Source organism: Hevea brasiliensis, chromosome 12 (genome assembly GCF_030052815.1).
Source record: "Hevea brasiliensis isolate MT/VB/25A 57/8 chromosome 12, ASM3005281v1, whole genome shotgun sequence".
NCBI lineage: Eukaryota > Viridiplantae > Streptophyta > Magnoliopsida > Malpighiales > Euphorbiaceae > Hevea > Hevea brasiliensis.
In genome coordinates, this window is record NC_079504.1 from 70,329,534 (window position 1) to 70,401,622 (window position 72,089).

A 72,089-nucleotide genomic window follows, 5' to 3' on the forward strand; every position below is an offset into this window, starting at 1 on the left:
TTGCTCAGACTCTCCCACTTGGAAGCATTTTGATTAGATGCATCAAAGTTTCACATGTGAAACAAGAAATGTCAGATTGGGTTTATGCACTGATTGGTTTCAACCATTTAGGCAATCAGGCCAACAATACTCTTCATGGCCTGTGATAGTTACGCCATACAACTTGCCACCGTGGATGTGCATGAAGGATGAGTACATGTTCTTATCTGTGATTGTGCCTGGTCCAAAAAACCCTAAACAGAAGTTGGATGTGTTCTTGTAGCCCCTCATTGATGAGTTGAAAGATTGTGGGAGGTGGGAGTCCAAACATATGATGTTTCCAGTAAGAAGAATTTTCAGATGCGAGTTGCATTAATGTGGACAATAAGTGATTTTCCTGCATACTTAATGTTGTTAGGTTGGAGCACAGAAGGGAGGTTAGCTTGTCCTTATTGTAAGGAGAACTCAGATGCTTTTACTTTAACTAGTGGTGGAAATACCTCATGGTTTGACAATCATCGGAAGTTTTTGCCACTAGATCATCCATCTAAAAGGAATAAAAGGTGGTTTAGGAAGGGTCAAACAGTACAAAAGATAGCAACAACAGAACAATTGGATGAACAAATATTTAAGGAGATTGAGGATTTGGGACTCCAAAAAGTTACAAAAGTTGATTCAGAAGGAATCAATGCTAGAATTTCTAAGAATTATGGATGTGGGTGGAAGAAAAGAAGTATATTTTGGGACTTTCCTTTTTGGAAAACAAATCTCATTAGGCATAATCTAGATGTAATGCACATAGAAAAAAAAATGTGTTTGATAATATTTTCAATACCGTTATAAATGTCTAGGGGAAAACAAAGGACAATGCGAAGTCTCAAGTAGATTTGAAAGTATTTTGCCATCGTCCAGAGTTACATTAGGATGAAAATACCAAGAAGTTTCCTAAAGCTTCTTACACACTGGACAAGAATGCAAAAGAAGTGTTATGTAAGTGGGTGAAAGAATTGAGATTTCCATATGGATATGTGTCTAACATGGGAAGATGTGTTGATATGAACAAGCTTAAATTGTTCCGCATGAAGAGTCATGATTGTCATGTTTTTATGTAGCGACTAATACCCATAGCATTTTGAGAGTTACTTCCAAGAAATGTGTGGCAATTATTGACAGAATTGAGTCTTTTCTTTAAAGATCTCACTTCTAATATCATAACAGAGGAAGATATGAGACGTCTCAAAAAAAATATTCCTTTTATTTTGTGTAAGCTTGAGCGTATTTTTCCTCCAAGCTTCTTTGACTCTATGGAACATCTTCCAATCCATTTGGCTTATGAAGCATGTATAGCTATTTCAAGTCGCACATTTCAACAAGGCATAACAAAGTGCCCCAAAATGTTTATGGATGTGGGATTGAAGCGTATGAACATCCAGGGATGTTGTCTATATTCAAACAATCTGGAAGATCTTTTGGTCGAGAGAAATCCAGACAATTAGAAGATACAAAATTTCATTCAGCTCGCACCTATATTTTGTTGAATTGCGATGAAGTTAAACCATATATTAAGTAAGTTATTAATGATGTAGATATTAAAATCATTTACATTTGATGCTAGATTAACTTCAATTTTTTTTCTTAAAAGAATCTATGAAGATACCTTAAGGCAAAGTCAACCATTTATTCAAGATAGCAATGTTGATGCAAAACTTGAAATGGAGTTTGCATCTTGGTTTGAGAAATACGTGAGTAATAATTTATATACATTATTTATATCCATTATTACAACCAACTTTTCTTACATATTAGCTAATGCTTATAATTTGTCAATAGGCACATGATCCTTCATCAAACATTACTAAACAAATCATTAAAGACCTTGCAAAAGGTTCGTTGCATATTTTTAAGTCCTTTCATGGATATTATGTTAATGAATACAAGTTTCACACTGAAGGACATGGTTCAAGTAGATCTATAATGAACAGTGGAGTATGCATTAAGGGCTCTAGTTACAATGTAAATGATCTTGAGTATTATGGTCAGCTAACAGAAATAGTGCAGTTAGAGTACTCTGCATTACCAATCAAGCGAACTGTACTATTTAAGTGCTCTTGGTTTGATCCAACACCAAAACATGGTACAAGAGTACATCCACAATATAAGCTTGTTGAAGTTAACAGCAGAAGGCCATTTATTTAGGCTACACAAGCCGCTCAAGTGTATTATGCAACCTATCCTACATTACAGAGGACTGTGAATGAATGGCTTGCTGTTTGTAAAATAAAGGCACGACTTATTGTGGAGGTTTCAGAAATATCACAATAATCCATTGATTCAACATTTCAAGAAGATGCATTCAAGTGCATGAAATTGAAGTCATGTAGATAAAACAACAGATAGTATGTTGTATGTGGATGGTTCATTTATTGACATAGATGATGCATCGGAAAATGAAAATGTTGATGTAGTTGAGGAAGAAGAAGAGCAAGAAGAAGAAGAAGAAGAAGAAGATGAGGAAGCAGATGAAGATGATGATGATGAAGATACTTAATAAAATTTCTTGCTTAATTATTTTTCATTTATAATTTCAATGTAATGACTATTAATTTAGTAAGAAGAAGAAGAAGAAGAAGAGGAAGAGGAAGCAGATGAAGATGATGAGGATGATGATGATGAAGATACTTAATAAAATTTCTTGCTTAATTGTTTTTCATTTACAATTTCAATGTAATGACTATTAATTTAGTAAGTTAAAATACAATGGTTATTGTCTATTGTTATGAAAAACCACACCCACACAAAATAAAGAATACAAATTTTAACGTGGTTTGGTACAAGCCTACTCCACGAAATAAATTCACTATCAAGAAAAAATAATTATAACTACTAATTATTTTTCTCACCCTTAAAATTACTTAAAAAAAAAAACTCACGAAATTTAGCATACCTCTACACTTTGTGGGCTCTCTGTAATATATTCCATATAATGGCCAACCAACGATTTATATATATAGGCCGCTAAAACCTAGTCCTTTTAGGACTCTAATTATTAAACTTCATAATTTAAATTCTACTAAACTTTCTAGACTAATTATACTTCCTAAACTAATTATACTTTCTAATTCCAATTGGACTTGGACTCTAACAATCTCCATCTCGAAGTCAAATGGAATTAGTCTTCACAATTTCTACAAAGTCAATTTTCTCTTGGGTACTTCCTTGCACTCTTGATTATTGATGTTGCCTCTTGCTTTCACTTGCATTCTTCCAATCAATGTGCTTCCTTCCAATTTGTAGAGATTCTTTGCACCAATCTTCTCGCCCTTCATGATCACAAGAGCACTTCGGCTAACTCTCATTACTCTACCATGAATTGAACACCCATAACCCAAAGAATCCAATTTACCCAAGGAAATTAAGTTCCTTTCAAAACTAGGAACATATCTCACTTCATCGAACACTTTTACTTAATTACCATGCAGCTTGATCTTCACTCTTCTAATACCTTCAACTTCTATCATCTTCCCATTGGCTAGCTTCACTTTTTCTCCTTTCTTTTATTCAATCACATCAAACCACTCCTTCTTTGAGCAAATATGGAATGGGCAAGCAGAATCCATTAATCACTCATCTTGTAATGGATCTCTTGCCTTTTCCTTATCATTATCAACATTCAAATATTCACCATCAATACCATCATCCATTGCAATTGTAATAGTTCCTTTTTTTTCTTTTCTGTGACTCCTTTTGTATTGTTTAAACTCTACAAGATCTTCCTTCATCTTCATACAACGGTATTGAATGTGACCCTTCTCATGATAGTAGTAGCATTCTCTATCTTCATGGTCTACTCGTGGTCTCGAACTCGATCTACAATTTCTTCTCCAATTATTTCCACGTGAATTGCTTCTACTACGATTAGAACCAGCAATAAAAGCTCCACCTTCATTGCTACTACCTGTCTTCTTGAAATTCTCATCATCCAAGATAACTGCGGTAACCTCCTCTACTTTCAAAGTCTCCTTCCCAACTATTAGAGCTGTCACTAAGCTTTTATAAGAGTGTGGGAGAGAGGTTAAAAGTAAGAGGGCTTTATCTTCTTCATCAACCTTCACACCAACACTAGCCAATTGAGTAATTAATTTATTAAAAATATTAAGATGATCCCTCACATTAGTACCTTCATCCATTCTGAGTTGGTATAAATCCTCTTCAAGTACAAGTGATTTGTGAGTGATTTTGACATGTACAGGCTCTCTAATTTCTTCCAAAAAATAACAGGCGAGGTCTCCTCCAAGACATTGTACTTCACATCTGGTGCTAATATCAATCTAATTGTACTCATAGCCCTTTGTTGAAGCTCCTCCAAATCATCATCTTTTATGGTCGCTGGTTTCTTCTCGTTCAATGCTTTAATTAATCCTTGTTGCACAAGGACATCCTTCACGGTGTTTTTCCATAAACTGAAATTATTTTTCTCATCGAACGGCTCCACCTCAAATTTTGTGCTCGCCATCTTTGACATCTCAAGCCACAGCTCTGATATCACTTGTTATGAAAAACCACACCCACACAAAATAAAGAACACAAAATTCAATGTGGTTCGGCGTAAGCCTACTCTATCAAACAAATTCACTATTAAGGAAAAATAATTATAATCACTAATTATTTTTTCCACCCTCAAAATCACTCAAACAAAACTCATGAAATTTAACTCACCTCTCCACTTTGTGGGCTCTTTGTAATACATTTCATATAATGGCCAACCAACTATTTATATATATATAGGCTGCTAAAACCTAGTCCTTTTAGGACTCTAATTATTAAACTTCATAATTTAAATTCTCCTAAACTTCCTAAACTAATTATACTTCTTAAACTAATTATACTTTCTAATTCCAATTGGACTTGGACTCTAAAATATATGATGTTAATTATTAATGATTTGTATTTGATGTGAGTTGAGGAAGAAACATGTTGTTTATAGAAATGACAGATGAAGGTGGTCTTCCTAGCTTCCCACTTGGACATATGAGTAGTTCGCTAGCATCATTTTCTAGTACTCCAAATGCTTCTATTGGTTCTGCTCCTGGCTCATACCCATCTAATTGGATTATGATCAGAGTTGTAGGGGGAAAGTAAGTAACATTATTTTCCATTAGATATCTTATTTCTTAACCTAAACAATCCAAGAGATTCAATTTTAAACATGATAGAAAATGTTAATTTTTAGTATTTTTCTTTTTAGGTTCATTCCTAATGGGTATACTATCTCAACCCATATCACGGGCACCTTTAGGGAGAGACAGGATGCTACTGGTTACACATGGAAGGATTTCTCTCCATCTACTCGTGACTTCTATTAGCAGGAATTTATGGTAATTGTTATTTATTTCTAACAAAAATATATATGCTTACTGTTATTGATATAATTATTTTAATAATCAAAATACTTATTTTTTAGAAAAAAATATCAATGGAATGCAACTAATGATGGCATAATTAAAGATACTTGGGATAAAGTGGCATCTCTTTTATACAATAAGAAATTATACACTTGAAGGAAGAAAGGAACAAAACCTACAAGTGTTGCACAAGATGTATGGGATAGCTAGATGGCACACTGGTCCACTCCAGAGTGGATTGCTAAATCTCGTATCACTGCCCAAAATCGGCGTAGCGAGACTGGTGGTCCAGGCACTGGTTTAAGTAAGCATACTGGTGGTTCCAGGTCTACTGTAGAGCACAGTCAGAAAATGGTATTGCATTCCACTTTTTAATTCTTTAATGAACTATTATTACATATTTCATGACATTAATAATAAATTTATTATTTTAAATTTACATAAATTTTAGGCACAAGAACTACATCGTGATCCTAATTCTTGGGAGGTGTTTAGAAAGTTGCATAAAAAAAAGGATGGAACCTTTGTTGATGCCACTCAGAGCATTAATGTAAGTAATTTTTATATTTCTTTCATTTTCATTTTGATTATTATGCATATGTTATATTGTTATTATTATTAAATTTTATTTCATTTTTACTGTTATTTGCATCTTATGAATAAAGTTCTTGTAGTTTTGGTGATATAAGGAGAATATTGCAAGTGATATGATTCAATGTAATATTCTTGATTAAATGATATAAATTGAGCAATATTGTTAATGTTTTAGAAGTGCTTGTGTTTGTGTATAAATATTGTAGCAGTGGATGGTATAAGGAGGATATTGGAAGTGTTATTTTATATGCAGGAACATTATTTTGCTTTCATTAGTTTTTGCTTTCATTAGTAGGTATGATATGTCCTATTACAGATAGTACTCTGCCAAAATTTTCTTAATTATTAAGTTTGTATACTAAAATTTTTAAATTTCATTTTCCTAGTTTCATTGTTACTTGTAATTAATTATTAGCTCAAATAATTATACACAAAATCAAATGGAGGCTATGGTGGCTGCTACTACTACTGATGTTACTTCAAACTCATAGGATGATGATTCATAAGAGATCTCAATCAATGTCAATCACCTATACTTGGTTATTGTGATTGGAGAGAAAAAGCGGCGCATGTACGGTTTGGGCTCTCATGCTTCAACTTTATACCCAAACTCATTCAGCTGCTTTGCCACTTCCTACAGGACAGCTATGGTGATAGATCATGTTGCTGATGAGCGCATTAGACTGCTTGAGGAGGAGATCATGAGCATGAGGGAAAATGAAGAGTGAATTCTCTAGCAACAATTTGAGGAGGAGGTATCACGCCTCAGGAAACAGAGTGAAGAGCAGTTTCACTCAATCCAAGAGGAGATGAGGCGTATGATGAGGCAAATGGCGTCATCATCCCACCTTTCAAGTGATTCTGCTAATCCTCATGATCAGAGCACGCCAAATCTGTAGCTAGATATTGTTTATATACATTTGCTAACTAAACTTATTCCTTGTATGGTTGACTTTATACTTTTATATAATATATGGTATTTTTATTTACTAATTATTATAAATTTTATTATTATATTTATTTTCGCTTATTACTAATTATATAAATATAATAATTCTTAATTTACCATTATTTGTTTATTATAAAAAAAAATAGAATATCAGAAAAAATTGAAAGAAAAATAATTTTGGGACAAATTATAATCCGTCACAAATTTGTGACAGACTGATCCTCACAATTTTGTGACGGATTGATGCCTCATAATTTTGTGACGGAAAGCTTTCCGTCATAAAAAAAATTAGTCAAAACAATTTGTGATAAACAATATTTTATGATGGAATTCCGTCATTAATCCATTCTAATTTTGTTACGAATTCATGTTTTGACGGGCGAATATTTTGTGACGGACGAATGAATTCCGTCACAAATTTTGATAGATTTTCCATTACAAGTTCGTTAAAATTTTGTGACGAATTTCTTTAATCCGTCACTAAAAATTTGTGACCGGCAAAATTTTGACTTCAATTTTTCTGTCACAAAATTCCATTTGTGATGGATTTGTAATGGTTTTTTCCGTCACAAATTTGATTTTTTCTTGTAGTATTATAATAGCTAACTTACTTCCTAGCCTAAGATTTGACAACAAACTTACCTACTAAACTTTACATATTACTGATTATATAATTCATATGCAATTACTGACTAACTTTTAGTTGGTAAAGAGTAGTCAACTTCCTTCTTAGACTAAAGTTTGGCAACAATATTACTGACTAAAGTTTGCATATTACTAACTATAAAGTTAGTCGGTACTTATCGACTAACATTCAGTTGGTAAATAGTAGCTAATTTCTATTCTAGCAAAAGTTTAACAACAAAATTATTGACTAAACTTTGCATGTTACTAATTATATAATTAGTAGGTAATTACTAATGAAAGTCCAGTTAGTAAATAGTAGCTAACTTCTATTCTACCATAAAGTTTGGTGACTAAATTACCTACTAAAAGCTGCATATTACCGACTATATAGTTAGTAGGTACTTTCCAACTAATGTTTAAATGGTAAATAATAGCTAACTTCCATTCTAGCATAGAGTTTGGTGATAAAATTATCGACTAAATTTTAGATATTATCGACTATATTTGTAATAGGTAATTACCAACTAAATGCGTCAGCAAAAAGTAGCTAACTCCCTTCCTAGCCTAAGGTTTGATGACAAAATTATTGATTAATCTTTGCATATTACCCATTATATTTATAGTAGCTAATTACCGATTAAAATAAATTTAGTAGGTAATAATAGCAATAACATAATTATTGTTCAACTCATTGTTAGTTGATAATTGGCCAGTAACAAAAATTACTTACTAAATATCATTATATTTAGTCAGTAAATTTAGTAGTTTTTTTTAAAATTTTTTATAGTTTAAGTCTACTGGGCTAATCAAAGACCTTCTTATGTATTTCAATACTAAGGGTACACTTAATGATGAAAGAAAAGTAAAGTTGAGTGTGATTAATAGGATGTAGTTAAAGTTAAAATGATATGATTATGTAAAAGATCTTCCTTAAAGGAACACTTCCAAAGTTAATGTATCAAATGTTTTTAATAACTATAAAAGAAATAAGAAAGCAAAGGCAAGTGAGTATGCTCTTCCTAAGGGAAAAATTCTAAGTAATCCTTTATTTGACAAAAGAAAGTTATGTGGCTCTTAGTAGTCTTAGAAAGGGTGCAGAAAAAGTTTAACTTTGCACAAATAAAGCAGAGTACAGAAGTAGTGGTAAAGTAAAACAGAAACAGAAAAAGAAATTTCAACATAATGCACTTAAGTTATTAAGCTCTTTCTGATGAGTTGAGTCATAGTGGAGGAAAGAACCTCTCTTTGACTTTATGGAAAGTTCCAAATCAGTTCAATGAGCCTTTAAAAGGTCAACGTCTATAGTCTTAGGCTTACTACGGGTTTCAGCAACCTTAAGCTGACCTATTCCCTAGCACCGCTTATGACCCCTTGGTCGGGTCGTGACATGTCTTTTTTAAAAGGATAATACCATAATTTATGATATAACTGACTGAAAGAGAGGTATTGCATCTGCCACATTGCCATAACTATGTAAGGCTATCTGTTTTTTTAATCATATTGCAAACTTTCCTAAAATGTCATTTCATAAGATATGAATACTATTCATAACCTCTGGTTTCCTTTAGGAAGCAAAGTCGTACTCTTCACCTCGCTGCTGTCACACCCTACTCCCCTATAAGATGTAACATAATCCCGTAGTATACCTAATGAATTACCGTACTTCTCCTACCGATAATCCATTAAATATACTACAAGAGATTTTAAAACAATTTTCGGGAAATTTAAGTCATAGATTAAAATCTGGTGTTATAAATTTTTTTTTTCAAAATTTCGGCAAAGTGTCGGCTTTATTTTGAGAAAACAGTTCTTTAATCTTGCAAAAGAAAATGCTCCCAATATGTTTTCTCAAATACAACTCCAATAAACTTTATTTCAATTCACAATTCAATTCTCAATACACAATCAATTTATTTTCAAAGTAATCTCATCATGAAGAAATGTTTCATTGATTATAAGACTCAAAATTTATATTACAAAACTATTCAAGTAAATGAAATCTCAAATTTACATTTACAATAATTTACATTTAATTACATACCAAAATATTTTACAAGAGTTTTTATACAACTGCTCAAATAATTTACATACATATTATTACATGCATACATCAAAACCTATGTACATGGGTATACCTATAATATACCTGGAGCTGAACTGAAAGTGTTTTCAAAGAAACTTACTTACTACTCTTTGCTCTTCTTACCTGCGACAGCATACAAAGCTATCGCTGAGTGGTGAACTCAGTGGTGCACAACTATAATTTAAAATATAGTACAATATACTCAACTCAACTAAGCCTTTATCCCAAAAATTTGGAGTCGGCTATATGGATTCGCTTTTTCCACTCTGAACGATTTTGGGTTAGATCCTCAGAAATATGTAATGCTTCTAAGTCATGTTGTACTACTCTTCTCCAAGTCAATTTAGGTCTACCTCTTTTTTTCTTTCTATCCTCTAACCTAATGTGCTCTACTTGTCTAACTGGAGCCTCCGTATGTCTACGCTTCACATGACCAAACCACCTCAATCTCCCTTCTCTCAACTTATCTTCAATTGGCACCACTCCTACCTTTTCTCTAATACTCTCATTCCTGACTTTATCTAATCTAGTATGGCCACTCACCACCTTAACATTCTCATCTCTGCAACTCTTATCTTAGATGCATACGACTCTTTCAGTGCCCAACACTCACTACCATATAACATAGCCAGTCGTATGGCTGTACGGTAAAATTTTCCTTTTAATTTATTGGGAATCTTACGATCACATAAAACTCCTGTGGCACGTCTCCACTTCAACCATCCGGCTTTAATCCTATGACTAACATCCTCCTCACAACCCCCATCTACTTGAAGGACTGAGCCTAGATATTTAAAGTGATTACTTTGGAACAATACCACTCCATTCAAACTAACTCATTCCCTATCACCAGTTTGGCCTTCACTGAACTTGCAATGCATGTATTCTGTCTTCATTCTACTTAACTTAAAACCCTTTGACTCTAGAGTACTTCTCCAAAGTTCTAGCTTCGTATTGACTCCTTCTCGTGTCTCATCTATCAGAATAATATCATCCGCAAACATCATACACCAAGGAATACTCTCTTGTATATGTTTCGTCAGTTCATCTAAAACTAATGTAAAAAGGTAAGGGCTTATGGCTGATCCTTGGTGTAATCCAATTGATATCGGAAAATCTCTTGTGTCCCCTCCCACTGTGCGCACAATAGTAGTTGCTCCTTCATACATATCTTTCAATACTTGTATGTACCTAATAGATACCCTCTTTTGTTCTAACACATTCCATAAGACCTCTCTTGGAACACTATCATAAGCCTTCTCCAAATCAATAAAAACCATATGTATATCTTTCTTCACATCTCTATATTTCTCCATCAAGCTTCTAATGAGAAAGATCGCTTCCATAGTTGAACGACCGGGCATGAAACCAAATTGATTGAGAGAGATAGAAGTATCATGACGTAGTTGATGCTCCACAACTCTCTCCCACAACTTCATAGTATGGCTCATGAGTTTAATTCCCCTATAGTTTGAGCAACTCTGTATGTCTCCCTTATTTTTAAAAATAGGTACTAAAATACTCTTCCTCCACTCATCAGGCATTTTCTTTGAGTTTAGAATCTTATTAAATAATTTAGTTAACCATGCCACTCCCATATCTCCCAAATACTTCCACACTTCAATTGTTATTTCATCGGGTCCACAGGCTTTACCCACTTTCATTCTCTTAAGTGTTTCCTTTACTTTTAAATATTGAATCCTTCTAGTATAATTTACATTCTTTTCTATTGTTCTATAATCTATATTCACGCTATTACCATTTTGACTATTATTAAAGAGATCATTAAAATAATTTCTCCATCTTTCTTTAATGTCCTCATCTTTCACCAACACTTTTCCTTCTTTATCCTTAATGCACCTAACTTGATTGACATCTTGACATTTCCTTTCTCTACTCCTTGCTAATCTATAAATATCTTTCTCCCCTTCTTTAGTTCTAAGTTTCTCATATAACTTTTCAAAGGCCTGTGCTCTTGCTTGACTAACTGCCTTTTTTGCCTCTTTCTTTGCTATCTTGTACTGTTTATATGCCTCATTATTATCACATTTAGGTAATTTCTTATACCATTCCCTTTTTCTCTTCACTGCCTTTTGTACTTCCTCATTCCACTACCATCTCTCTTTTGAGGGTGGTCCATGTCCTTTAGACTCTCCAAGTACTTTTCTAGCTACTTCTCTAATCTTTGATGCCATCTGTATCCACATATCATTGGCCTCCATATCTAGCTTCCATACTTTGGACTCGAGAAGCTCATTTTTGAACTTCACTTGCTTTACTCCTTTGAACTCCCACCACTTTGTTCGAGCTACACTATTTCTTCTGACCTTACTTGAATTGTTCCTAAACTAGACCACCAACCTATGTTGACTTGTTAAAGCCTCTCCTGGAATGACCTTGCAATCCTTGCATAGAGCTCTATTTGTCTTCCTGGTTAAGAGGAAATCGATTAAGCTTCTATGTTGACCACTTTTGAAAGTCACTAAATGTGACTCTCTTTTTATAAAGTAGGTATTTGCTAGTATTAGGTCGTATGCCATAGCAAAATCCAGGATATTTTTTCCCTCCTCATTTCGACTGCCAAAACCAAAACCTCCATGAACATTCTCATAACGTTGCCTATCACTTCCTACATGTCCATTCAAATCTCCACCAATGAAAACATTCTCTTCATTCGGTATGCTTTGCATTAAATCATCCATATCTTCCCAAAACTTTTGTTTACTCTCACTGTCTAGTCCTATTTGTGGGGCATAAGCACTAACTATATTTATTGTTTCTCCTTCTAGTACTAGCTTTACTAGTATAATTCTATCTCCTACTCTTTTCACAGCTACTACTGCGTCTTTCAATGTTCTGTCTATGATTATACCCACTCCGTTCTTGTTTCTCTCCTTTCCAGAAACCACGCTTTGTACTGAATTACCCACTTCCTTACTTTTCTCTCCTACCCATTTAGTCTCATGAATGCAAGCAATATTCACCCTTCTCCTTTCCAAGGTATCCACAAGCTCCATTAATTTTCCTGTAAGTGATCCAACATTCTAAGTACCAACCCTGATCCTCCTCCTATCCTGCTCCTTCCTAATTGGTCTCCTTCTATGATATCTTCTATTGTTTTCTATGTCTATCTTGTGTTCTGTTTTACTATTTGTTCTATTATCTGTCCTATGGACTAACTTCTTTACCCACACCCGTCCATGATGTGGGAACCCTTGCTCACTTTATCACTACACCCGGGCTCCGATGTAGCGCATCGTTAGTAGAGGACGCCCCAACGTTTATATCATTTGAATCCATATGAGTACGCATCCTATTCGTCCTTAACTGACATACACCTCAACACTTCAGCCAGAGAGTGAATTCAAAGCCAATTCATCCCACTAGACAAGCTAGCGAGGAATTCAATCAAATATACATGATACTTGTGGTTTCAAACCATTTGCAATATTTTTCAAGCAATAAGTATCCATCAAATTCTATTCAAACAAATTTTCCACAATTTAAGCAATAACATACAAATTGTCATAATTTATTTCAAGTGAAAATTCAAAAGAAAAAATTTTTGTGCACAAACCTCTGAAGAGTAGCCTCTTGGCCTTAACTCAGTATTTTCTTCCCCTTTCTTGAGTCATTGCTAACTGAAACACACAATTTAAAGTGTTTCAGTATTTAGTTAAATTGTCTCTAACAATAAGGTTCAATAATTAATTTATTTAATACTATTACTTTCATTAGTCAACCTATAATGTTGACCTTTGATGCACTCTAAGAGAATAAATTTTAATGTTATCAATATGTCACATTTTATAGTCTTTTAGTATTGGTACATGTTACCAATTTCATTTTCAAGTGTATTGCATTTTATTATAATTTATCGAATTTTGGTATGTTGTATTGACCTAGCCGAATGACCTAGTTTCCTTAGTTTTCGAGTTCTAGTCAGAATTACAAACTTGTAGGTCTATGTCTTAGTGAACTTTTGCCCCAAATTTTAGGTCATTTGGAGTTTACTAGACCAAGTTATGGTCATTTTACTATTGCTGGACAGATTGCACTAAAATGACAAACTTAGGTCATTTCCGATTCTGGCAGTTTTTATACCTTAATTTGTGCAAGCATTTTGACTTGCTTATGGTCATTTCTGGGTTTTGTGATCTCTACAAAAGATGTATCCCTATGTCTAAGCTTTCCAACCATATAAATTTTAGGTCATTTAGACCTGTTTTGAGTGAGTTATGGCCAAAATACTGACTGCTATTCAAATGGTCAATTTTCAGGTTTGCAAAGTCACTAATCCAGATTTGGTTAATTTTCATGTCACTTTCTGGATAGAATTTAGGTAGGCTTCCAACATGAAAGTTGGCACATTTTGTGCCTAGTTTCACTTCCAAATGGCCTCATACCAATTGGAGTCACATACTTAAGGTTATAGGCTCATTTGCATACTACCCTTTACATGTCTCTCAAACACCAATCCAAATACACATTAACCTTGTTATAAGTCCACTTCTCTACCAAATTTTGAATTGGTACTAACCATAACCACTCAACACATCACATTTAGGTCAACTTGAGCAGAATATAACAACTCACATACATCAATTACAATTCAAAATTTCAAAGTCCAATTTCAACATCTTACACATGAAATTACTTAGCTAATACATATACTTCAATTAGCAACATACTATACATTGTTACTAATCCAATCAATACCATAATTTACCAATTAATTTCATAAAATTATCCACCTTCTAAGCTCATCAAGGCTGCCAGAATTTATCACTTGTCCAAGGTTTTCCACAATTGCTCAAACCCTACCTCAAAACATCAACATTAAACATACATATGAAGTAATCTTTCTAACTCTTGTAATACCTTAATTAACATCACAAAACATCTCTTTTACACCTGAATAAATAAATCTCTAAATTCTTCCATGGCTGCCGAATTTGAGTTCACCAAATACTCAATTAATTCTTCAAATTCCTCAACAAATTAACTCACCATAACATCAATTCAAAGTTTAATGAAGCAAGGGAGAAAAAATTAGCACTAACCTTATTTTGAGCTTTATAAAATCTCACCCAAATTTCTTCTTTTTGCTGCCTATGTATTGCCCATGATGTGTAGACTAAGTTTAATGAAGAGAATTCATGAATTTAGCTTGAAAATGGAAGAGATCTCAAGCTTGCATGGGCGGCTTCCATGGAGAGAAAATTGGGACACCATTTCGGCCATAAGAGAAGCTTGGTGAGGATGATGAAGTGAGTGGGAAATCTGTCCTCTTATTAAGTATTTATATGTCCACTTAGTGCTTCACTAAACATAGGTTAATTATATTATAATCCAAGGTTTTAATAATTGCAATTATGGCCTTAAATTCCCTTAAATTACATTGTATCTTTAATTTTATTTTTCATTAAATTTTCAAAATGTAATACCACTTATTTTTCATTGACATTTAGGTCAAAAGCCAACTCTAAGTGTCAAATGACCAAAAAGCCCCTCTTCGGGTTGTATTTTCAATTTTTCGATAACACCGATTTTTGCCGGTTTTTTGATTCATTTTTCTTTATACTAATTATTTAATTTTCTTTGACATTTCTAATGTCAATTATACTTCAATAAGTCTTTAATTATGTCTCAAAACTTAATTCTGAGGGTTCTCTACAGTCCTGGGGTCGACTATTGTCTGCGCCGTAACTTCCCCGTACAGTCACCCATCACTGCGATGCTAGCTCGTTTAACTTATTTTTATTTTCTCTCTTTTATTTTTTCTTAATTTTTCTTGTATTTTCTTTTTATTTATTTCATCATTTCATGTCTCCTCACTAACATTTAAATGTAATTCCAGGCATTCTAGCTGTCAGGACAGACACTGGTTATCGGAACAATGGAACGCACTACCGAATATAGGGGTGTTACAAGGTCCATAATCAACCCCTCATAGGATGATTCTCAATCGATTCATAAATTGAAACTTTTGACTTGATCTGGTTTGTCTCAGCTTTATTCTTCTTCAATGATAGCTCACTCAGATTTTAATAGCTCAAATATAGCTTTTACTACTATCTCTTTTCGTCATAAATAGCAAAAAACTATATGATGAGTGTGTACCAGTAGAAATAGAATTTACAAACATTTTTTTTTTGTTGATCTTCTTTCTCATATAAAATAATATAGTAGAAAATAAAATTTTTCTTTTCTTATTTTTTTTTCATTTTCATTACATAATTAAGAAACTAAATAAATGCTTAGCCTCCTTTTGTTTTGTTGAGAATATTTTCCTGAATAATATTTTTCATATTTTTTAACTTTTAGGGTAGACCAAGCCATGGTCTACTTTGGACCATAAACTAGATTTGAGTCAACAGTTATGGTCCTTGAACCAAACTAGAATTGATTTAAGGAGGCTGGTTATAGTTCCCTCTCCCTCAATTAGAACCAAAACCTGTCGATTGAACTGGTGGCTCTACACTACAATTAGCCTGATTTAAAATTTTTCAAATTTTGTTTTTTTAACATCCTTTATAGATTATATAGATGATGTTAAGCATCTTTAATTCTTGGACCACTTTCAAATAGGGTACACAATAGTTTCTATGAAGTTTTGAAGTTAATTAGCATATTTAGATTTTTAGGTTCGTTTTTGAAATTTTTATAAATATATATTTTAAAATATTTTTCATAAATTATGCATATAATTTTGAGCATCTTTAATTCTTGGATTATTCTTAAATAAGGAACACAGTAATTTCTATGAATTTTTGAAGTTAATTAGCAAATTTTGAATTTTTAGGTTCGACTAAAAATTTTTAAAATTATATTTTTAAATATTTTTTCTAGATTATGTAGATGAGTTTGAGCATTTTTAATCTTGGGTTAAAATGAAATTATTGTGCGTTAAAATGCTATATTGATGCATGCATATTATGTAAGATATGTTGGTTTGAAAATTAAAATATTTATAGATTTTTTTAAATTTTTATATTTTAAATTAGATGAAATTAGGGATTGAGATGGAAGAATATTAGAACTAATTAGGATAATCTCTTTTAGTTGATTTAAAATGGATAGTGTTAGAATTTTATTGGAATATAATAGATGTGAATTGAGATATGAATAAGGGTTTGTTACATTTTTTTGTAAATGAAATTATTAAATGGATTGTAATTTGGACTGATTAATGGATGGTCATCTTAAATATGATTAGAGGTTTGAAATTTAATTAAAAATGATTTTTCATCTTTTATTTGTCATTTTGTTGAATTTAAATTTTTTTAAAAATATTGATTCAAAATTCATACCAGAACTAGTTGAATCGGAACTAATTCGAAACCATCTAAATCTAAACTGATTCCCATTCAAGCTTTCAAGAGTCAAGGAATAGGATTGGAACTGACTATTTACTAGTTCTAGTTTGGGGCACTCAAAAAATTAGTTAATAGAAAATATTTTTCTTATTAAATGGAAAACTAAATCATTTTTAAAAAAAGTAAAAAAAAAAGTTAAATCTTATGTATAAGTTTTGAAAAGAGAAAGTCATGCCCTAAAGTTTGACCATTTTATTAAAATATGAATATAATATAAATACATCTTATTAGTTTTATATTTTAATTAAATAATAGAAAAATATTTTTAATTTCTTAAAAATTATTTTTTATAAAAAAATATTTTTTATATATAAATTATTTTGTACGAAATAAACAAAGCCATAATAAATTAAAAAAAATTGAATATTTTGAGAAACTTACGAAAATCAAGCCTTATAATTCTTTCTATACTCCAAAACAGAGCCACATGATTAACAAACCTTATAAAATTTTCTTTGTTAAACCATCAAAATTCTCAATTCAATCATATAGCACAAAAGTGTATATTTTTTTCCAAAATTCAAAGCCTACTCAACTCAATGTTTGAACATTGGGGATGCAGTAATTTGCGAAAATTTTCAGGCCTAAGAGGGTTCCAGCTTTTCCATAAAAATCCAACCCATCATAGGCCAAGCCTGCTAAATGATGATGTATAAACTATGAAGTGGGTTTGGGCTCCTGAAATCTGGCCTGATCATGTACGTTTAATCCTTTTCAAAAAACGATACATTTTGCTGAAGCCAGTAGTGCATCCTCTCCTATCATCGGCTCTGTTTTCAGTCTCCGGGCAATATGGCAATCTCCTCTCTGCGATTGCCGCTCTCTCCATGGCTCGTCAAAAACCCAAGACAAACCTCTTTCAAATCTCTCCTAATGCCAATATTTCCATCGAAACTGAGCCTGTTATGCTGTTTTTGTGGTTCTTCGCTTCGATCTCCACTATCCACTTCTCATGCGTTGAACCAGTCCGAGAAATGGCAACCCTTTCGCAAGAAAAAGGTGGTTCTGCGGGTTGGCTACGTGGGTACTGACTACAGAGGTACATTCTAGTACCCTTTTCACCCTATATAACACCACGGTGCAAACTCTTTTTTTTTTTTTAATTTTTTTTATATGTATAGTGTTTTTCTTTGAAGCTATCTTTTTCATGTCAGGTCTCCAAAAGCAACAAGATGAACATTCGTTGTCGAGTAAGCAATTACATTTGACTGTTTATATAAGTACAGTGGACATGGAACTAGATAGTTCATGTTTAAGAATTATTTACATTGAATGGTAGTGTGGAGAGAATTGCTAATTCAGTTGATGAATAGCTCAAATAGTTGAATTTAATGGGTTACGCTAAGATTATTCTGGTTCTTCCTAAAATTTTATTGCTTTCAATTTTCCGAATGTAGCTATTGAAGCAGAATTAGAACACGCCATATTTAAGGCTGGCGGAATTCTTGATAGTAATTATGGAAATTTGCAAAAAATTGCCTGGGCTAGAAGCAGCCGCACTGATAAAGGAGTGAGTTGTATTCCTTTTTATATATGAATGACGTTTATTGAATCTGATTCCTTTTCCACACGTTCATAAATGTGCATGTTTGCTAGGATGTAAATGAACATAATGAAATGTTAACTATTTGATTACATTATGTTACATTCGATTACATAGTACCAAACTTGCACTTAAGGGCATATGAGTGGGGAATGATTTACTTGGTTTGATATTATGGGTAAATTGTATTAGGTTCACTCATTGGCAACAATGATAACAATGAAGATGGAGATACCTGAAAATGCTTGGAAGGAAGACCCTTATGGCATTGCCCTTGCGGAACATGTTAATAATTATCTTCCTGATACTATCAGAATTTTCAGCATTTTGCCCTCACAGAAGTGAGACTCTTGACTTACTTTTTTTTTTCCTTTGTACCATAAGCACCATCAATTTTGGGTCATTGTGTCCAGAAAGACTTTTAAAATTTGATGTTGAAGTTTCTACACATTTATTTTCCATTTGCTTATCCGAGTACCAAGTTGTGCAAATGAAAATTTGGGATTAAATCCTTTTCTTTAGGCTTCTTGTATAAGTACTGCCTAAATCAAATTAGTGCATTTAAGACCAGAATATGGAAAGTAAACAAAATAACCACGTAACAGTAGCTTTCTGTTTGGATCATACATCCTAAGGTTTTAAAAATTTTCACCATGCCCACAACCATGCAAAATATGCTATATAAGTGAATTGTGCCAACAATATCACTTTGAGGACTTGTCCCACTCTGTATAGCTTTCAAAAATAAGGTTAGAGCAATTTTTCTGTTTGTCTTTTAAAAGAACATAAATCGAGGCAAATAATTTCAGTTCTGAACAACATTTTGTTATTTAGAATAGTTAATTATGATGTACAAGCTTGTTCGGAGGTCTGTGCAGATCTTTCAGGTTGCTTTACATTTTATTTTCTTATGATCTTTGGCACATGTTTTAGGAGCTTTGATCCTAGAAGAGAGTGTGACCTACGGAAATATTCCTACCTCCTTCCTGCTGAAATTATTGGGATCAAAAGTCACTTTACCACCGCTGAAATTGATAATCACTTATCAGACTTCAATGATATATTAAATGCCTTTGAGGTTTGGAGTCATTTTCTTTGGTTTTCATTTCTTTCCCTTGTAGCGATTTTGATTTTTTTTCTTGTTCTCTTGTTATTTTAGAATTTTTCGTTGATACTTGCGGGTTCAAAAATAAGGTTAGAGCAATTTTTCTGTTTGTCTTTTAAAAGAACATAAATCGAGGCAAATAATTCCAGTTCTGAACAACATTTTGTTATTTAGAATAGTTAATTATGATGTACAAGCTTGTTCGGAGGTCTGTGCAGATCTTTCAGGTTGTTTTACATTTTATTTTCTTATGATCTTTGGCACATGTTTTAGGAGCTTTGATCCTAGAAGAGAGTGTGACCTACGGAAATATTCCTACCTCCTTCCTGCTGAAATTATTGGGATCAAAAGTCACTTTACCACCGCTGAAATTGATAATCACTTATCAGACTTCAATGATATATTAAATGCCTTTGAGGTTTGGAGTCATTTTCTTTGGTTTTCATTTCTTTCCCTTGTAGCAATTTTGATTTTTTTTCTTGTTCTCTTGTTATTTTAGAATTTTTCGTTGATACTTGCGGGCTTCTAATTGAGTTGCTTTCTGATGAGGAAATCTTTTGAATTAATTTTGATATAGGATTTATGTCTTTTCTAATTCTCCTATCTGACAGTAATACAATTTCTGATGTGTGGGAGAGAAAATGTCAATCATTGTGGAATGACTCTTTGTTACGAGATTAATATCCCTTTTCTGGGCCATATCAAAGGGCTTCTATCTGCCTTATTTATGCTTTACTAATATGGAGATTAGACCAATGCTATAATGGATGATAGATATTTATCCATGTGAATTATGCCTCGGATAAGTTGTTTATTTTATAGTTGTGAATGTTCTTTGTAGGGGGAACATCCCTTTCATAATTATACAATACGGTCCAAGTACAGGAAACAATTTCCCACCCCAAAAATTGGGCGTGTTTCAAAGAGACCAAGATCATCTGGTGAGATATCAGCCTCTGAAATTGAGGAAAGTGATCAAGAAGAAAATTATGGCGTTGATCGAATGATTAAATTGGATCACATGGAACCAACTAAAAATTCTATGGAATCCACTCAAAATTCTATGGAATCCAGCTTCTATAATCGGAATGGGAGTGTTCTGAAGGACCAAAAATCAAATGCAGTTAACCGTGCCAGATGGCTACATGAACCTGATGAGACTGATAGAATAGGTGCTTCCCATTTCAGAAAGATTTTTCGCTGTTCTTGTGGAAAGCTGGAGAAATCAGTGGGATTTGATTTTGTTGAAATTTCTATATGGGGAGAGTCTTTCATGTTACATCAGGTAAACCTATTTAAATATTTTTCCATGTAAAAGATCTCAGTTAAATATGTTCCTATTGGGATCTGTGTCTTACATTTTCAATATCAGATGCATCCTTATTGATTTTGTAATAGAAGCAGGCACTAGTATACATGCTAAAGAAGATGTGCATACTTTGTGATCCCGAGTGACATGTTATACTTGGGGTTCTTTTCAAAGCACCAGTTGTAAGGAGTTTTTGTGGGTGGAAAGAATTTTGATATGATTACACAGTCTTCCTCTTCCACATTATTCACTCTTTATTCTTTAATGAGAATGCTATATCCATCTGTGTGGTTGCAATATTGTCAGTTATGATGTGGGCCTCACAAAGCCACACGAAGGAAGCAGCCTCTGGCTCGATGCAGATGGCTGGATCCTGTTAACTGATGCTTTAGAGATGCAGTAATAACTACTCCTTCAAGTTAAAGTGTGTTAATTTAGTATACATTCGTTCTTTATGTTTTCACTTAACTGATATTCTAAATTTAAGCATAGAAACAAGGGGCATTCACGCAAATATTAGTAGTCTCCAGAATCAAGTATTGCTTGACATGATTTCAGGATGCCCTTGGATACTTAAAATGGCAAGTCTACTTCTTTTTGGGAATTGATGTTCACTTTGCAGCAGATCTGATTTCTGTGTTTTTGGAATTTGAATCATTGCTGCAAAAATGAAGTGTACAGATTACATAACTGCAGAGTTATAGTTGTTTCTAATACTTTATTTGGTGATCTAACTCCTGTTAACTGGTTGTGGCAGTGCTTCTCTCACACCTGCCCATTCCTTTTTTACACCTCTTCCTATAAGCAAGAACTTTAAGATTCAGTACCATATGCAACCCTCTCTCTCTCTCTCTCTCTCTCTCTCTCTAGGTACTTGTATCAGCCATTTAGCTACAATTGGTTAAATTCAGATTTGGTGATATGTGATTCCACTTATGCTAGAAATTTTACATATATATTGTGGTTGTTTCACATTTCCGATGATTTAACCCAAAATCGTTTAGATTGGAGAAAGAGAATTCATATAGCCGACCCCAATAAATTTTTGGGATAAAGGCTTAGTTGAGTTGAGTTGAGTTGAGTATTGTGGTTGTTTCACTAATTTTATGACATATCATTACCTGCTTCACCAGATCCGCAAAATGGTTGCGACTGCTGTGGCTGTAAAGCGCAAGTTACTCCCAAGAGATATTTTAACATTGTCACTAGCAAAGTTCTCAAGGATTGTCCTACCACTTGCTCCGTCTGAAGTTCTGATTTTGAGAAGCAACAGTTTTTTATTTAGAACAAGACCCGGCGTAGGATCACGACCTGAGATGCTTACAATGGTTGAATCAGAAGAAATTCTCAAGGTAGTCAATGATTTCTATATTAATGTAATGCTGCCTCAAGTGTCAAAGTTCCTGGACCCTTGTGGCTTCCCTTGGAAGGAATGGGTTGAGAAATTGGATGAGCACACTAGCATTCCAGATGCAGAATTGGATGAAGTCAGGAGTGCTTGGAAAGTGTGGAAAGAAAAACTTCAGAGTAGAACCAGCGTTGCATCAGTCATAAATTGGTGAAACAAGGTAGATTTTCAACTCTTATTGAAAGATTTACCATATATTCATCACCTGGATTGTTATTTTACATAGTCGGGCAAAGTTTCTGAACAGCTAGTACCTGCTCTTTGCTGTGTGTGGATTAGCCATGGTGACTGTTCTTGCACAAAGCAGTAAAAACCATATGCTGATTTGCGTGTACTACATCCGTCATGATGCAATCTGCTGCTCTGTGATTGGCCATGAGCAAACCAGGGCAAAACTTCGCATCTACTTGTAAATCAACTAGATGGTTGAATACTAATGATGTAGCTTTGTGCTGGTGGCTGAGGAATGCTGCAAGAAATCAGGCTTTATGTTATTGAATTGGCTGATGATTACTAGGTTAGATGCATGCTCACAATGTGGAAGCTACTGAGTTCATATGGTCAAATGGTTAGTTAAGAGTTGGAACATATCAAGTCCAGAGGGACCCTCTCAGGAGCTGATGAGTGAAAATCTCTTGGTAGCAACAGCATCTTAATGATCTAATTGTATAGCATCTTAATGATCTAATTGTAGTGCATGTTTAATTTATCTTGGATTGTAATGTTCACAAGAAAACCACTCCTGTTGTATCACTATGATAGGCTTAAAGCAATTTTCATCTTTCCATGCATCACATAGACCTAAATGTTTGAAATTGTATCCAACTCATTGTATAATGGAAATCCAGGTCTCGATTTGATGGGGGGAAGTGTACTTTGCACAGTTACAGGTGACGCAAGCGTCTATTGATACTGGTCTCACCACATACGGTACTAGAGATTCTGATCATTCAATGGTTTAGATTGCACAAATCGTGCCGTGACTGTCCTTAGCATTTCCTTGATAGGGAAATCTCTTAAAAATGCTTAGTCTGGTGCTTCATGGCTTTAACGTTTATATTTTGATCCTGGAATTGACTTCAGTTAGATGGTGGTTTCTAGTTGTGGTTGGGTTGGGTCAGAGCTTGTGGTCTGTTACTTTTACAGTACAAACCCAATGAATCCTAGACTACACCAATATATATATATATATATATATATGAAATCCAAATCATATTGTAACCTGTAAACTGTGGTCTGCATATTTTGATTGTTTCTGTTCAGCAGTTTTTAGTTTGATTATTTTGGGCTCTAAACAAATCGGATTTTCCATATTCTTTGGTGTCAGGCTAGAAAAAGTTTCACAAATTAAGCATAAGCTTTCTAAATAATTTTGTTGATATTATTATTATTTACTAATTGGAGGTGAGAACTTAATTTGAATATGATTTATAATTTAAAAAGTAAATTTGGATAGGTCAAATCTTATCAGAGGATGTTTGGATTAGAGGTTTGAGGTAAAGTTTCAATAGCTACTCCAAATACATCCACTAACTGCTATACTTTAAAAAGTTATGAAATTTACAGTGCAATGAATAGTGACTGCAACTCACCTTTTGAATATGTTCCAGTTATAATTTGGGTTAGGTTTCTTCATGAAAGTTGTTGGTCTATATCTCAGCTTGTTGCTGGTAAAATTTCAGGTCAATTAGACCTTTTTACATTGATTTATGGCCAAATGACCAAATATTGTTCATTTGGTCATTTTGCCCAGGCAAACTGCAGGTCACCCGGATTAGGGCAAGCTTTTGGTCCACTTAGTTTAGTTTTATGGGCATGGTTTCTTCACCAAAGTTGTGCCATTATGTGTCTAGTTTCATGTCCAATTGGCTTTGTACCAATTGAACCTCTACAATTCAAGTTATGGCTGCCCAAACCTGCTGGACTCATGTCCAATTCTGCAGGTCACCTAGGGCAACCACACCAAACCCAAATCCCATTACTCAAAACACTTCATTTTTGGTTAAACAGAACTAAATGGTCACTAATTGACCATTAAAACCTATTTTCATCATCACATGGTCAAGTTCTCATTTTCCACCCCAAACCCTAACTCACACATTACCATTCATGCATTTATATACCTTCCATTGTCCTAAGTATTGTATTAATGTTAAAGGCAGCCAAATTACAATTTAACTCTAAGAAATCTTCAAAACTCTACTAGGTTCAAGGCTGCCCAAAATTTTGGGATGGACATACACAAGATATTTAGCAAATTTCTTTGCAATTTTGCACTCAATTATACTTATTTAACATAAATTTGAAGAGAAACATAAGTTTAAGTCACTAACCTCTTAGGGAGCTAATCCAAAGCTTGTAAGAACTCTTTTTTTTTTAATTCTTTTTGCCCCCAAAAGACTCACCAAGATGATAGAACAATTTTTTGTGTTGCTAGGTTAGGGTTTTATGGTGTGGAAGCTAAGGAAAATCAAGCTTTGAAAGCTTGTTCATGGTGGCCATGGAGGTGTGGTTTACGGCAAGGAAAAGGAGAAGGGAGAGAATTCTGATTTTTCTTCAATTTTCATCCCATTAAGTCTATTTTAAATAAAGTTATGCCATGTGTCCATATGCGATAGGTTAGGAAAACTTTAATGACATCACTATGATGTCATAATGCCATTTTCTTTCATTTTCTTTCCATTTCTTGTCTAATTAATTTCAAATAAATTTTTAACAAAATTTAATCATATTTTATGTTTTATAAATTATTTATTTAACTGGACAAGTTGGCCAAAAATTATCTCTGAAGACGAAATGACCAAAATGCCCTCCGTTTGGCTTAACGGGCCAAAATTGTCTGTACTGATTGAAAAATTTTTCTAAGCATTTTCTTGGCATTCTAATGCCATAAGAACCTCAATGACCCTTCTCTGGAGTCCCAATAATTATTTTATAATTTTCCCCCCAGGTCTAGGGCTCCTAGTTACGAGAACCGCAATTTCTCACTAGGTTACCTATCGCTAGGGCACCGGCTCATTTAACTTGGTTGTATTTTATTTCTAAAATTTTTCCTAAATTTTTCTTATTAATATTTGAGTTAATTATGGTTCCTCACTTTAGTTTAAATATTTTTCTAGACGTTCTAGCTATCCAGACCAACACTGGTCACCGGAACAGTAGACTGTACGGACTAGCTAAAGTGAGGATGTTACAACTCTTCCCCTCTAATAAAAATTTCGTCCTCGAAATTTACCTGATGCAAAAAGTTGAGGGAACTGTTGCCTCATCATCTATTCACTTTTCCAAGTTGCCTCTTCAGTGTTGTGGTGCCTCCAAAGCACTTTCACCAGTGGAATTTATTTATTTCTCAGTTTCTTCACTTCCCAAGCTAGGATCTGTACAAGTTCTTCTGTATATGTCAAGTCCGGTTGGATTTCAATCTCTTCCATGAAAATGACATGTGAAGGGTCTGAGCGATATTTTCTCAGCATAGAAACATGGAATACATTGTGAATTTTATCCAATTATGGTGGTAAAGCTAGCCGATAGGCCACTGGTCCCACACGTTCAGTGACTTCATATGGGCCAATGAACCTAGGGCTTAACTTACCATTCCTTTCAAACCTCAGTACTTTCTTCCACAGTGAGACTTTGAGAAACACTTTATTACCAACTGCATACTCTATCTCTTTTCTCTTCAAGTAGGCATATGATTTTTGTCTATTTGAGGCAACCTTCATATTAGCCTTAATTAACTTCACTTTCTCCTCAGTCTGTTTCACTAGGTCTGGTCCTACCAGCTTATCTTCACCCAATTCAGTCCAACACACTGGAGTTCTACATTTCCTCCCATACAGTGCTTCATACGGAGCCATTTGAATACTAGCTTGATAGCTATTGTTGTATGCAAATTCTGCCAGTGGGAGGTATCTATCCCAACTCCCCTCAAACTCAATGACACAACTCCTTAGCATATCCTCCAGGATTTATCACATAATTCACATTGTTACTATAATTTCAATTTATTAATTGCGAAAATTCAATTAGTTTTTAGGTTTACCTAGATTATTCGTTCTGACTGTCCATTCGTCTGAGGATGAAAAGCCGTGCTAAAACGGAGTTGTGTGCCCAAGGCTTCTTACAACTTTTTCTAGAATCTCAATGTAAACCTTGGGTCTCGGTCAGATATGATGGAAAGTGGGATTCCATACAGTCTAACTATCTCACTGATATATAATTCTGCTAGCTTCTCCAGTGAGTAGTCAGTCCTAACTGACAGAAAATGTGCTGACTTCGTCAATCTATCCACTATCACCCACATTGCATCATGCTTCTTTTGGGTGAGAGGTAGACCACTAACAAAATCCATAGTGACCCGGTCCCATTTCCATTCAGGTATGCTTATAGGCTGTAGCAATCCTGATGGAACTTGATGTTCTGCTTTGACTTGCTGACATGTCAAACACTTAGTTATATAGTCAGCTATATCCCTCTTCATACCAGGCCACCAATAATGAGGCTTCAAATCATTATACATTTTTGTGCTTCCCGGGTGCATAGCATAAACACTAGTGTGTGCTTCTTTCAAAATACCAATCTTCAGTTCCCCATCATCTGGTACACACACTCTTCCTCTGTAGTACAGACACCCATCTGCTTTCACCTCATAATTAGTTTCCTTTCCCTTTGGAATTTTACCCACAATGGCCATTAATTTTTCATCTGCCCTCTGCCCATCTTGTATCTGCTGTAGCAGGGTTGGCCTCACTTGCAACTCGGCCAAAATAGCTCCATCTTGAGCTAAGAACAGACAGGCATTGAGTGATCTTAAAGCTGTACATTTGCCTTCCCAGGATGATAATCTATCACACAATCATAGTCTTTCAGGAACTCAATCCATCGCCTCTGTCTAAGATTGAGCTCCTTCTGGGTTGGCAAATATTTTAGACTCTTGTGGTCTGTATAGATGTAGCATTTTTCACCATACAAGTGGTGCATCCATATCTTCAGTGCGAAGATAATTGCTGCAAGTTCTAGATCATGGGTAGGGTAATTCTGTTCATGTGGCCTTAACTGTCTGGAAGCATAGGCTATCACTTTCCTCTCTTGCATCAACACACACCCTAGCCCATTATGCGAGGTATCACTGTAGACCACAAAGTCTTTTCCCGACACTGGCTGTGTTAACACTGGTGCTTCTGTCAACATAGCCTTTAGCCTCTCAAAACTGGCTTGGCACTTGTCGTTCCAACCAAATTTCACATTCTTGTGCAATAACTTGGTCATTGGAGCAGCTATAAGAGAGAACCCCTTCACAAATCTTTGTAATACCCAGCTAGCCCCAAGAAACTTCTGACCTCAGTTGTATTTCTGGGAGACTTCTATTCCATCACTGCTTCTATCTTTTTGGGATCCACTCTAATCCCCTCTGCTGATACTATGTGTCCAAGGAAAGAGATCTCACTCATCCAGAAGTCACACTTGGACAGCTTAGCATAGAGCTTCTTTTCTCGCAGGGTTTGCAGAACAATCCTTAAATATTCATCATGTTCTTCCCTGGTCTTGGAATACACCAGAATATCATCAATGAAGACTACTACAAACCGATCTAAGTATGGATGGAAGATACGGTTCATAAGGTCCATAAATGCTGCTGGTGCATTTATTAACCCAAACGGCATCAGTAGAAATTCATAGTGCCCATACCGGGTTTTGAATGCAATTTTTGACACATCTGCATCCTTTACCCTTAACTGATGATACCCTGATCTGAGATAAATTTTTGAAAATACACCGGTTCCCTTCAACTGATCAAATAGATCGTCAATTCTGGGAAATGGATATTTATTCTTCACAGTTACTTTATTCAACTGCCAGTAATCAATACACAATCTCAAAGTTCCATCATTCTTCTTCACAAATAGCACCGGAGCTCCCCATGGTGACACATTGGGGTGTATGAACCCCTTATTAAGCAACTCTTGCAACTGAGTTTTCAACTCCCTTAATTCAGTGGGTGCCATCCTATAAGGAGCAATAGAAATGGGTACTGTACCCTGCATTACCTCAATAGCAAACTCGACTTCCCTTTCTGGTGGTAAACCAGGCAACTCTTCAGGAAACACATCTGGAAAGTCTCTTACTGTGGGTATATCACTCAAGTTTGGCTTAGCCTGCCTAGTATCAACCACGTGTGCTAGGTAAGCTTCACAGCCTTTTCTCATCAATCTTCTTGCAACTGTGGCTGAGATAACATTGGACAGGAAATCTGTCCTTTCTCCCACAACAGTGATCTCATTACCCTCACAAGTTTTCAAAGAAATCCTCTTCAATTTGCAATCAACTATTGCCTGATGATGTGACAACCAGTCCATTCCCAAAATCACGTCAAACTCGTGGAAGGGCAATTCAATTAGGTCTGCCAAGAATTCATACCCTTGAATCCTCAACGGGCAACCCTTATATACCTTATTCACTACCACACTGTGGCCTAGTGGATTTGTGACCAGAATGTCTTGATCACTCTCCTCTACTAGAACTCCCCTCTCCATGGGTAGTTTGATGCAAATGTAGAAATGAGTGGATCCTGGATCTACCAATGCATGCACAGAAGTGTTGTAGAGGGAAAACGTACCCCTGATGACATCCAGGGCATCTTGCTCCTCATGAGCTCTGATACCACTAAATGTGACACCCCTTACCCGTCTACAGTGTAGCCGAGCAAGTTATGCCACTCAGTGTGCCGGAGCACCAATTTATGTTTCTAATATAATTTATCTCTTTTAATTCATTTATTTTCAATTTTTGATAAATTTGGATTTTCCACAAATTTTATAGAAAATCCGACAGAGTGCCGGCTATAAATTGGAAAAACAGTTCTTCTGAACCTGTTTAAAAACACTTCCAATATAATTTCCAAATCTAAACTCTATTATACACATTTCAAGTCAATCTCAAAATTTCAATCTCAAATCACAATGCTATTTTTAAAACTTTTCTGTTCGCTTCATCACTTAAAGCATATTCATAAATATTTCTTAACATTTCATTTATCAACATATATTATGACAAAATTTCAATAATATTAAATTTCATATATTTACATTAATACATAATTACAAGAGTTTATAGTTATAATCCAAACTAATACAAAATGCCAAAATACAAAATGCTCCCAAAATCCTATGTCCTACCATATGCACTGCAGGTGTGAGGTGACTCGGGACTCCGGATGCAAATCTGAAGGCTCACCCGGTCTGATGTCTGTTGGGCTCACCAGCTAGGTCTCCAGTACCTGCGCATGGCAAAAGTGACGCGCTAAGCAATTCTGCTTAGTGGTGACAATATAAAATAAAATAAAATAAAATAAAATAAAATAAAATAAAATAAAATAAAACGAATATGCAGAATGTGTTTTTACATTTTTGGTAGGCTTAACTTCTGATATTATTTGCATTATTATTCGATTAAAATTTGGTAAGTTTTATTATCATTGCCCGAGTAACCCATACTAATTGACTGGACTAGATAAATGGGTAAACTGGCACTGGGTACTAAGTACCTCGGACCATCGCACCATCGGTCACATTGTGTCTCCCGGTGTGCAACAGAATAGCTAATAAGCTATAATAATTATCGGGGTTAAAACCCAAGTGTAATAATTCAAATAACATAGCCAAAGGCTATTATGTCACAGAATGGCATGGGAAGCCATGAAACACAGAATGGCATGAAGCCATATGCAGTACTGCTAACAGAACCCTATTGGCATGCCAAGCTATCCAAACCAATCTTGTTAGGTATACTAGGGCATTTCACACTTTTAAGTTTCACAATTTTTGGAATTTAAGTTTTAGTGTTACTATTCCATTCATTAGTCAACAAAAATATTGACTTTTGCATAGGCAATAGGTACATTGGTTTTAATATCATCAACATACCACATTTTGCATTCAAAATTTGTTGGTATTGGTTGCCAATACCATTTCTAAGCTTAATGTTAGTTGGACAGAATTTTTACTTTTTATGCCTTGTCTTTACTATTCCATTGGTCAACTTTGCAGTAGGAATTTGGCAAACTGATCAACATGAAAGTTGTTCCTTATTTTGTCTAGTTGCATTTCCTTTTTCGAATCACTACATTTGAAGTTTTGTAACTCAAGTTATGGTCCAAAAACCACAATTGGCCGGATTGAAATTCTGTCCAGAATTTCTGGACTGACCATATCTACAGTGCAATAAATAATGACTGCAACTCACCTTTTGAATATGTTCTAGTCATAATTTGGGTTAGGTTTCTTCATGAAAGTTGTTGGTCTATATCTCAGCTTGTTGCTGATAAAATTTCAGGTCAATTGGACCTTTTTACACTGATTTATGGCCAAATGACCAAACACTGTTCATTTGGTCATTTTGCCCAGGCAGACTGCAGGTCACCCGGATTAGGGCAAGCTTTTGGTCCACTTGGTTTGGTTTTATGGGCATAGTTTCTTCACTAAAGTTGTGCCATTATGTGTCTAGTTTCATGTCCAATTGGCCTTGCACCAATTATACCTCTACAATTCAAGTTATGGCTTCCCAAACCCGCTGCACTCATGTCCAATTCTGCTGGTCACCTAGAGCAGCCACACCAAACCCAAATCCCATTACTCAACACACTTTATTTTTTGTTTAAACAGAACTAAATGGTCACTAATTGACCATTAAAACCTATTTTCATTATCACATGGTCAAGTTCTCATTTTCCACCCCAAACCCTAACTCACACATTACCATTCATGCATTTACATACCTTCCATTGTCCTAAGTATTGTATTAATTTTAAAGGCAGCCAAATTACAATTTAACTCTAAGAAATCTTCAAAACTCTACTAGGTTCAAGGCTGTCCAAAATTTTGGGATGGACATACACAAGATATTTAGCAAATTTCTTTGTAATTTTGCACTCAATTATACTTATTCAACATAAATTTGAAGAGAAACATAAGTTTAAGTCACTAACCTCTTAGGGAGCTAATCCAAAGCTTGTAAGAACTCTTTCTTTTTAATTCTTTTTACCCCCAAAAGACTCACCAAGATGATAGAATAATTTTTTGTGTTGCTAGGTTAGGGTTTTATGGTGTGGAAGCTAAGGAAAATCAAGCTTTGAAAAGCTTGTTCATGGTGCCCATGGAGGTGTGGTTTACGGCAAGGAAAAGAAGAATGGAGAGAATTCTGATTTTTCTTCAATTTTTAGCCCATTAAGTTTATTTTCAGTAAAGTTATGCCATGTGTCCATATGCGATAGGTTGGGAAAACTTTAATGACATCACTATGATGTCATAATGCCATTTTCTTTCATTTTCTTTCCATTTCTTGTCTAATTAATTTCAAATAAATTTTTAACAACATTTTAATCATATTTTATGTTTTATAAATTATTTATTTAATTGGACAAGTTGGCCAAAAATCATCTCTGAAGACGAAATGACCAAAATGCCCTCCGTTTGACTTAACGGGCTAAAATTATCTGTACCCATTAAAAAATTTTTCTAAGCATTTTCTTGGCATTCTAATGCCATAAGAACCTTAATGACCCTTCTCTGGAGTTTCAATAATTATTTTATAATTTTTCCCCCGGGTCTAGGGCTCCTAGTTGCGAGAACCGCAACTTCTCACTAGGTTACCCATTGCTAGGGCACCAGCTCATTTAACTTGGTTGTATTTTATTTCTAAAATTTTTCCTAAATTTTTCTTATTAATATTTGAGTTAATTATGGTTCCTAACTTTAGTTTAATTATTTTTCCGGATGTTCTAACTATCCGGACCGACACTGGTCACCGGAACAGTAGACTGTACGGATTAGCTAAAGTGATGATGTTACAATGAGGGCTAATAGCCCGATTGCACATGCTCCCAAGCATAAGGTAGAGGGTTCAGGGTTCGAATCTTTCCTTTACCCTTTTTTTTTATGATTCTTTATAATTCTTTTTATTAAAAAATATAATATCAAGCTGTAATAATTGAAAGTATTTTTAAACTCTAGTTAACATTTTTCTTTAAAATTATAATATAACAAATGTTTAGATTTAAAATTATAAGATATATATAAATCATTTACTTATATACATCTAGTTTTATAGCATTAACACCACTTCACTACTATTAGAATAATCACCTATATAATGATCAATAGTTAAATCAGCACCACTACTATAATCACCACATGTATAATATCACCACCATTATTATCATTAAATCATTGTTTTTAATTTAAATATAGAGGGAGATAGTCAAAGATATTTAGAGAATGATAAAAATAAAATGAATTATAGATAGAGATATTAAGATTATCATATATATATATATATATAAAGATAAATAGAGGGAGAGAGAGATGGAGATGTGGAGAGAGATATATAGAAATGCATAAATTAATATATGTGTTGATTTCAAAATCAACACATATATTGATTTATACATTTCTATATATCATATATATAAAGATAAATAGAGGAAGAGAGAAATAAAGATGTTGAGAGAAATATATAGAAATGCATAAATCAATATATGTGTTGATTTATTGATTTATGCATTTCTATATATTTCTCTCCGCATCTTTATCTCTCTCTCCCTCTATTTATATTTATATATATGATAATCTTAAATATATCTATCTATAACTTATTTTATTTCTATCATTCTCTAAATATCTTTAACTATCTCCCTCTCTATTTAAATTAAAAGCAATGATTTAATAATGATAATAGTGGTAATATTGTATACGTGGTGATTATAGCGGCGGTGCTGATTTAACTATTGATAGTTGTATATGTGATTATTCTAATAGTAGTGAAGTGGTGTTAATACTATAAAACTAGCTGTATATAAGTAAATGATTTATATATATCTTATAATTTTAAATTTAAACATTTGTTATATTATAATTTTAAGGAAAAGTATTAATTAGAGTTTAAAAATACTTCAAATCATTACAGTTTAATATTATATTTTTTAATGAAAAAAATTATAAAGAATCACAAAAGAAAAAAAAAAAGAGACAAATAGAGGGATCGAATCTTAAACCCTCTACCTTATGCTTGGGAGCATGTGCCAATCGGACTATTAGCTCTCATTTGATAAATTTTTGTATACACACACACACACACACAAGAGTTACTTCAAAATCAACACATATTGATTTATATATTTCTATATATATATCTCTCTCTCTTTATTTATCTTTATATATACGATAATCTTAATATCTCTGTCTATAACTCTTTTTATTTCTATCCTTTTTAAAATATCTTTAACTAGCTCTCTTTATATTTAAATTAAAAATAATGATTTAATGATGATAATCGTGATAATATTGTACACGGTGATTGTAGCAGTGATGTTGATTTAATGATTGATCGTTATATAGGTGATTATTCTAATAGTAGTGAAGTGGTGTTAATACTGTAAAACTAAGTGTATATAAATAAATGATTTATATATATCTTATAATTTTAAATCTAAAAATTTGTTATATTACAATTTTAAGGAAAAATTTTAATTAGAATTTAAAAATACTTACAATTATCACAATTTAATATTATATTTTTGAATGAAAATAATTATAAAGGATCACAAAGGAAAAAAAAAAAAGGGACAAATGGAGGGATCGAACCCTAAAACCTCTATCTTATGCTTGGGAACATATGCCAATCGAACTATTAGCCCTCATCCACTTTTTAAATCAACAAAAAATATATATATAAAGAATGTATTGTGTTAGGTGCGCTTATAAATGGAAAATAGTGACATTTGACATAAGGAGGGCTCGAACTCTGAACCACGCTAGGATGCGTACTTTTATGCCAGTCAGGCTACTTACTCTCATTTAATATTTTATTGCATGAAATATATATAAAATATATATATTATACAAGCTCTAATGTGTATATATATTATTTTTTTCAAAAATATAAATTTTATTTATTAAAATTATATATCATGTCCAATAATATTTATTTTTACATTTATATATAATTCTTCTCTATAATCTAATTTATTATGCTAGCTCATCATTGCTGCATATAGTAGCTCATATGTGCATGCATTAATGCAGTAGACATACTTCTCGAATCATGAGTTCTTGAATGGTGTGCATAGCTGCAAGCAATAATAGCTTGTTGCACACACGCTTTCCTTTGCATCCAAACTTTGAAGTCATTTTTAAGTTATTTACTCTCTTTCTTTTAAGAATATAATAATAAAACTATATACATTAGTACCATTTGAGTTAACTCAAATTAAACTATTTATCTATTTTGAGAAGGTAAATAATATATCGTTGAAACAATTGACGCGTCTACATTTCAGTGAAACTGAATTGACAGTACAAAGAGAAGACCCCAAAACAGGGGAAATTATTTAATACGCTTGCAACTTTATGTAGGATAGTTTATATGAAATAATAATCAAATAAAAATAGACCTATATATAAGTAAGTTCCAAAATCTTACAATTGTCATATATTTTTTTTAAAAAATAAAAATTATTTTAGTGTATGCATCAATTTATAATTAGTTTATCATTCTATGTAATATTATGATATAGAATCATAGATGTATCATAAAATTACTCAAAAATAGGCTCCTTAATTATGTTTTAACAAAACAAAAATTTAAATTTTGCATAATATTGGAACTAGAAATTTAATTTTGGTGGCAAAAATAAATATTTAAAGGAAATAAAATAAAATCTTAATAAAAATATAGAGATTAAAGTAAAAATATAAAATATTAAAATTAAATAATATAAAAAAATTATTGAAATTTATACAAACATAAAAGTATCGATGGAGCAAACTGTAATTTAAAAAAAAATTTAAAATTTATAGATAAAATTTATAGATAAAATTTAAAATTTATAGATAAAATTTTAATTTTAAAAATTTATAGGGGTAAAAAATATATATATATTTTTAAAAAATATTTTAAAATTATACGCCAAATTTTAATTTTGAAAATTCATGGCCTCTCATGCTATGAGTAGTTCCGCCCTGATAATTAGATCCGTTAATTTGGAGAGACCAAATCCCACGGCATTTTTATCAGGAGTTAACATGGCGACCTCCAACTTTTCTTTCTTTTCTATTTAGTGAATAATTAATGTGATTTATTGTTACTGTATTATTATAGTAGTTAATTATGATGATACTCATATAAGTTAATTTTTCTTAGTCGTTCCTCAATTTTGATATTTGTTACATTTTTATCTTTTTCTTTTTATTTTATTATCATAAAATCACTTAATTTAAAAATTATTATGTAAAAGTCTCTTAACTTTGAAAAATATTACATAAAAAACTTCTCATGTCAGAGTTTTATCATATTTTCGATCAATAAGATACGTGACAATACTGTAAAATGAAATAAAAATTAAAGAAACTAAAATATCAAAATTTATATTAGTCTCTCTCTTGCAATAGCTATCTCATATCTACTAGCTATACTTAAAAATTTAAAAATTATGTTTCATACTATCCGAAATACGTACAACAATTAAAACTCTATAATTTCTTACTCAAACACACAATTGAGATATATTTAATATAACAATCTATTCTACTAAAAGAAAAAATCAGAAAACTCATATAATATATTTACTCCATTTTTTTCACAAAAGACAGTTTTCAAAACTATTTAGTTTTGAGTTTCAAAAGTTAAAAAGCAATTTTTAGGAAAAAAAATTATTTTAGATACCATTATAAAAAACATTTTGAAAAAAAAATATTTTATTATTTTAGTTCTATTATGTTAAAACATGTTAAATTTATTTTTAAATTAGATTTTAATACTCTATAATTAATATATTTAAAAAATTATTTTTCTCAAATAATTTTAATAATAATATTAAATAAACTCAATCTTTTTATTTTATAGTGTGATACTGCTATATGTAAAATTTATAAAAAATATGATATGATTTTGATATAAAAAATTTTTATATAATATTTTTTAAGTTGAAAAATTTTTATATAATATTTTTTAATTGAAAGATTTTATAATAATAAAATAAAAATAAGAGATGAAAATATAATAAATTCTAAAGTTAGAGACGATGATAAAAATTACTCACTCATATGAAATTAAAGAAAAATACAAATTCTAAAGGGTTTATGCAAACTTTCATTATATTTATTTTTAAAATTTTCTCAAATTAAAGCTATTTAATTTTCTTTTTCAAACAAATTTTTAAGTAGCTCTAAATATTAAATCACAAAGCCACGATAGAATTTTCTGGATTCAAGGTGAATCCAGGACCATATTCGTAGTCTTTTTTGAAGGAAAAGGATTGAGTTTGAATCAAGCAAATGGACGAAGACGCAGTCCAGATCCTTATACAGACGGACCCATAAATATCAGGAGACAAAGTCTATCAAAAGTATTGTGTGACAAAAGAATAAGATGGACCCACATAGCACAGTGCAATTGAGGCTCGAAATGGTACACGTGTACCACGTCGGAGATATGTGGACCCTAATCAATCAAAAGAATTTAATACAGCCTTCAAAATTAAAGCAGCGTTCACATATTCAAAGAATGAGTACCTACATATTTGGCAACCTTTTCTCAAACTAAAGCTACATCTCCTGACAATCGTCAAACAAATTGCAGCCAATAAGGATCTGGAAACAAATCTTGGATAAATGGCGGACTTGTGGAGAGTAAATAAGGAATATGTTAAATGCTTTGTGGGATTACCACACACAGCCAAAATATCCTCAGGAGCAACTCCATACTGTGAGAGCACGTTACTTTTATGGGAAAACAGTGATGATTCTATCGACTGTTGAGCAATATACAAGTAAGCGAGGCTAGAGGCTGTTATACAAATCTCGTCTAGCTGTTACAAGGAGTTTAGCTATTTGTTACATAAGAATACGATAATCATGTTATCCTCATCACACACTCCCTTATACTGTGTATGGGATGAAAGTAGGAATAGAAATGGAATGGATCAGGGCAAAATTACTATTTTTGTCTCATAGAAAATTGGGTTCGAAATGGAAACTTTTCCCCTGAGAGCAGGGGTACAGTGAGCTGCCGTGTGAAATTTTTTTTTTTATTTTTTATTTCGATATATCATTATAAAATATAAATTTATTTATTAAAAAATAAATTATAAGCTAAAAATATAAGTTTTAAATATAACCTCAATAATATACATATATTTTTTTTTTGTTAAAATTATAATACCTAAAGCTTCCGTGTGAAATTTTTTTTTATTTTTTATTTCGATATATCATTATAAAATATAAATTTATTTATTAAAAAATAAATTATAAGCTAAAAATATAAGTTTTAAATATAACCTCAATAATATACATATATTTTTTTTTGTTAAAATTATAATACCTAAATACTTGAATATGTAAAAATAAATAAATTTTTTAATAAAAATGATAGTATTGTCACGACTCAACTCTATGGATTGGATTGACACTAGGATTTGGTTTAATATAAAACTTTTGAAATCTGTAGTAAGCCTTACTTGTCACAAATTTATAACCATATTTAAATTCAGAATCCATCATATTAGATAAAATAAAATATTATAAATGAATTTAGGTTATCTCAACCCAATAGTTATCATAGAAACACAGTTAGGGAAGCTCAACTCAATCTAGATACCCAACACACATAATCCATTTAATACTAATACTTAAATAATATATTTATATACCAACATCATAGCAAAGTTTTTGGAATTAGACAAACAAACAAACAAACATATAAATAAATAAATAAATAATTACATAAACATGATAAGATTACTAACTAAGGAGCATCACAAACTGTAGAAAATGCAGGTTAGACCCAAAATTAAAATTTGTTCCTTCTGCAACCTAGGAAAAAAATATTGAATAAAAATGAGCGTTCGACTCAGAGAGTTTAGATATTGATTATAGTTATAAGTTCTACAACTATCTATTTCTAATGTAGTTCTATACATGAGAATGCACCAAATAGACAATTCACCCAATCCTCTCATAAGAGGATAAATTAGAGCTACACACGTATACCTAATACATATTAAGAGCCAACCTTATATCTTGACTCTTTGAAATTCAACAGTTTCTCTTATACCATATTACAGGAGTCAGCGATAATATAACGCATGTATCTACTGAAACAGATTGGAAAAAGCACTATCAAGCACTATTGATATGTATAAAGGTCCAAGAGTTTGTGATAGAGTAAACAATAGCTATTTGTTATAGAGACCTAACTCAAGTCAAAGTGGTTAGATATGCATAGTTGTATAGTTATTATATTGTTACAGATGATAAAGATAAACATTATCAAAATCATATCACCCCCTTACAATTTTAGCCAAGGTTGGCTTGAATTTAGCCAAGGTTGGCTTGAATTGTTAGCTGTAACCGTAACTATTCATCGCAAGATCAAGAAAGCAATTCAGTAAGAGCATCTGCTAGTTGGTCCTTCGAAGAAATATAACAAATTTGAAGTTCTCACTTGGCCACCTTATCACAGACGAAATGGTAATTTACTTCAATGTGCTTCATGTGAGAATGAAAAATTAGATTTACAGTTAGGTATGTCGCACTAATATTATCGCACCATAGTGTTAGGGTCTTGAGGGGAAGCAAAGAGATATCACGGATTAATGATTGAAGCCAAGTTAACTTAGCTATGGCAGCTCTAATCGCATGGTACTCAGCCTCAGTGGAAGATTTAGCTACGATTTGTTGCTTTTTAGATGCCCATGAAATTAAGTTACGCCCCATAAAGACAACATACCCAATGGTGGACTTTCGATCTATATACAGGTCTTATTCATGTTATATTATGATTATTATTTATAAAATACAGGCCACAAAATGTCATATTTTAAAGTTAAAATTCAACTATAAAACAACTTTGGACTAACTCATAAGTTGGATGCCATATTCAAACCAACACACAATCTTCATTGGAAAAACAACATGCCACAATATAGTTCACATTCATTTCATTTCACACAGAGTACTTACACTTCTAATAGAGGAACTTAAAAATTACAACCAACTCTCCCTACAACCTAAACATCTAAAACAAGTACCCCAATCGTACACTGCCCCAAGGCTCTAATGTTCCTAGCAATCATTGCATTTGATTTAATAACCCAACAATCATTGCATTTGCTTGTCTTGGAATTTCAGGTCAGTCCATTCAAAAAAAATTACAATAATTTTTTCTTTGCATAACAAAACCCACAAAAGATTTCAAATTTCATCTTTCATTTTCAAGGAAAAAAAATTAAAAATAAAAAATCAATATCCATGCAAATGCAGATTTCATTTCCACTTACCCCTTACTTAGGGTAGCCATAGAACCTCCTTCCAGGGTATTCATTAGTCCAAGAAGTTGTCAGCTTTACTTCTTTATCGCATCGACACAAAGGAATGTCATTTGGTGAAAGCCGTCTACCATTGGAAAGCAGCATCTTTGACTCCTTCACTTTGAAGATTGTTTCACATTTTTTCTTCGATGGCAACCTTCGTCTCTCATTGCTGTGAGATCTAACTACAAAAGATTCTTTGATCTTTTTTCTTCGATGAGCTTTTCGAGAGAGGGAGATATACATAGCCAAAGAGCATTTCTGAAGAGAGAGAGAAATGAGTATGGCATTTTTTTAGAGAGAAACTGATGAGGTCCTTAAGGAAGATGCTATGTTGGATGAAACAGATGCATATGGAGAGATAAGGAAGCTCCCACATTGCCAAACCACGTCAACAAAATACCGGGTAACTGGCTGGAACAAGTAACATGTTGTTTATTGTTACATTCTTTGATGTTAAGAGTGTTTGTTACAATTTAAAGTTCGGGTATCTTACTATTACACACCATAAAGTTAGGTATCATCTATATAATTTACCCTAAATTAACTAGTAATTTTTAACTTTAGCACTTTCAATGGTCACTTGGTCATATCATTCTGTATAATTGATGTAAGAAGAAAGCGAAGAAAGAAAAAGATTAATCAACTTTCAACTTTGCTCTCCAGATGATGGTAGGAAAATACTAATCTTAAAATTGCACTGCTGCTTACAATTAATATATATTGTCTGAAATTTTACAAGTTTAGAATAAAAAATTATACCAACATGACTATTTACATACCACTACATCGCTCAGGTAATATTCTAACATAGGAATATGATTCTTCAATATTGAGGAAAATTGTCCCACATGAAATAAATACAAAGATATGGGGAGACTTATAAATGTAAAAACATGGGCTCTAACATTGACCACTTAGCTTTGTGCAACATAAACTCACCTCTCATCTCTTATTAATTCACAATTAAGTTCAACACCTCTTCCCACATTCTGACATATCTATGCCTTTAATAAAAATTTAATATATTATCACATCAAAATAAATTCATTATAGTTAAGCAATTTAACTTGTATTTATTTTGAATTTAAAGATGTGTGGCTATTAACCATCTTACCTATATTTTTGAAATATGTAGTTTTCACCTGTCACATATCAATTGTGTTTAAATTTTCGCTTATTTCGTGAAAAAAAATTATATATAAAAAATATTATATATATATATATAATATTATTATATTTTAATAAGATTATTAAAATTAAAAAAATAAAAAATAATTTATTTTAAAAAAATTAATTTTTTTAAATATTAGACGTCAATTAATTCAATGCCCAACTGTCTTGAGGACATGGAATAAATTTAGAGGCATCATATGATAACTTATAAATAAGAAAATAAAAATTCTAAAACTAATTGATTCTTTGCAATATGCCCCTACCCTCCCTTACAAAGAAAAATCCTATGTTGGACATTACGCAATGGGGTAGCCGAACCAGCAAAGGACGCAGTGACGTGTAACTAATGTAAGCATTGTGTCATCCAATCATCACACTAGCGTCACTAGATGATCACCTGCTGTTTACTTGCTGTAGATGCTGTTACTTTTCAGGCGCAGGACCCACAATACTATAAAACCAGTTTGAATATTTATAATTTAAATTGCATAGCTTTTTCGCTAATTGGACAAAGCCATGGCATGAGGTGTGGGCAGGGGAGATAACGTGATGAACTAAAACGCTTCTCCTATGGATACATGGGTTAAACTTTTTCAACCATTTTCCCTCTTTTCAACCATTGCTCTTGATTGCATCCTTTGCAAGTTATGTCTCCATCCTCTTGTTTTAGTGTCTATCCAATCTAGAAAGAACAAAAACCCATAAGCCTTTATCTGGGCAATGATAACCATGGAAAAGTTTCATATCTCAATTCTCTTTCTTTTCCTTCCTTTTCATTCTTTTATCTTGTGTATCTTTCAAGAATTCGCGATGTTTCACTAAAGTGAAAATATAATTGCTTAAATTAAATAAATGCTTTTATGAGTCTCTATTTATTTCTATAATAATAATAACAATAATAGAGAAAATTATCTTATGAATAAATAACAAAGTTTTTGTTGTTTAATTGGAATATTAAAAAATAAAAGAAATTTTTATTTTTTAATTTTTTAAAGAAAAAATATAAATTTTGAGACCAGGGGATTAGCTGATTGTATATAAAAACAAATTATAGTTGGTCTCTCTATTAATAATTAGTTTTTATATACTACATTAAGTTTAATTACCTTATTTGAGTGAAAGATAAGATAATGTTAGCTATTTTAATAGCCGTTAATTATTTTATTAATTGTTCACTAATTTACTAGCCGTTAACTGATAAAAATTAATTGTTAGTGATTAACTATTTATATAATGATTTAAAATAAAATTATTTGGTAAAAATAACTGTTAAATTAGCTGTTAAATGCAAAAATAATAGTAATACTTTATTGACTTTAATCAAAATACTCTCTCAATATCTAAAAATTAGAAATGATAATTTTTCATAAACTACTTCTTTAATCTCTATATACGATTATAAATATTATATCACTAAATAATATAAATAAAAAAAATAATATTTTAACTATAATTAAAATATTAAATACTACTTTAAAAATTATTACTAAGCAGCATTGTCATTCAAGAATTTTTTTTTCTTTTTACCCTTTGAATAAAAAAATAATAATCATGAGCCTTAATTATAACTATAAGTGATAGTCCAAATGGGGGCTTTTCTTTCTTTCTCGCTTTATTATTATTATTATTATTAGCTTAATTGAACAATTTAGTCAACAAAAATAATTTAAAAACTTTCCTACATTATTATATTATCCGATCCTTTTAATTTTTTTTTATCAATTTTCACAATTATTCTCAAATTGATAAAAATATTATTTTACTAATTTAAATAAAATTTTATTTTAATTAATTTCTTTCCATCCATATGTGTGTTATAATTAGATTTCCTTTGGTTATATTATTTACATTTATTTAATGTTTAAATTATTGAGTTTTTTCAATTATTAATTAGGTGTTAAATTTGAGATAAAAATGGTGGAAAGATGTGAATTAAAAATATAATAAAGTAGAGAGAAATTAGAAGTTTTAAAATTAAAGATAATAATTTTAGACATGCATATTGTTTAATTATTAAAATATGCTAAAATTAATAAAAGTATTAAAAAACAATTAAAAAATTTATAAAATTAAAAGGAATTATTAAAATTGATAATAAGTAAAAATAGTTGAATTATTTTGTCTTTTGATAAATTCAATTGTTTTAATTTAATTTATATCAAAATTAAAGACAATATAAAATGTTTTTGATTAAATTGATAAAATTAAAATATTTAGCTAAAATTTAAAAAAAAGTTATAAAAGGCTTAGTATGATTATTGTTGTAATTTAGCCTTTATTATTATTGAAACTGAACCTTCATGTTTTCTCTCATTCATATTTTCTATTTATGTTGCATTCTTATATTATATTTTAATAATATTGTTATTCTAATTTTCTTTTAAATTGCATTCAATTAATGTCTTTATAATAGGAGCTTTAATAATCCTATTTTAATTAGAATTAAACTATTAATTCTAATTCTATTTTCATTTATATCAATACTATTTTAATTTGAATTAAATTATTAATTATAATTCTATTTTAATTTGTTATCAAAGAATATGTCTATTTAAATAGCTCTTTTATTAATTTTTATGAATATTTTTCTCTATTATCTTTAGGCAATTATAAAATTAAAAATCAAATTCTACCAATAATTTATTGTGTTACCCATTCTCCAACCATACTTAAATATAAACATTTTAAATTTCATCATATATATCTGATTTAGTTTATGAGATTTAAAATTATAATTTTATCTCAATATTAGCATATTGAAAAATATTTTTTAAGTATTGACCACAAAAATAAAATTCAAATTAATAGATTAAAAAATAAATTCCACCAGCACTCACTCAGACTATAATCCGGTGGCTCAAATTCTTTCTTTCTTTCTTCTCTCTTCTTTTTTTTTAATAGTTTTTACGAGGTACTCACAGAAATCTGCACCGTTTAATAATGAATTCTGTAAAAGGAAAATTATGAATTCATTTAAAAAATAAATAACTAAACGCTATTATTTTTAGTGATTTTTCTTGTGTATACTCTATATATTATGAATCAAATATACAAAATATTTGATGAAATTCATCCATTAAATATATGGGTCTCACATATTTTTATCTTAAATATATAATAAATCATATACATAAGAATTTTCCTATTCTTAGAATATAATTAAACTTCATCAACAAGTAATAAGAGCAGTGGTAAGACTCACTGCATTTCAAAAGGGATAACTCATGTTTAATCATTGAATAAAGTATCATTGGGAGAGAAAGTCACAAACTCTAAAAAGAATTAGTTTTTTTTTTATATAAATTATAAAACAAACATAGAAGATAATAATAATAATAATAATAATAATAATAATAATAATAATAATAATAATAAAAAGAATTCCACAGCCTCTCCATATTAAGATCATGAAAGCAAGGTAATGGCCAACAAAAGCAGCCTACCTAATTGGTTTCAAATTTTAATTTCTATATATTCACACTGCCCTTTTACGTTGCTCATATGGTATATCGTTGTTTGACGTCAAATCACACTATTTTGAAGAGCTAAAAGGCTTCCCAATGTGAAAAGGCAACAAAACAAATGTTCCCCAAATAATTGGCAACATAGATTCAAACCAAACAAAGATTGCAAAATCAACAAACTTCCCTAATGCTGATTTATTATGAACTCGATATATATATATTCTTAAATCCACAAGCGAACATTTGTGAATTCCATTCATTAATTCTTCAAACACCTGAGAAATGCAACATACTCAAGAAATTTGTAAGGATGACATAATGATTTGATCAGAAGTCACTAATGAGAATAATTATATTCATGTATTAATATAAAGTCTTGCAATACTTACATATCTTATATAACATTTAAAAAGTTTATATTTCTGTCCTTTGTTTCTCAAAATTATAAGGCGAGTCAGGCATAAGATTTAAAATTTTAACATGTGAGTACACAAAATATATATGTAATTACTGTGCGTAGACCTATTAATATGTGATCTATGTAAGTTGCGAGTAGAACTTTCTCATCCGAGCACATAGAATTAAAGCTAAGGTAGCACCAAGAAAACAAAGTGAGCCCCAGATAATGAAAGTGCTCCTATAACACTGCATCCCCATGCATTTTCCATCTTCATTACCTTCCTTGTGATAAAGAAGGGCAGCAAAATACCCAAAAAGGAAGGATCCAATTGGAATATTGGCAACTACTAGATTATGGTTGACGCTGAAATTCTTGGTGCCAAATAGCTCTGTTGTTGTGGATACAGAAATAGAAGTAATTGCTCCAGTACAAATACCGATAATTGCAGTGCTAATGTAGAGAGAGATATTGGATGCGTTTAGAAGTAAGAAGAATGCTCCTGCCATTGGAATCATTAGTACTGCTATAGAAGCTGGCCTTGAAATAATGAGCTTGCTCCTGCAAAATCCAAAAGAAATTGAATGATAAGGGGAAATCCTTTTTGGACCAAGAAAAGCCACCAAAGTCAATAGGCTTCTTAAATTTATCAACTTAAGACGTTAATATGTATTAATTAGCAACCAAAGGTAAGTAGAATCAATAAAATCCCAACAACCCCACAAAGAATGAGAAAAGAAAAAGAAGAAGGAAGAGGAAAGAAAGAAAGAATTCTAGTGACTGTCAACATGTGAAAAGAAAGGAAGACTTTGGAAAAGAAATTGAATTTACCTTGGGAAAAAGTAGTCCACAAGGGATGGCATGAGCCGACCAAAGAAGCCAAATGAGGAAGACAAAGAAACCAAAGAAGAAGTCCTTGAACATCCACGAGACTCCGCTATTTGTCCCAAGTTGTTCAAATATACAAGCCCAAGTGTTGCACCAGATAAATATATAAAGAAATATAACCAAAAATTCAATCTCTTTAACATTAATTTCACTCCAATTTCTTCCTTCACACCTAGCTCAATAGCTTCCCTTGTGTCGTCTCCTTCTTTCACCCCATTCTCCATTCGTTCCGCATTAACATTCTCTTCCACGGTAAAATTATAAACCTTTGCCTCTCTGTTTATCCATGATTTTGCTGCTAAAATTTCTCTGATCTTCACTGCCAATGGGATTACAAGGGGAGCCAAGAGAAACACCAGAACACCAATTGCATTACCAAAAGGTGGTAACCCACTTGGCATGGACCTCAAACTAGTGATCACAGCATAAATTCCAGTAGCTATAGTTATAATAAACATTACCATGAACCCACTTTTCATGTTCTTGCCATTTACAATATTAATAATATCTCTAACTACAGGTGCAGCTAGCACACTAACCAGAAATGGTAAGATGGAGTTAAAAAGAAGATAAGCTTTAGCTTTTTTTTCAGGAAAAGAAACGAACAAGGCATCAACAATTACTGTATATATCTTAGCACTTAATCCTTGATAGCTGGTGGATAATCCCACAGCTACTTGGCGATCAGAGGGGAAGTTCCTAATGGTAACTACATAGCAAACTGTGTTAATCCAACAAATACTGTTTCCTGCAACAACGGTGAGTAAGAAGATATGGGTATAGGAAAGAGAGGAAATATAATTTGTTATGAAGAGATATTGCACTCCATAACCAATCAAACCAAGAGTAGAACCGATCAAGAGAACCAGCCATAAGGGAAGGTAAAAAGCAGCAATGCCTGAAAAGAAACCGAATAGTTTTCCAGCATCTGAGGCAAAGGCAAGATTGTTAAGCTGAAGTTGAGACAAAGAGAGGAGCTGTTTGAGTTGGGATGAGTATGCAGGAAAGTTTGTGTTTGTTCCATTTACAGATTGTAGCCATATGATACCAGCAAGGCTTAGCCATTGCCAAGCTGTGGGAGGAGTCATGACAAGGAGAACTTTTTTCAATCAGAAATGATCAATTTTGGACTGGGTTACCTATCCTACTATATATATAGAGGAAATATATATATATATATATATATATATATATATATATATATATATATATATATATATATATATATATATATATATTTAGACCCCTGAAATTTTTAAAATTTGTTTATTGAATTCCTTAATTTTTATTTATCGTTACTCATTAAGCCCTTGAATTTTTAATAAAATTCACTTCAAGCAGTTTTTTTTTTCTAGCCTTTATAAAGCACGTGATTAATCTTATATACTATTTTATTTGTATGACACTATTGAAAAAGAAAAGAAGATTTACATTCAGTGTATATATGTCATTAATTTTCAAAATTGTGAGGTCCAAAATTTAAATTTTTATATAAAAAAAATAAAAAAAAACTCAAGAACTCAATAAATAAAACCACAAAAATTGAGGAGTTCAGCAAATAGAACATGCTAAATTCAATGGTCTTAAGATATATTTTTTTTATTGGTGCCATAAATTATTTTGGACGAAATTTTAATAAAAGATCAAGAATTTAGTATATAAAGCAATTAAAAAAAAATTAAGAATTTAACTGAAAAAACTTGTAAAACTGAGGAATTTAAAAAAATTCATTGTCACATATAAATGTGAAACAATTTGTGGGATTGAGAGGGGAGAGTGAAGAGAATGGCAGTTAGAATTGTTGGCAATAGAGAAAGATAATGTGGTTGCATGAGTGATATGTGGTGTTTCATCAACCACTAACCTTTCCTATTAATGGTGATAATGTATGGAAGAGAAATAAGGTTGATGGTTGTAAACATTAATATGCAATAATATATGGTTAGCGAAAGAGAGATGTAAACATCCTAAAATAAAACAAAAGAGATGATGGGAGGCAGAGTGGGCTCTTCTAATTAAACTTTGCCCCATAAGAGGGTGGTGACTTAAAGGTTGGCAAATTATGAAGAACTCTATGATGTTAAATAAGTAATTCCCATCTATATGTGACTTAAATGTATGAAAGGGAAAGTTGAGAAAACAATGGTCAGATCATCTTAGAGATGAACTCTTAGCTAGGTGATATATATTTTCACAGGCAATTTATACATATGAGCCTCACCCTAATAATATAATTCAATGATGGAGTTGGTTAATTAAATTACTAGTAATTCATCATTTAAAATTATATTCATTATATAATTTCAATTTTCACCATTAATTATGGGACTTTAATTTTAGTTAATTTTTTTTTAGCAACTACCTCCGAAATTCAAATTCTGACAATTATGATGATGACTTTAGTATCATTGAAACTCATGTTTTAGAAGTATTTATGTTAGTTTATAAGCTATTCAAACCATCTTATAAATTCTAAAAATAGATTAAGCAGTTTATGTATAATTTTTCTGGGCTTTTAAGCTAAAGAGGACAGTTTTTTATTTTAGTGTATATATGCAACATGCTTATAAATTAGTTTCACCAAACACATTATCATATTAGTGTTATTTGATTTTAAAATTCTGCCAAATTCCTCATTTAATACTTTTTTAGTAATTTTAATAATAAATATGCTTATAATTTTTTTTTACTAAATATGTTATCTACTTATTGGCCACTTATAAATACTTTAATTAAATATATAATTAATTAAAATTTTAAATACTTATAGCTTAAATTAAGCCAAACATTTTCTTAATTAAATTTTGATGCTCTCATTATATAAACAAAGCGACCACACACGTTACGGCTTTCGCATATTGATGCTAACTTTAGATAATATATTCCTCATTAATTTTTTGATGCTCTCATTTAATTTTAGAAAATTCATTTTTACCACTCTTTCAACGTATTTGATCATTTACATATAAAGATTCAATAACTTTTATACATTTGGGACATGTATTTATCACTCATAGCGAGCTAGAACAAATAAATCATATAAGATCTTTTGATTAGAAAAGATATCTATATACGTTAGCATTCTGTTAAGATTTTATTTAGAATTAGGAGCGTAACAGCATAAAAATTAAATAAATTTAATCGATTTTAATTTTATCATTAAAAAAGACATAAATTTCATCATGCATATCGTGATTAATAATTTTTTTTTTTATAAAAAATTAAGAAAGTGAAAATTAATATTTAACACTGTTAGATGAGTAATTATAACTTTAGCCATTTAATTAAACAAGGCTAGGCGTTGATGAATCTTGTTTTAGAGCTGAAATTGGCTATGACATTTATGCAAGACAGCAAAGATAATTTTGAGCCATCCATCAAGTGGGTCCAATTTTTGAAAGGGATATGTTAATTGTTAACCTTAACAACACGAAATTATATACTTAACAAGTGGGTAACTAATATTGGACTCCTCAAGGACCATATTCTATAGGTACATGAACCTAGCTAGAACTACAACTCCGAATATATGGGTTTAACTTCTAGATGTTGCCATAGCAATTACTAGAAGTATCTTTTAAGATTGTGGTCACATATCATCTCATTTTGCAACATCCCAAATAGCTTGCTTTGACACACCAACGAACCATTAGTTAATCGTTAACATGTGGATTTCATGAATCACAATACATTCCTTATTTGAAATGTTGAATTAATTTAATTTAATTGATTTTTTAATTAATTTTTATATTTAAAATGAAAAAAATTTATTCTTTTTAATTTAAAAAATTTTAAATAAAAAAAATAAAATTCATACATGATTGGGTAAAGAATTCTTTTAAATTCTTTTCTTGTAAATGATTTATTTTTAATGAACTCTATCTATATATTTATCAAAATATATTCAAGGAGATGGACAGAGACAATCACCCTCAAAATTTTAATTTTTAATTGAGGTAGATTGAATGTGGATATGTTTTAATAGAATTGTATATTTGACAAAAAAATTTTTTATCAAAAAATTTAAAATATAAATTTTTTGACCCAATTAAACAAATTTAATGAGGCATATTTTAAAATTTAAAAAATTATTTTTTATTAATTCAATTAAATTAAATAATTAGTGATTCAATCTTTAACTCAATGATACTAGATTTGTTTCCATGGTTGTGAGGTATCACGTTCGAATCCCAATCCGGATCCAATTATATAAAAAGAAATTAATGATTTATATATATATATATATATTAATTTTGTTTCAAGTAATAAAAGTAAATTTTAAAATACTCAAATTGTGAGTATAAAATAATTATGTATAAATGTTACATTTAACTCTTTAGGTTTAACTGCAAAAATCTAAATATTGTATCCGTTATTAGCCTCCTAATCTAAATTGTTGAGTTGGTGACTTGATTTAATTAGCAATGAAAATTTGAATTCGAATCTCTTTGCATGTACCACTAGGTTGAATGCCTAGGTGATTCTTTCTAATGTGCGTGTGGGCAGTACCACTATAGGTTTACTTTACCTATATGCACGCATAATGATAGGGAAAAAACCAAATTTAGTTTGAGATTTAACAAATGAAGGAGATGGATATTCATCATTCTATTCTTCTCTATTTATTATAAAATTTAAGTTTGATGCCTTACAATTCTATTGAAGTATTGATCTCTTTAGCACATGAAAACAAAACTTCTGATGTTGACAATTTCCTGCCCTGCATGCGTGACAGCATGTTAGTCTAAAAGATTGGAGAGAAGACATGCACCATACTAGAGTGGCATCTAGTGTGATAGAAATTTAAGCCAGCAATAAAAGTCAATAACGTCCTTCAAGCTTAGTACTAAAGCTTGCAGCGATACTTCAATGCAGTGGTAAGAATCCGGCAAGAAAAGTCAATCACGTCCTCAAGCAACAATTGCAGTCGGCACCGAATACTCCTGTCAGTTCATCATGCTTAAACTTGGGTTGGCTGTACACACACAATTAGCCCATCTGATATATAATATTATGTTTGAAACTTAATTAATGTTTGATGGTGAAAGTATTTGGATGAGAGATTTTGAAGAATTCATAAATTTGCTTAATTTATTTTAGAGAAAATAAGATAAAATTCATGAATTTATAAAATTTAACATCGGCTAAATTTTTCTTTTTAAATTAATGGTTTTTAAAATTTTCATTAAGAGATGAAATGTTAAATTTCTATTTTAATGAACAAGAGATCTTACCCAATAAAGTTAGTTCCATCAGTAAAAATAGAGTTACCATTATTTTTCTATCAGGGCTTAACTCTGTTAGAGAGTAGTTCATAATTATTTATTTTGAATACACCAAATCGATGTATGAATGCGTCCTTAAAATTGTCCATGGAAGAGACCAAAACTTGGTGCGCAGAAACTAGCTTGATGATACAAAGATTCTAATTAAAGAAAAAAAATGAGTGATTTTATAAATATTTTTTACTTCAAAAATATTTTTCAATTTCATAGATTTTATCAACATACTAAATAAGTGAAATTATTTAAAATCATTAAAATAAACAATTATAAAATCTATAAATTTTAAATTTCATGAATTTTTGATAAATTTTTGTGGATTTATATATGTTGTGGCTTTAGAATCAAAAGTGATGACAATATATATTGAATATATGAAGTTGGCATTGCATGAATTTCCATTTAATGAGATTACGTGAGGCATTCCAATAATAGGCCGAGTTTTATTGCATTATGTGACATTTGGTGTAGGATTTAATGGCAATCAGAGTCCTGGTTGTTCCACCGCCTACTTAAAGTGTATTATTCTCATAGTAATATCTAAAAGCATTTAATTTTCAGCCTTATATATGTCATGCTTATGTGGGAATACGTTTCTTCTGTTCATTGCTTATCAGCTGTAACGGACAAAAGAATTGAGAACAATAATAAAAGCTCACGCCAATCTGGTACCTAAAATAATCAGAAATCATGTTTTTTCCAATTTCCTAGGTTAATTACAAAATTACTTTGCTGATATTTACCACAAAAACTTGACAAAAAATTGCTCTGCAGGAATCATGAACATGATGATATTGAATCAATTACCTACCAAAATTCTTAAAAAAAAAAAAGAACATTGAAATTGGTTGTATTAATTTATAATATTATTTGGAATTTTATTTAATGGATAAAATTGAATTAAGTTTGAGCTACTTATGTGACAACAGATTATAATGTAGATATATATTTTTTAATATATGGGATCTATATATGTATGGGCCACATAATTTTTAAAAATTAATATTTAATTACGATTATGTGAGTTTCCTAATTTAACAAATATTTTTATTTTAGTTAATTATTACGGAAGTGCTATCCACATTAATTTTGTTCATTAGAAATTGAGATAAAATTATTAAAAAAGTGCACTTAGTATCATGTGGTTTATGCATTTTATTAAAACCGACTTGAAATTTCACTTTTACATTTAAGGGATCTATGATATAACGCTGTTAACACTTAAGTAATAAAGTGACTAATGATATTAGATATGCATTGACGTGGCTGAGATGCGCAGGCGTATCATTGACGTGGTTGAGATGCGCGTATCATTGACATGACTAGTGTTGATGTCAGTGCCACATCAACAATTTTAATGCTATTATTTTTTTTTGGATTTAAGTGCAAAAGGCTGGGAAGCACAATTTTCTTAAGTGCCAAAAAAAGAAAGCACAGACTCTAAATGCTTACATGACACTTAAGTGCACTTTATCCTAAAAAATTTTAAATGCTCATTTTAAATTATTATCATCCTTTTCTCTTTTGAAAAATTTTCCTTCCTCTTTCCCATTTTATACTATGACTAATCTATACTATAAATGTAACACCTAGAAATTTTTAAAATAAAATTTAAAGATTTAAAATATTATTTATTTATATTTTTATTGTTGATAATATGATTTCTAAATGGTGTCAATATTTCAACTATACTATTGTGCTGTGAATTGGATAGAGTTGGAATTCCCATATTTGAATTAAATTATTATTATTATTATTATTATTATTATTATTATTATTATTATTATTATTTAAGTGAGCTTAGGCTTGATTATGGAATTACTAAATACTAAGACTTATTACAGATTGTGGGGGCCTTATGTCTACTCATGTTGTAGTACTGATCTGACCCATAAAATTGAGTCGTGATAGTAATAAATTGGCCTAACTATATATTTGCTTTAATCCCATATCCTCGCAAGTTTGTCTCGTGAGCCTCTCCATCATCGGGTCCAAAAAGCGCTATGTAGTTAGGCAAGCCATGTCCTTATAAATACCATTCACTTTTCCTTTCTTTTCAATGTAGGATGGTTCATTTCTGCAACATTTTACCTAAAGCCTACCATTTGTGACCAAGTTAATGATCCTTAGTTTCGGCACCACACAAAGAAATTTTTTGCTCTTATTTTGCAATTTGTTTTGGAGTTGTTAATCTTGCAACTTATTTTAAATTTGTCCTGCGAGCCTCTCTATCATTGGGCCTAAAAGCATGCTATATAGTTAGGCGAGATATATCCTTATGAATACCTTTCACTTTTCCTTTCTTTTCAATGTGGGAAGGTTCATTCCTGCAACATTTCACCTAAAAGCCTATCATCTATGTTACACCCTACCCCTCTGTAAGGCATAACATGATCCCGTAGTATACCTAATGAATTACCAACTTCGTCTGCTAATAACCCATTAAATACACTACAAGGGATTTTAAAACTTTTCTTACTTCTTTTACAGTGGTGAGCACTATTTACAAGTGTTAAAAACTTTTTTTGAACTGAAGTGAAACAGCTAACACATTTAAATTATTAGTAATTTTTGTAAAAATTTTGGCAGAGTGCCATCTGTATTTTGAATAAAACAGTACTTCAAAAACCTATAAAAAAACACTTCAAATATATTTCCCAATCTCAAACTCCAACAATTAATTAACACAATATTTTTCTCAACTCAAATCCACAATAATTTTTCAATATTTCCAAAGGCTGAGATAAAAGAAATATAGTACAAATTTTACAAGCCAAAATAATTCATAATTTATTTTACAACTTCAATGTACAACTTTAATTTACAACTGCTCAAAACCAAGAACACTATATACATACAGTGAACATACATTACAATATAAAATGAAAACTATGGTATACTCAATATACCCGACGATCTCTCAGTGTAGTACTAGTAGCCTAGTCTACTGTCCTGTCAGTCTGTCTACCTGTGACAACAATGAAAAGCTATCGCTGAGACAATGTCTCAGTGGTGCACAATAACAATTTGAAATGCGGTATATAAATCTTTTATTGACAATTCACAAATCAAATAATTCACAATTCCATTTCACAATTTACAAAGTTCATATGACACAATTTTGATCAAATAACTGAGTAACACAGTTTGCCAATCAATAACACAATTTGATCAAATAACTGAACAATACCGTTTTGCCAATCAATAACACAATTTGATCAAATAACTGAATAACACAGTTTTACCCATCAATAACACAATTTGATCAAATAACTGAAGAATACAGTGTTGCCAATCGATAACACAATTTAGGCCATGACACAATTTTTCCACACATGCCGTGTTGTACACCACGACAAGACACACTCACCCCAATAATCGAAATCAATGAGGGAGGAATATAGTGTACTTATCAGAGCACTTGCAGGCGTTACGTATCGCCATCCCTGCAAGCTCCTGGGTTCATGCGTGAGAGTTCCCAAGAATAGTAGGCGTTACGTATCGCTGTCCCTACTTTGCTCTGATAACACTAAACACATTTTATCTCGAAATTTCCATTTGCAAAGTAGGCAACACAATAATTTTCAAATAAAATTCTCAAAGCCAAAACAATAAAAAATTATTCATAACTCATTCTCCAAATAAATTTTCTAGTAAAAGCAGTAAATATAAAAAGTATTGTGCACAGACACAATTTAAAACTATAATGTTCAAATAAATTTTTAAGTAGAAAATGAGAAGTCAAAATTATTGTGCACAAACACAATTTAAAACAATAACATACAAATAATCATAATTTATTTCAATTGAAAAATTCAAAAGAAATAACTATTGCGCACAAACCTCTAATAACTGTCTCTTGGCTCTGACTCAGTGTTTCCTTCCCTTTCCCTGAGTCTTTGCTAATTGAAACACACAATTTGAAGTGTTTCAGTAGTCATTTAAACTGTCTCTAAGAATAAGGTTCAATAATTAATTTATCGAATTCTATTATTTCCTTAGTCAACCTAAGATGTCGACCCTCGATGCAGTCTAGGTGAATTAGGTTTCAATGTTACCAATATGTCTCATTTTATAGCCTTTTAGTGTTGGTACATGTTACCCAATTCATTTCCATTTATAGTGCACTTTAATGCAATTTGTCGGATTCCGGTATACTAATTTGACCTAACCGGATGACCTAGTTCCCTCAGTTTTCGGGTTTCGGTCAAAACTACAAACTTGTAGATCAATGTCTTATTGCACGCGGGGCAAAAGTTCAGGTCATTCTGAGTTATGTAGACCAAGTTATGGTCATTTTACTATTGCTGGTCAAAGTGCATCAAAATTGGTCACTTTAGGTCATTTTAGGTCATTTTAGGTTCGGCCAGTTTTTGGACTCAAATTTGTGCAAGCTATTTGACTTGCTTATAGTCATTTCTGGGCTTTGGTGTCTTCATAAGACTTGTAGATATATGTCTCAACTATTCATGGTAAAAAGTTCAGGTCAATTGGACCTGTTTTGAGTAAGTTATGGCCAAAACACTAACTGCTGCCCAAATGGTCAATTTCAAGGCCTTAAATGCACTAATCAGGATTTGGTCATTTTTCAAGTTACCTTCCAAGCAGAATTTTGGTAAGCTTCCTTCATGAAAGTTGGCACATTTTGTGCCTAGTTTCACCTCCAATTGGTCTCATACCAATTGGAGCCACACACTTAAGGTTCTTGGCCAAATTACACACTGCCCTATTGCACATTGTCCATCACTCAATCAAAGGACACATTTAACATTACCAAGTTACATATTCATGCCATTTCTGTTTTGTACCATAACCTAAACACATTTCACAACACATTTTTGGTCACTTTGGCAGCTTATAAGCACACTCAATAAGCACTTTATAGTACAGAATTTACCAAGTCTAATTTACACACAATTTAACTACATAATATGGCTCATTTACATGTCCAAACTCAAACCCTTATACACATACACAAGCTGCCATAACAAGTACTGCAATTCAACAATAATATTCCATAAACCAAACCATGAAACAATTTTTTTATGGTTCACAATTCAAGCTGCCGATTTGTACCTCACTTTGAATAAAGTTCCAAGCTTCCAAATTCAAGTATACATTCACATATACTTAGTATACATCACCCAATTTATTCCCACACATATAGACACTTAATCAACTCTTTAATCTACCATTTACAAGCAAGAATAAACTGCCCTTAAGGAGTTTCCATGGCTGCCAAAAATACACATCTCCCTTAATACATCAATCTCCAAAACTCTCTCCACAATTCAAGTACCCATAACATCCTCACAAACTTTAATGAAGCAATAATCAAAAACACATACTTACCACTTTGGAAACTCTTCAAAACCTCTCCAAAACTTGGTCTTCTTGCTGCCTATCTACTGCCCAAGGTGTATGGACAACTTTTAATGAAGGGAGCTAGTGAAAACATGGCTTGGATCATGCTTGCATGGAGCTCCAAGGTGGACGGCAATGGTGGATAGTTCTTCTTCCATTTTCGGCTGAACTTGAGAGTTTGAGGAAGATGAGAATCTTCTGGTCCAAGATGAAGATTAAGTGGTCCACTTTGGTGAGTTAGTGGAGCACTATTGAATTTTAATGTTAGTTTATTCATAAGTTTCATTTTCCCACATTTAACTCCCCATTTTTGCTATTTACATTAGGTACCACTAATTTAATTTTTCATGACATTTTCCAAGTGTAATATCATTTATTTTTAATGGACATTTAGGTCAAAAGACAACTCGGGGTGTCAAATGATCACAATGCCCCTATTCGGGTTGTATTCCCAATTTTTCGGTAACACCGAGTTTTATCCGTTTTTCGATTTCTCACTTTTCTTTGTACTAATTAATTAATTTTTCTTTGATATTTCTAATGGTATTTATACTTCAATAGACATTTATTTGAGTCCTAAAAATATTTTCCAGGGTTTCTCGCTGTCCAGGGCTAGTCAACGGTCCACGTCGCGACTTCCCGGTGAGGTCACCCATCGCTAGGGTTCTCGGCTCGTTTAACTTGGTTACATTTCATTGCTATTATTTTTCCTTTGTTTTTCTTGTATTTCGTTATTTTATGTCTCCTCATCCATATCTAAGTGTAGTTCCAGGCATCCTAACTGTCCGGACAACACTGGTCGCTAGAACAGTAGAACGCACAACCAAACATAGGGGTGTTACAATTCTTCCCCCCTTAAAATAAATTTCGTCCACGAAATTTTACCCAATAGCCATCTTTATTTTCTCCTTTCTATAGGATCATATAATCTTCTTTTCCTCGAATTTGTATAAGACTTTTAACAATCAAATACAACATTTAATTTGTTTGTATAATACCAATCTTCTCTTGCTATTGTGCTGTCTAATATTTTGATTCATGTTCCTTCTTGAATGACCCTTGAGGTCATGTTAGAATGATTTATCTAGTCATTGGTCCTCTGACCATTCTAGTCAATAGTCTTCCTTACATTCGTAACATTTCTTTGTTATATCTGAACCAACAGTTCAAATTTTTACTTCCACAATTCTTTTTATCTATTAATATTTTATAACTTACTTCCTTTTGTACTAAACTATAACCTTTCGATTTTCTAAATTTTGAGTTTTAAATCCCTAAGTAGAATTTTCAAACTTATTTCTAACAATTAAATTTTGTCTTGGCATAACTATACCAAAACAGATGCTGTTGGCAACTATTCTCATCTTGGTATACTATTGAGTAGTATGTAGCTCTACACAATAATCTCAAGTCAGTATTGTAATCTGCAGCTTACAGTACAAACATCAAGAACATTGCATAGTTACTACGATACATCCCAATAGATCAAATTTTTTGATATTTTATCCTTTTCGAATTTACTGATATTCGAATCTTATTCTAATTACAATATCCATTAACAATTACTAACAGTAACATCCTTGCCCTCATCTAGAGCAATTCTATTACTATAACTTACTTTTACGTCCTCTTGCCTTACATTAAGTAGGCTTGCCGTTTAGCTTTATAATTTATGGTGCGTTAGAAAATACTTGTCGCCTATAAACTCTTTCAAAACTAATTTCACTTATTATCACAATCCTTATCTTAAAGGACTAATCACTAATGCATCAAAATTTATTCCCCTGTAAAGGAATAACAACAGAACATATAATTCTAACACTAACATAAAAGTGTGCAGATTCTAGGTCAAACAATACATAAACGAAGAGTGCCATCCTTCTTCTTAACAAATAAAACTGGCGCTCCCCATGGTGACACACTAGGGCAGATGAAACCCTTTTCAAGTAGTTCTTACAACTGTATCTTCAACTCTTTCAACTCTGTTGGTGCCATTCTATATGGTGTTATGGAGATTGGATCCACACTAGGCATAACATTAATTTCAAACTGCACCTCTCTTTCTGGAGGTAATCCTGGCAATTCATCAGGAAACACATCTGAAAAGTCATATACTGTAGGGATGTCCCTCAATGCTGGACTCCCCACTTGGGTGTCTACCACATGTGCCAAGTATGCTTCACACCCCTTTCTGATCATTTTTCTGGTTAGTGCAGCCGAAATGATGTTTGATGGCAATAGCTACCTCTCCCCATGTATTACCACATCACTGTATTGAGGGAGACCAAAAGTGACTGTCTTCAGTCTACAGTCAATCATGGCGTGATGCCTGGCTAACCAATCCATGCTCAAGATGATATCATAATCTCTAAAGGGCATTTCAATGAGATCAGATAGAAAAGTGTATCCTTGGATCACCAAAGGACAATCCCTATACATTCTATTAACCCTGACCTCTTGTCCTAACGGACTTGTTACTAGCACCTCAAAGTCCATTTTTGTACATGGAACAGTAATGCAATCAATGATGTTAGCACTCACATAAGAATGGGTAGAACCCGGATCAAATAACACAAATACATCTTGATTAAAAGTTGAGAAGGTACCAGCCACAACATTAGATGTCTCGGCCTCTTCTCTCTGTCTCATTGCATAGACTCTGACTGGAGCACTACCTTGCCCTGATTGATTCACTGTGCCTTGGCTGCCTGCTGGGTTACCTCTACCCCTGCCTCTACCTCTGTTGGGTGGTTGTGAACCTCTGGTGACAGGGCTCTGAACTAACCCTTCAGCAGTAGTAGGAGGTGGTCCAACTCTACGGGTACTAGTGCAGTCCTTGGCAAAGTGTCCTATGCCTCCACAGTTATAACAGGCTCCTATGGCCTTGTAGCATACCCCACCATGATTTTTACCACAGGTTTCACATTGGCAGGGAGGGTAGGAACTTCTAGTTGTTCGACGACTGGACCTTGGTGGTCTCTGCCTTGATGATCCACCTCTGTTATATCCCTGAGCTTGGGGCTCCTCAAATTCTTTTCTCTTCCTCAAATTACTGCTTGAGCTCTGACCCATAGGTTTCTCCTTCTTCTCTATTTCATGTTGCCCTTGGGGGGGTTGGGTCTGTACTTGGGCTTGGGCTGACAGATTATCAGCCATTTGTTGAAAGAAAGTGGCCATTTGCTGGGCCATTTGTGCAGTAATTTGTATCGGTAAAACTGGTACAGTCGGGCCTTCGACACTTTGTGGAGCTGGGGCCTCAACTTGTACCTCAGCCTCTATCGATTGATCGACTGAACGATCACCCTCTTCCATTGTCAATTCGAGGATCTTAGACCTCCTGAACAATTAACACAAGGAGATTTCCTCCCGTTAGTGCATATTTATAATGTATTGTACTGTATGTATCAAACAAAGATATTAAGCAGTTGTACTATGAAGAAAGAATATTCAAATTATAGGTGAAAACAGAATTTAAAAACTAGCTCTGATACCACTAAAACATGTCACACCCTACCCCTCTGTAAGGCATAACATGATCCCGTAGTATACCTAATGAATTACCAACTTCGTCTACTGATAACCCATTAAATACACTACAAAAGATTTTAAAACTTTTCTTACTTTTTTTACAGTGGTGAGCACTATTTACAGGTGTTAAAAACTTTTTTTGAACTGAAGTGAAACAGCTAACACATTTGAATTATTAGTAATTTCTGTAAAAATTTTGGCGGAGTGCCATCTGTATTTTAAATAAAACAGTTCTTCAAAAACCTGTAAAAAAAATACTTCAAATATATTTCCCAATCTCAAACTCCAACAGTTAATTAACACAATATTTTTCTCAACTCAAATCCACAATAATTTTTCAATATTTCCAAAGGCTGAGATAAAAGAAATATAGTACAAATTTTATAAGGCAAAATAATTCACAATTTATTTTATAACTTCAATGTATAACTTTAATTTACAACTGCTCAAAATCAAGAACACTATATACATACAGTGAACATACATTATAATATAAAATGCAAACTATGGTATACTCAATATACCCGATGATCTCTCAGTGTAGTACTAGCAGCCTAGTCTGTTGTCCTGTCAGTCTGTTTACCTGTGACAGCAATGAAAAGCTATCGCTGAGATAATGTCTCAGTGGTGCACAATAACAATTTGAAATGCGGTATATAAATCTTTTATTGACAATTCACAAATCAAATAATTCACAATTCCATTTCACAATTTACAAAATTCATATGACACAATTTTGATCAAATAACTGAGTAACACAGTTTTACCAATCAATAACACAATTTGATCAAATAAATAAACAATACCGTTTTGCCAATCAATAATACAATTTGATCAAATAACTGAATAACATAGTTTTACCCATCAATAACACAATTTGATCAAATAACTGAAGAATACAGTGTTGCCAATCGATAACACAATTTAGGCCATGACACAATTTTTCCACATATGCCGTGTTGTGCACCACGACAAGACACACTCACCCCAATAATCGAAATCAATGAGGGAGGAATATAGTGTACTTATCAGAGCACTTGCAGGCGTTACGTATCGCCATCCCTGCAAGCTCCTGGGTTCACGCGTGAGAGTTCCCAAGAATAGTAGGCTTTATGTATCGCCTTCCCTACTTTGCTCTGATAACACTAAACACATTTTATCTCAAAATTTCCATTTGCAAAGTAGGCAACACAATAATTTTCAAATAAAATTCTCAAAGCCAAAACAATAAAAAATTATTCATAACTCATTCTCCAAATAAATTTTTTAGTAAAAGCAGTAAATATAAAAAGTATTATGCACAGACACAATTTAAAACTATAATGTTCAAATAAATTTTTAAGTAGAAAATGAGAATTCAAAATTATTGTGCACAAATACAATTTAAAACAATAACATACAAATAATCATAATTTATTTCAATTGAAAAATTCAAAAGAAATAACTATTGCGCACAAACCTTTAATAACTGTCTCTTGGCTCTGACTCAGTGTTTCCTTCGCTTTCCCTGAGTCTTTGCTAACTGAAACACACAATTTGAAGTGTTTCAGTAGTCATTTAAACTGTCTCTAAGAATAAGGTTCAATAATTAATTTATCGAATTCTATTATTTCCTTACTCAACCTAAGATGTCGACCCTTGATGTAGTCTAGGTGAATTAGGTTTCAATGTTACCAATATGTCACATTTTATAGCCTTTTAGTGTTGGTACATGTTACCCAATTCATTTCCATGTATAGTATACTTTAATGCAATTTGTCGGATTCCGGTATACTAATTTGACCTAACCGGATGACCTAGTTCCCTCAGTTTTCGGGTTTTGGTCAAAACTACAAACTTGTAGATCTATGTCTTATTGCACGCGGGGCAAAATTTCAGGTCATTCTGAGTTATGTAGACCAAGTTATGGTCATTTTACTATTACTGGTCAAAGTGCATCAAAATTGGTCACTTTAGGTCATTTTAGGTCATTTTAGGTTCGGCCAGTTTTTGGACCTGAACTTGTGCAAGCTATTTGACTTGCTAATGGTGTCATTTCTGGGCTTTGGTGTCTTCATAAGACTTGTAGATATATGTCTCAAATATTCATGGTAAAAATTTCAGGTCAATTGGACCTGTTTTGAGTGAGTTATGGCCAAAACACTAACTGCTGCCCAAATGGTCAATTTCAAGGCCTTAAATGCACTAATCCGGATTTGGTCATTTTTCAAGTTACCTTCCAAGCAGAATTTTGGTAAGCTTCCTTCATGAAAGTTGGCACATTTTGTGCCTAGTTTCACCTCCAATTGGTCTCATACCAATTGGAGCCATACACTTAAGGTTCTTGGCCAAATTACACACTGCCCTATTGCACATTGTCCATCACTCAATCAAAGGACACATTTAACATTACCAAGTTATACATTTATGCCATTTCTATTTTGTACCATAACCTAAACACATTTCACAACACATTTTTGGTCACTTTGGCAGCTTATAACCACACTCAATATGCACCTTATAGTACAGAATTTACAAAGTCTAATTTACACAATTTAACTACATAATATGGCTCATTTACATGTCCAAACTCAAACCCTCATACACATACACAAGCTGCCATAACAAGTACCACAATTTAACAATAATATTCCATAAACCAAACCATGAAACAATTTTTTTATGGTTCACAATTCAAGCTGCCGATTTGTACCTCACTTTGAATAAAGTTCCAAGCTTCCAAATTCAAGTATACATTCACATATACTTAGTATACATCACCCAATTTATTCCCACACATATAAACACTTAATCAACCCTTTAATATACCATTTACAAGCAAGAATAAACTGCCCTTAAGGAGTTTCCATGGCTACCAAAAATACACATCTCCCTTAATACATCAATCTCCAAAAATCTCTCCACAATTCAAGTACCCATAACATCCTCACAAACTTTAATGAAGCAATAATCAAAAACACATACTTACCACTTTGGAAACTCTTCAAAACCTCTCCAAAACTTGGTCTTCTTGCTGCCTATCTACTGCCCAAGGTGTATGGACAACTTTTAATGAAGGGAGCTAGTGAAAACATGGCTTGGATCATGCTTGCATGGAGCTCCAAGGTGCACGACAATGGTGGATGGTTCTTCTTCCATTTTCGGCTGAACTTGAGAGTTTGAGGAAGATGACAATCTGCTGGTCCAAGATGAAGATTAAGTGGTCCACTTTGGTGAGTTAGTGGAGCACTATTGAATTTTAATGTTAGTTTATTCATAAGTTTCATTTTCCCACATTTAACTTTCCATTTTTGCTATTTACATTAGGTACCACTAATTTAATTTTTCATGACATTTTTCAAGTGTAATATCATTTATTTTTAATGGACATTTAGGTCAAAAGACAAGTCGAGGTGTCAAATAACCACAATGCCCCTATTCAGGTTGTATTCCCGATTTTTCGATAACACCGAGTTTTGTCCGTTTTTCGATTTCTCACTTTTCTTTGTACTAATTAATTAATTAATTTTTCTTTGATATTTATAATGGTATTTATACTTCAATAGACATTTATTTAAGTCCTAAAAATATTTTTCAGGGTTCCCCACAGTTCAGGGCTAGTCAACGGTCCACGCCGCGACTTCCCGGTGCGGTCACCCATCGCTAGGGTTCTCGGCTCGTTTAACTTGGTTACATTTCATTGCTATTATTTTTCCTTTGTTTTTCTTATATTTTCTTTTCTTGTATTTCATTATTTTATGTCTCCTCATCCATATCTAAGTGTAGTTCTAGGCATCCTAGCTATCCGGACAACACTGATCACCGGAACAGTAGAACGCACTACCGAACATAGGGGTGTTACAATCTGTGACCAAGTTAATGATCCTTAGTTAGCTTATTTTGCAATTAGTTCTTATTTTGCAATTTGTTGTTTATCTTACAACTTGTTTTTGGATTTGGGGAATACTTTTGAGAATTATAGAAAGACAGAGAAGGGAGAATCTATGAGAGAAACATAAGAAAGAGAGATGAAAATAAGTATAGAGAAAAGGGAGAGAGGGAGAAAGAGATAAGAGAGTGACCCAAATAGGAAGAAAGTGACGGGTGAAAAAGATGGATAAAGGGAGAAAGAGATGGAGAGATTGTCACACCTTACTCCTCTGTAAGGTGTAACATGATCCCGTAGACTACCTAATGAACTATCGAACTTCACCTACCGATAACTCATTAAGCACTCTACAAGGGATTTTAAAACTATTTTCTTACATTTTGGAAGTGGTGAGCATTTTGGTAGGAATTAAAATAATTTATTCAAAGCTCATAAACTAGCAAAAATTTTTGTCTATTTTAATTTTACCGCAAATTTTATAAAAATTTTGACAGAGTTCTGTTTGTAGTTGGAGAAAACCGTTCTTCAAAAACCTGTAAAAAGCACTTCTAATAAAAGTTTTCATAACTCCCAACCTCCAAATATTCTCAAGTCAACACATCTCAAATCAATTCTATAATTTAATCCAAAATTTGTCATCTTAAAATTCTCAAAACAAACTATTTCATATCATTCCATCAATATTGTATGCACAAATTAAATTTACAGATATACAATCAAAAAATAAAATTATTATAATTTATTATACAACTGCTCACTTTATATTGATACATACAACATCACAATATTTATATTAAAATAACTATAAGAGTATAAAAAAATACCCGTACAAAAAGACCAGTGTAGTCCTCAATTCAATAACAGCTCACTCTGCTGCTTTCTCCTTGCTCTTATCTGCGACAGCAAAATAAGCTATCGCTGAGTATAAAAATACTCAATGGTGCACAATAAAAATTTTAAATACAATACGTAAATCATTCATTAACAAAACACAATTTAAATATTTCTCAATCACATTTCACAAATGATCAAAACTCATAATAACACAATTTAGTCAAATAATTTAATAACACAGTATTGCCAAAATCATACACAACTTAAGCCATGACACAAAATTTCCGATCAATGCCGCGTTGTACACCACGACAAAGCAATCTACAACCCCACTAATCGAAATCAATGAGGGAGGTGGCTAGCTAGCTAATGAGTACTCATCCGATCTACAACCTCAACTTGTAAACCAGAGAGGGAGGAAAGATAACCGATCTCACCCCATAAATGGAGAAGGAATAATAAGATACTGTCATGCTAAGTGTGAATCAAAAATCAATTTCAAACATTTTATTCAAATGATTCTTGAGAAATCCAATAAATTTCCAAAGTCATAATTTCATTCACAAGATGGCAACACAATTCATAATTAACTTCAAATTTTCATAAATCACACTAAATCAAATTTTTCAATGACAAAAGGCTCAAATAAGGTTTATTGTGCACAAACCTGACGTGAGTCGCCTCTAGGCCTTGACTCAGTCTCTCAGAGCTTCCAAGTCTTTTTCAGCTGAAACACACAGTTTCACAGTGTTTCAGTACCATAAATTAGCATAAATCCAAAAATAAATTTAACTTTACTTTTACCTAGCTCTAATGTGTTAAATTTGACGTTCTCGAAATTTTTGTATTTTGGGTTACTATTCACTACACTATTCAAGTCAAATTATTGACTTTCTAAGGTTTAATAGGTATGAGAATTCCAACTTCACCCACATACCACATTTTGGTCACCAAACTTGTTGGTTTTGGTCATTTTCTCAAACTTAGGTCTTTTAGGCAAAATTACCAAATTTTCAGTTTTGGTGTCTAAGGTTGCATTGTTCCATTGGTCACTTTTCTGTTGGAATTTGGCCAAACTTCCTTCATAGAAAATGTTCCCTATTGTCTTAAGTTTATTATCCTTTTTGAATCACTCCAATTGGAGTTTTGTAGCTCAAGTTATATCCAAATTACAGTTACTGTTCATGCTGCAGATTTTAGTTCTGGCAGATTATTGATCCAAATTCATTCAGCAATTTGATCAAGTTAAGTCCATAATTTGGTCTAATTTTATTCATATGAAATGTTCTACTATGCCTTACGTTTCCATCGGTTCAAGAATCACCTAAATCGGAGTTTTCTAGAGAGAGTTATAGCCACTAAAACTTTACTGTTCATATGGTAAATCTGCAGTTCTGCAGATTCAGTGATTCAATTTTTCTCAGTAATTTGATTGGGTTAATGGAATAATTTGGGTTTGTGTTCTTCATGAAAGTTTTAGGTCTATATATCTAACCACTAGTAAAATTTCAGGTTATTTTGACTTGTCTAGCTCGAGTTATGACCAAATGAACAAACACTGTTCATTTGGTCAGTTTGTGCAGGGCAGCCTGCAATTTTTCAACTTTGGTCAATTTGTTCACTAGGTTTTAGTCACTTTTTGGGCATGCTTCCTAAATGAAAATTGTGTCATTTAGTGCCTATTTTTATTCTCAATTGGTCTCATACCAATTGGACTTGTAAAATTTCATTTTTGGTCCCTCAAAGTTGACTTGGTCATGCTGCAGTAGCATGACCACACTCCCTCCGAATTTGACTTTAATTCCAATACTTCTAACACACTTAATTAGGTCACAAATGACCATTTGTCACTTCACATTAGGTCAAACATATCATTTACCAGTTTCTCCAAATTTTTGCCTCAAAACCCTAGGTCTCAAACCCTAACCACACCAATCTATTGCAATTAACTAATTCAAAGCATATAAACAAAATCTTTCAACTCATTCAAGCATCTTAACATGTTTAACTCAATCAAACTCATGCAAATCACTCTCCCCTCCCTGCTGGCCGAATTTCAGTTTAGTCCCTCACACATATTTTTTTTTCATTTTAAGTTTATTTACAAGTTCTTGATGCCATACATACACTAATTAAACTAAAAATTTGAAGTTTGCATTACTAACCTTAGGTGAAGTCTTTGATCTTCACTTCCTCTCAATTTTCTTCAATTTTTCTCCTTCTAATCTTCCTTCCAAGATTTGTTTATAATTTTTCTTCAAGAAAATCAAAGGATTTATGGTGGAATTAATATTTAGGAAGCTTAAAAATAAGCTTTCATGGAGGAAAAGTTTGAGAGAGAGCTTGGGAGAGAGAGGCGGCACACTAGGGAAGAAGACAATGAAATTTTTTTTCTTTTCTTTTCTTTTATTTATTTTGTCTTATGGAAGACCCCAAAAATCCATTTAATTTAATTTATTAAGTATCATATTTATAGCATCATGCATGATGTCATCCATGATGTCATTACCTTTTTAACTTTTTCATTTTCATTTTTTTTTTCTATTTATTTTTTTTATTAGTTCTTTAATTTAATTCTCGATTCCAAAATTTTCTTTTCTCCGATTTTATTTAACAGTTAGGTCAGGAGTCAGCTCTCGGGGTCAATTGACCAAATTGCCCCTCGCCGGTTCAACCCGATTTGCAAATAATTCAATATTTCCTTCGGCTCCCTGACCTAATTATTTGACTGGTTTAACAGTTTTTTTTTGTGATTTTCTTTTTTTCACTGTGTTCGTAATGGTCCTAAGGACCGCAGCGTCATTTTTTACGGTTCGAAATTTGAGTTTAAAATGGCTTCGTAGTCGTTCCCAAGATGACCACCCATCGTTATGACTCTCAGCTCGTTTAACTTCTTATGTTCTGTTTTTCTTATTTATACTCAACTAATTGGCAATTACTAATTATTTGTATTTATGGCTTCTCTAGTTGTCTTAAGTGTAGTTCTAATCCCCTTAATTGTCCGGACCGACACCGGTCACCGGAATAGTGAAAATATACCAGGCTATACAAATAGGGGTGTATAAACCCAAATAGGAAGCGAAAAGAAGGCAAAAGAGATGGATACGAGAGATAAATATGGAGAGAGGGAAAGAGAGATAGAGAGAGACCCAAACAAGAACAGAGAGAGGGCAAAGGATATGGATAAAGGGAGACAAAGAAGGAGAGAAACTAGATAAGTGTTAGGAGTATGCTCTAATGCATATTGTTTATTTGTATCTTGTAAATAATTATTTATCAATAGAAGGCAATTATTCTTTTCTGTTTATGTGCAATAGAAAAGGTCCTTTAATACTTGTTTTGATGTTATATTCTTAAGATATTAAGAATATGAGTGACAGTACATGCTTACACAAGTATTATAAATATGGTTCACAATCTAGGATACTTCATAAGGGATATGACTTATTCAGAAAGGTTGTCATTCATGTTTGTGTCCATGGATTAGTATGGGATACAAATGAAATAGAATGGTGAGTCTCATGCCACATTACAAACATGGTGGTCACTCATATGATGAGTAGGTCAAACCAGTGATGCTTATTACATACACATGGAGTTTACTCTTGTCAATGCAATGCCATAAAGGTCATGTTAATGCATATAATCTCTTGACCTACGATAGCATGGTTATATTGTATATGGGTGATTTAAGTTTGATACTGCTTTCATACTCATACTATGTATGGGGTATATGGGCATGTGCTAGCTCCTATTAGTTATATATAGAGATAGATGCTAGTCAAGATAGGATCCGTTACCCTAAATAAATAGAGATAAAATTCTATGTTCATTTAATTGTTCTTGATGTTTTAAGTTCCTGGCCAGGATAAATAAACTTAGCTAAAAAAGATGTTATGATAAGAAAGTCTAATTAGTCAAGAACTAGAATTAAAAGAGAACATATGATTCGATGCAATTAGAGTTTGACATAAACTATGACTCCAGCTAGAATTGAGATTTTGTAATGGAGAGATTTTAGTGATGGCATGCATGACTAAAGGTTCATGGATTGGAGATATAACTCATTGCTAATTGGGTAGTCATAACACATAATGCTAGATGTCGATTATGACTTACAAGAATTCGAATGAAATGAGATTTCATTCTAATTATGGAGCAGTTCCAAACTCATTATCAATTAGTCATGAACCTAGTAAATCACACACACTAAGAGTATATTGGCCAAGACATGGTTAGCTTGGTTAATTGGCTAAAGAGTTTAGTTAATTAATTGAATTAATAAATTTAGTTTGCAATAGGATTGCAAAATCCCTAGCATGACTTGAAATTGAATTAATGTATGAGTATATGGGCATGTGTTGGCTTCGACTAGTTATATATGGAGACAGGTGTTAGTCAAGATGGGATCCATTACCCTAAGTAAATAGGGATAAACCTATGTCCATTTAAATTGTTCTTGATAATTTAAGTTCCTGACCAGGACGGACTGACTTAGTTAGAAAAAAGTTTGTAAAGTCTCATTAATCAAGAATTAGAATTAAAATGAGGACATGTGATTCTAAGTATTAAGAGTTTGACATAAATTATAACTCTAGCTAAAATTGGGATTTTGTAATGGAGAGATTTTAGTATTGCATGAAAGATCAAGGTTCATGAATTAAGGCTTAATTCATAACTAATTGAGTAGTCATAGTATATTGTGCTAGATGTCAATCATGATATATGAAACTTAAATGAAAAGGGAGTTTCATTTTAAGTTTGGAATAGTTTCAATAATATTAAAGAATTAATATTATTCTCATTGTCAATTAGTAATGAACATAGTAAGTCACACACATAAGAGTAATATGATCAAAGCAAAATTAATTTGATTAATTAATTAAATGTTTAATTAATGAATTAAATTAATATATTTAGTTTACAATTAGATTACAAAATCCCTAGCATGACATGAAACTAAATTCATTTATGGAAGTATTTAAGTTAATATTTAAAGTGTTTAAGTATGAACTTGATTAATTAAGCATAAGGAAGAAAATTAATCTTAATTAATTTGGAAATTAATTTTGGTTAATTTTGGCTAGTTTGACTTGGTCAACTTTGACTAATTTGACTTGGTCAAAAGAAGAAAAAAAAAATTAAATTAGTTATTATATAAAAATAATTGATTGTAATTTTAATTTTCTTAATTATTCTAGTTTGATAAGTGGACTAATGGTGATTAGAAAACACATTTGGTTCTTGAATTAAATGTGGACACTTGTTAAATCAAATTTAATTAAGGAAATTAAATAAACAAAAAGGTGAAGAAAGAAAAATATATCATCTTCTTCTTTCTCCATCTTGAACGACCCTCCTTTCTCCATAACCAAAAGATTTTGTGACACCTCTTACCCGTCTACAGTGCAGCCGAGCAAGTTATGCTACTCAGTGTGTCAGAACACCAATTCATGTTTCAATTTCAATTAATCTCTTTTAATTCACTTATCTATAATTTTTGATAAATCTAAATTTTTCCGCAAATTTTATAGAAAATCCGACAGAGTGCCGGCTATAAATTGGAAAAACAGTTCTTCTGAACCTGTTAAAAACACTTCCAATAATATCATCACATTATTCTCAATCAACCTCCAATATATTCTCAACAATTTCTCAATTCACTTCAGTGTCTCAAAAATTCAATTCAATTCAAAACACAATCAACTCAATAAAAAAATGCTCAATTTATAACTGAACATGTTTCATAGATATTTACATCAAAAGCCTAATTACATGAATTTATAATATACATTACAGAAGGTTACAAAATACAAAATATCAAAATATCAAAATGGCCTAAGGTCCTACCAAATGCATTGCAATGTGAGGTGAATCTGAACTCTGAGCGCAGATATGAAGGCTCACCCTGTGTGAGGTCTGCTGGACTCCCCAGCTATGTCTCTAGTACCTGGGCGTGGCAAAAGCGACGCGCTAAGCAATTCTGCTTAGTGGTGACCATATAAAATAAAATAAAATAAAATAAAATAAAATAAAATAAAACATGTGTACAGAATGTATGTTTACATTTTTGGGTGAACTAAGTCTCAAATGGTTATTGCAATATTATTCAGTTAAAGTTTGGTAAGATTTATTAATACTGCCCGAGTAACCTATACTAGTTGACTGGACTGGATAAATGGGTAAACTAGTACTGGGTACTAAGTACCTCGGACCATCACACCATCGGTCACATTGTGTATCCCGGTGTGCAACAGAACAATTAATAAGCTGTGATAATTATCGGGGATTAAATCCGAGTATAATAACTCATTATCATAGCCAAATGCTATTATGTCACAGAATGGCATGGGAAGCCATGAAATACAGAATGGCATAAAGCCATATGTAGTACTGCTAACAGAACCCTATTGGCATGCTAACCTATCCAAACCAATCACATTAGGCCTACTAGGGCATTTAACACTTTTAATTTGTGTAATTCTTTGAAATTGAAATTTTTATGACCACTATGCATTTCATTAGTCAACCAAAATGTTGACTTTTGCATTGACAATAGGTAAATTAGTTTAAATATCATCAACATACCACATTATGCATTTTAAACTTGTTGGTATTGGTTGCCAATACCATTTCTAAGCTTAATGTGAATTGGACAAAATTTTCAGTTTTCAAGGCTTAGGTTTACTGTTCCATTAGTCACTTTTGCAGTGGGAATTTGGAAAAATGCTCAACATGAAAGTTGTTCCTAATTTTATCTAGTTGAATTTTTTTTTTGAATCACTCCATTTGGAGTTATGTAGCTCAAGTTATGGCCTAAAAACCATAACTGGCCGGAATGGGCAGATTCCAAAAATCTGGGCAAAACTGGTTCTACCAGATTTGGTAACCTAAGTTTGGTTGGAAATTTGACTAAGTTATGGTCATAATTTGGGTCAAGTTTCTTCATGAAAGTTGTTGGCCTATATGTCACCTTATTGCTGGTAAAATTTCAGGTCAATTGGACCTTGCTACATTGAGTTATGGCCAAATGACCAAATATTGTTCATTTGGTCATTTTGCCCAGGCAGATTGCAGGTCACCCGGATTAGGGCAAACTTTTGGTCAAGTTGGTTTGGTTTTCTGGGCATGGTTTCTTCATAAAAGTTGTGCCATTATGTGTCTAGTTTCATGTCCAATTAGCCAAACACCAATTGAACCTCTACAATTGAAGTTATGGCTGTCCAAACAGGCTGGACTCACAGCCACACCTGCAGGTCACACAAGGCAGCCACCCATACAGAAATGCCAAGCCTCAACTCACCTTATTCCCTCCTCACACACATTCAAATGGTCACTAATTGACCATTACAATGTTCATATACCATTTCATGGGCAAACCCTAAAATTGTTCAAGTGTCCAATTTTTTTTTCATGTTCATACATGCACAAATCTTGCATTTCACCTACTTAACTATGTTCAATCACCCATCCACTATCAAAGGCTGCTCATAACTATTTTGCTATCAAGCAAAATCATCAAACCCTAACTAACCCTAGCTGCTGAAATTT

The 72,089-nt window shown here is 32.2% G+C and overlaps 3 protein-coding genes across 5 annotated transcripts; 2 read left to right on the forward strand and 1 right to left on the reverse strand.

The window, feature by feature from the left end:
* Window positions 1-5,591: 5,591 nt before the first annotated feature.
* On the forward strand, window positions 5,592-6,703 carry LOC131171243 (uncharacterized). The gene is made up of 3 exons (XM_058130714.1): window positions 5,592-5,735; window positions 5,833-5,931; window positions 6,533-6,703. The coding sequence occupies exons 1-3, from the start codon at window positions 5,592-5,594 to the stop codon at window positions 6,701-6,703; spliced, it is 414 nt and encodes a 137-aa protein (XP_057986697.1).
* A 10,960-nt stretch (window positions 6,704-17,663) lies between these two features.
* Window positions 17,664-23,239, forward strand: LOC110667990 (putative tRNA pseudouridine synthase). 3 transcript variants are annotated; one of them, XM_058131583.1, is made up of 10 exons: window positions 17,664-18,052; window positions 18,168-18,203; window positions 18,411-18,523; window positions 18,749-18,897; window positions 19,490-19,634; window positions 19,716-19,750; window positions 19,935-20,079; window positions 20,503-20,946; window positions 22,104-22,538; window positions 22,626-23,239. In XM_058131583.1, exons 1-9 carry the CDS (start codon window positions 17,806-17,808, stop codon window positions 22,530-22,532), a joined length of 1,743 nt encoding a protein of 580 aa, XP_057987566.1. In that variant the 5' UTR covers window positions 17,664-17,805; the 3' UTR covers window positions 22,533-22,538; window positions 22,626-23,239. The 3 variants fall into 3 exon arrangements, with proteins under 3 accessions (XP_057987566.1, XP_057987567.1, XP_057987565.1); XM_058131584.1 differs by having other exon boundaries at window positions 22,658-23,239; XM_058131582.1 differs by having other exon boundaries at window positions 17,667-18,052; window positions 22,104-23,239.
* Window positions 23,240-44,715: 21,476 nt separating this feature from the next.
* LOC110667955 (protein NUCLEAR FUSION DEFECTIVE 4) lies at window positions 44,716-46,815 on the reverse strand. Its single transcript, XM_021828967.2, has 2 exons — window positions 45,606-46,815; window positions 44,716-45,335 (listed from the first exon to the last, which is right to left on the reverse strand). Exons 1-2 carry the CDS (start codon window positions 46,748-46,750, stop codon window positions 44,915-44,917), a joined length of 1,566 nt encoding a protein of 521 aa, XP_021684659.2. The 5' UTR covers window positions 46,751-46,815; the 3' UTR covers window positions 44,716-44,914.
* Window positions 46,816-72,089: the final 25,274 nt, after the last annotated feature.

Bases quoted from the DNA above. Each gene is read 5' to 3' on its own strand.
- LOC131171243 (XM_058130714.1), top strand. From the start codon at position 5,592: ATGGCACACTGGTCCACTCCAGAGTGGATTGCTAAATCTCGTATCACT. The intron at 5,736-5,832 runs GTATTGCATTCC...CATAAATTTTAG, and splicing joins TAGAGCACAGTCAGAAAATG to GCACAAGAACTACATCGTGA. The intron at 5,932-6,532 runs GTAAGTAATTTT...GTGATTGGAGAG, and splicing joins ATGCCACTCAGAGCATTAAT to AAAAAGCGGCGCATGTACGG.
- LOC110667990 (XM_058131583.1), top strand. From the start codon at position 17,806: ATGGCAATCTCCTCTCTGCGATTGCCGCTCTCTCCATGGCTCGTCAAA. The intron at 19,635-19,715 runs GTTTGGAGTCAT...TTGTTATTTTAG, and splicing joins ATATATTAAATGCCTTTGAG to AATTTTTCGTTGATACTTGC. The intron at 19,751-19,934 runs GTTAGAGCAATT...CACATGTTTTAG, and splicing joins CTTGCGGGTTCAAAAATAAG to GAGCTTTGATCCTAGAAGAG.
- LOC110667955 (XM_021828967.2), bottom strand. From the start codon at position 46,750: ATGACTCCTCCCACAGCTTGGCAATGGCTAAGCCTTGCTGGTATCATA. The intron at 45,336-45,605 runs GTAAATTCAATT...TGGATTTTGCAG, and splicing joins GTGGACTACTTTTTCCCAAG to GAGCAAGCTCATTATTTCAA.